Raw genomic sequence first — 72,089 nt, 5'->3', positions numbered from 1 at the left:
CCATGCCTGAGACAAAACATTTGTGACATGAGAAAACTATTGCAATTACTGTACCCAAAAGATAGAAAGTCCTCTTACCTATCCTAAATAGCGCTTAGTTGAAAGCCAGAGACATCAAAGAACCTTATTATTCCTCTTCCCAAATCCAAATCAGAGGTACCTTGACTACATTCCACAAGTTTAATATTTGCATTATATCAGGGGTGAAATCCAGCAGGTTCTGACAGGTTTTGGAGAACCGGTAGCGGAAATTTTGAGCAGTTCGGAGAACCAGTAGCGGAAATTTTGAGTAGTTCGGAGAACTGTCAAATACCACCTCTGGCTGGCCCCAGATTGGGGTGGGAATGGAAATTTTGCAATATCGTTCCCCCAGGAGTGGGGAAGGAATGGGGATTTTGCAGTATCCTTCCCCTGGAGTGGGATGGGAATGGAGATTTTGCAGTATCCTTCCCCTGGAGTGGGATGGGAATGGGGATTTTGCAAATATCCTTCCCCTAGAGTGGGGTGGGAATGGAGATTTTGCAGTATCCTTCCCCTGGAGTGGGATGGGAATGGGAATTTTGCAGTATCCTTCCCCTACCACGCCCACCAAGCCACACCCACCAAGCCACACCACGCCCACCAAGCCACTTCCACAGAACCATTATATGTAGTAGTAATTTCTGTCACTCTTGAACTTGCAGTTACTCACCGTCATGGGCAGTCTCTGAGTTCTATTGTTTTGAATGAAGGAGAGAGAATAACTCTATGGTAGGAAGGTAAACCCTTCTTTTCCTAAGCTGTCCTGGCTAGGAAGTGCTCAAAAGATTGTGGCTCTTCTGATCAGAGAGAGTCTGAAAGCTTGGCTGCAACAGCTGCCCGCACTGTCAGAATCTAGAGCTAAACCTACCAAGCCCGGCCTGAATTCTGGCTGCTGCCACTTCCAGGAGAGCTGAGCACCCATGTTCTGACATGTTAATTTTGGGGTTTTTTTAAGTCTAAATGAGTCACTGACAGTCATTTTTAGAAGAAGCAGTGCAACCAAGGCATCTTTTCAGTATTGTAAACACAAACTGCTTTTGTTGTATTCTGGCTTTTGGTCCAACAGGATTTTATAGCACTATCCCACACCTGTGAATAGATTGTGAAAGTCACCTTCAGCTCTCACTTCTGATAGGTTCCTCTAAGTATCATAATAGAAATAATATATACATTAATAAATTAGAAACCTATTTTAATGAAAAAAACCAAGATGAAATTTATCCAAAATACATGTTGAGTATATGATGATTGCAAACACAACTCATTCATGAAACAGAATACTGTGCCCAGTGACTTAGAAATGAAGAGCTTCAAAATATTATTCATAACTGTACAGTAAGAACTAAAATACTAATTAAACAAAGAAAATGCATAAAATTATAAAAGAAGGAAAAAAGCTGAACCAAAACATAGAAGCCTACAAAATGTGTATTTACAGACACCCATATTTCAATAAACAGAGGCTCTGATTCATGACAGAAAGAGAAAAGGAGGAAAACAGGACTAATATTTCAAGCCAGAGAGCTGATGTTCTTCAGAGGGCAGCTGAAAGAAACAGTTCTCCCAAGGGAGCAAAGGCAGCATCCTTGCCAACTAATGAAATCTCTGTGGCACAAGCTTCCCTGACTTCCTTGTGGCTCTTTCACTGGCAAAAAGAAGCATCAAAAGATGCTGCACTCTCCCCCACCCCACCAGGAAACAAATTTACTTCATCTCATTGATTTCTTGGACCCTATGCACCCCATGAGCCTCGCTTTGCCGCTTTCCTACCTTTTAAAATTTTCTTGTTTTGGCCAGAACATATCCCCACCCAAAAAGCCCCTCCCCAGCTCCATTCCATTCCTTCTTGCTTTGCTGTGCTAGAAGCTACAGTTGATATACGAGGGACAAGATTCTCCCTGCAGAAAACCACAGTATAATTAGTGAACATAAAATACCAGACTCCCCCTTGAGACTCTGTCCCCAAGGGGATATTTCTAGCCTCCAGAAGGCTATAGTTTCTTGCAGGAGACACTCAGTCCCCTGCATGGTTGGAACATAGTTAATATTTTAAGAGTGGGAGGAAATCACACGTTGCTGCTTTTTCTATTCCAGCAGGGCTTATTTTGAATTTGTGGGGTGGATTGTGCTCTCTGCATAGTCCTTGGTTGTTGTTCCCTCCTTCCCTGAATTCTAGCACAGTCTTGCAGCAGGGTCACATTCCAAGAGAAAGACCCAGAGAAAGCGCAGATGTTGCAGCCTGAAATGTTTCAGCAGGCAGGCTTGGATGGGAGAGGGGCAGGGAAACCAGGAGATCAGCGGGGATGCGGTGGCGGGGCGGGGGGGGGGAGCTCCATAGCAACTGGCCAAGTCTTCCCACATGCCAAGTGCCTTCTCTCAGGACTGTCAGGCACTAGTGGAATCTACCAGCAGCAAAGTGATAAGTCACGTCAGGGATGCTGCAATATGCTGGGCACCTTTCCAGATCTATCTTCACCTCCTGGGGTGAGAGAAGCTGTTAGTCAAGCACAAAGTGTGTATTGCTCACCACCCACTGATTCTTCAAGCTTTCGAATCAGGGGGCACTGCAAAAGGATGAGTAACAAACGCTTCCCCTTTTTTAGGTCCATTGGCATCATTTACCCCATAGCCTTAAGAGGAACCAGTGGTCATTAAACATTTCCCAAGAGTGCTGTCCAGTCAGACCAGGCAAATACCAACAGGGTGATGCAGGCAGCTTCAGTAGCTGTGGTGGAGGTAGAAGGCGAGCATGAGAAACAGTCTGTTGCAACTTGTGCTTCCATTTACAGGCATCTGGGATGGAAGAACAAGAGAGAAGGGTGCGCCACAACAGAATGAGCAGGTACTTTCATAGTCCCTATTCATTCCATGGATGCTTGTGAGCATATGTGCATCCTCGTGAGTTTACATACAAGGTAGGGCACATGTAGGATACCTGACTGTTAACACAAAGAAAAAAAATTCTGCAGTAAATTTTTTTATTATCTCAATAAACTGAAAATGTACTAGTCCTTGTTTAGCAACCACAATTGGAACTGGGAATGTGGTCATTAAGTGAAGTGTTCATTAAGTGAAACTTAATGAATTTCAGTTTTTCTTTGCTTTACAGATTTGCATAGGTCATTACCATTGTAACTGAGAATGGTCACTAGACAAAGAATTGCTAAATGAGGACTATAGGTAGCCCTTCAATTACAATAACTGGTTCAGCGTTCGTTAAAAGTTACAACTGCACTAAATGAGTGGTATTTATGACTGGTCCTGCTGTCACTTCATCCTTGCAGTCACATGATCTCAATTTGGGCACTTGGCAACTAGCTTTCCCCCTCAATGGTTGCAGCATCCCATGCACGTGTGGCCGCCATTTGCAACTTTCTCTGCCAGTTTCCCACAAACAAAGATAATGGGGTAGCTGGTGGGGAGAGTAACTATTTGCTCCCATAAGTTGCTCCCACCATTTCCCCCCCCAAATCCTGCTATGGATGCCAGGGATCCATATTCTGTAGCGCTACCCCATCTGACTGCTCTCTGTAGTGTGCCTGCACACAGCACCCCTCCATCCACCTGCACTCCGTAGCACAGCCACTCATAGCACTGCCTCACCTGCCCACAGCCCCCAGCAGCTGCCTTCCTGCATTCCATTGCACTCACCCACAGCCCCTGTCAACCTGTCTGTAGCCCCTGCTGATACACCTGTGGCCCTGCTTATTCACCTACACTCCTTGCCTGAGACTACCAACTTTTCCTGCTTAATGACTTGCCCAATCCTGGCACTGCCAAGTTTGCCATCACTAAGCGGTGCAGCCATGTGGTGTCGTGCTTTATGATTGCATTGCTTAATGACAGAAATTCTAGTCCCAGCTGCCATTATAACCCAAGAACTACCTATCTGTGTTATAGGGATGTACAAGTTTTGCTTGCTTGAGAAGCACATTTGACCCTTAAATAAAATCATGGAGGGGCCACTTTTCCTAAAAAATACAATATGTTCTTGCCAGCAACAGCAGTAAAGCCATGGCAAAAACAAAAGTTGATTTTATCTAAATGTAATTAAATTTATGCTCTTTAAATGCAGTGAATATGACTTGTGCACTCTAGTAGTTAACAGTTGTGTACATGTGTTAAAAGCATCACATGGTGAGGAACGTAAATATAAACAAGGTGAGCATATTTCATAGTCTTTCCCATTGTGGTTCCCTGCACCTAGGCAGAACATGCAGCCTGGAAATACTGTAATGCAATTTATTAATGTATCTGAAAGGCCACAAAATAGTAGCTTTGCTCATTGATGATCCCTGATTTAAGGCTTTATACTTCATCAGAAGTGAGTCCATAATGGAATCTTTAAGAAATAAATTTTGAGATCCAACTAGCTAGTTACTAAACTGGCAATGACATGTCAATAGCAGTTTCATGTACAGATTCGTAGAGAACCCTAGGCTAATCTTGAATTTACCACAACATGGATGATTATAGCCAGGCAATTTGTCTAATACAGTACTAGTATGCCAGGCATTACATTTAATAATGGGAATGTAATGTTGTATTTAATAGGATGCTCACACTGTGAACTTCATCAGAGCAGCAGACTTAGCCAACACTTTTTAGGAAGAAGGAGGGTAATTGGGAACTTGCAAATAGAATGAGCAAGTAAGAGTATAAATAGGAACAGAGGAATTATGTGAGGGAAGAGAGGAGTAACATACTGATATCCCTCCACCAGAGGTTAAATATGGAGATGAGTTCACCAACTGTGAGCAAGCAGAGCTCCAAACTTGGTAAAAGCATAACACTGGGACTAGATTTTAGAGCAAATAATTCCTGAAGAAGAAAAAAGGCTTGTCAAAACTCAGTATAAAGAGAGCAAGCCAGCAAGAGATACTTTCTGATTTATTACATTCAACTTGACAGGTATTCAACTATTTGCTCATTGACCAAGTTGGGATTTGGTGCAGCATTGTTCTGGCTGCCAGGGAACAAGCCCATTCCCTTGAAACAAAGATAGTTGAGGTGGAGACGCTTAAGGAGGAAAAGTGGTATGTAGATGAGATCAGTGGTGGAATTCAAATTTTTTTACTACCAGTTCTGTGGGCGTGGCTTGGTGGGCATGGTGTGGCTTGGTGGGCGTGGCAGGTGAACGATACTGCAAAATCTCCATTCCCACCCCACTCCAGGGGAAGGATAGTGCAAAATCTCCATTCCTACCCTACTCTGGGGCCAGCCAGAGGTGGTATTTGCTGGTTCTCCAAACTACTCAAAATTTCCGCTACCGGTTCTCCAGAACCTGTCAGAACCTGCTAAATAGCACCCTGGATGAAATCCTCTGAAATGTGATAGTTTCATCTCAATCCCAGGAAAATAACTCCTTTCTCATCAGGAAAAACGAGAGTCTTGGGGAGGGACATCAATTCAAGAATGAGGGAGAAGTTCTCATAGAAGGAAAACAAATTTTTGAGATCCTCATACTGGGGATGTTTTTCTAGAGCTGAAAGGGCTTATATAGGTACTGAACAGTAAAGTACTGGGGAGGAGGCAGTAAACATGATTCAGTTTGGAATCATACTGGGAAATGTGGTCAACCAGTTTTGGAAGCCAAATTTAAGGTTTAGATAGCAGAGTGAAGAGGAGTACAAAATGGTCAAGGTAGCATTTTCAGAAATGCTCCTATTCCATATGTGTTCTACCCAGCTACGGATCCCAAAGAATGCTGCACACACAAACTCCGAACAAAACTCAGTTTACTTCAAAATGCAGTCTTTTGCAAATGCAGGCTGTTAATAAAACGTTCTTAACAACCTGCCCAAAATTCCGCAGATAAGATAGAGTCTTACAAGAGTAGCAGATAACCCAGAAGCAAAGTTTGCAGAGAAAATCCAAACTCAATGATCAGCTAATGAACGCATGTTGTTTCCTGCAGCTTTTTACAAGCTGTGTGCAAACTTAAATAGGCTAAGGGAGTGGCCAATTAAACCCAAGCCTTACTCTCAAGGAGACCTCCTCCTGAGTAACCACTCCTGCCTTTTGGCAGCTCTGCATGCTTGTGCATTGAGAAGAAGCTCCTCTACTTCATTCTCTTCACTTAAAGGAGCTTGTGGAGGTTCTGAAGGCCCTGGCTGAATCCCTGCCTCTGGCACCACATCTTCTTCAGCCTCCTCGCTGTCCGACTCGAGCGCCGGCCGCACAGGCTGCTGGCACGACACACCAGCCTCCTCATCGTCGGGATCAGCAACAATTTGTGCAGGCCGCTGGCGGGCCACAACAATATGCAGTTACCTAGTCATGCAGAATCTCGATGTTTGAAAGAAATAAAGGTGCCATATAGGGAGAAATCTAGATTTATTAGGCACTGAGGAATTTTAGAAGTTAACTAAAGCTGTAAGAGAAGTGGAATTCACTTGAATCCAAAAGAGGGCCAGGTGCCTGCCTCACTAGGTAGGCCAGAATATGAAATCAATTCTACAGGAAGGTTAACACTATAATAATAGAATCTTGCAACTCTGTGCTTTACTTTCTCCTCCTTCTTATAGTTCAGTAAATTAGAGAGGCATATGCCTCAGCTGTTTCCAAATCTTAACTTATATTTCTGGACTTTTAAAATGCTTCAGCCTTTTTGAGTACCGTAGACAGCCATTCCTGCATATCCCTGCCAAGGTAATTTTCTTTCCTTTTGAGAACATCAGGCTGCTCTGTTACCAAAAAGATGGTGGAGCAAATTTTAAATTAGTTATGATGGGCAGCATTCAATTCCATAGACATGAATGTCTAGAGCCGTGATGGCAAACCTATGGCACACGTGCCACAGGTGGCACGCGTACCATATCAGTGGGCATGCCAGCTCAACTCTGGCGTGCATATGCACGCCGGCCAGCTGATTTTTGGGCCTTTTGGGCCCACCAGAAGTAGGGAAACAGGCTGTTTCCTGCCTCCGGAGGGCCTGGGGGAGGTGGGGAAGGCTCATTTTTCTTTCTCACCTGGCTCCAGATCCTCTTTGTGCATCTGGGGAGGGTGAAAACAGCCTTTCCCATGCCTCTCTAGGAGTCTCTGGAGGCTGGGGACAGCAAAAAAAATCACTTTCTGTCCACCAGGAGTTGGGAAATGGGCCATTTCAGGCCTCCAGAGGGCCTCCGAGGGAGTGAAAAAGGCTGTTTTCGCCCTCCCCAGATGCACAGAGAGGATCTGGAGCCAGGTGAGAAAGAAAAACAGGCCTACCGGGCCATTGTGTGCTAGGAGCAGGGGGGAGGGGGGTTGCGCACGCATGCACAGGGCAGGGCACATAGAATTATGGGTGTGGGCATGCGTGAACCTCCCCCACCCCACCCCCTCCTGGCACACAATGGCAAAAAGGTTAGCCATTACTGGTCTAGAGGGAATGAAAAAGGTTGAATGCCAAAGCACGTATCACAAAGTTCAACACATGTATATAAGGTGTAGTGTCAGATGTAAATGCCTTATTCTCCAATGTGTAAATAGTATATGAACGGGGTATCAGGGGTTAATTTATTCTTCACTTCTTAATGTATTCATAATTCACCACTCCCACATCTAGCTCCTCCCATTGTATATATAAGGAGCTGTCTGCATCCCTTTCCTTGCTTCTATCTGAGAATATTCAGTGAATATAGAATGCCTGTTGTAAATAAAAGAAAATATATTCAAACCTCTAACTCTCACTAATCTTATTGAGTCTGATCCTGAAAATATTGCAACAAGCTGGTAGCAGAGGATGGTTAATTGACTCAATAAAAACTTAAAAATGTCTAAGAAAGATAGGCCCAACACCAGGGCATACAGCAAAGAAATGGAAACAGAACAAGAAATAACCAACGAATCCACAAACGCAATTTCGAGAGAATCCGAAGAATACACCACTGAAGACGAAGAAATTATAGATGAAAATGATGACCAGGAGGAAATCGAAATAGAGAATAACGAACTCAGGTCAGAAATATTAAAACTATTAAAGAGCCAGAAGAACGATGAAAGCCTCATCGTGAACCTCCAAGATATGCTGAAGAACAGCGGAGCAGCGAGAGAGAAAAACATCACTAATGAAAAGTCTAAAGACCCAAAAATAGTGAGTGATATGACTGCAGAAAAAAATATTGTGAAGAAGAAAAACGGTGATCCAGCGCGAAATTTTGAATGGCAGCCATCTTGGTTTCAACAGGCCTCCAAGGTGAGCGAAGCAGAGCCAATCAAAAGGCTCAATTCAAAATTTCTGGCGCGAAAAACGTTATCAGACAACGAAAATGAAAAAGAAGATTCAAACTCCTCAGAAGAATCAGAATCAGAAAGTGAAGGTGATTCAACAAACTACCAAATAAAATCAGCAATGAAAACGCTTTTTGCTGCATTTGGGCCAAAACTAAAAATTACTAAAAAGCTAACGAAGAAGCGAGCGAGCAAGCCAATGCCTCAAGACCTGCCCGCTCCCATCCTGACTACGAGAGCGCCGACGCCCGAACCCAGAGAGCCCTGCCGATACCGCCCCACGCCACAGACCGAAGCAAGCACCAACGCCCTCAGAAGAAAAGGAAGAACAACCGCCGTCGTCAGGACTCCCAAAATCGAACCAGAGACCGATTCATCTGAGGAGGAGCGGAACGAGCGAGCCGCAGTGAGGAGAACCTTTCACGACGACTCCAAGGAAGAAATGGACAACGCGCATGCGCAAGACTACGCAGACGGCCCGGGAAGACATGAACTGGCGAGGAGACCGTGCAGGCTCGTTGCGAGCATCCCCATGCCGTTTTGTAACTTTCTGCATTTACGAGACCACGGACTACCTCAGGTTGTAAGTAATGGACCTAATAATGTCGGAAATTTACCCAGTGACTTCCCAAAGCTAAGGGTAGATGGCATTAATTTGCAAGAATGGTATCAACAGCTCCAGGTTGTCTTTATGAAGGAAAACTTACTATTTTTTATCACTAGTCCCCCAAAAAGACCTTGGACTCTAAAAATAGATTGTTTACACCATAGAGCATTTTTCTTATTAATATCTAGTGTGTCTCCTGCAATGTATCACAGCATTAAGCCAAATCTGACTGTTTCAGAAATTATTCAATGCATGTTTAATTTGTTTCACAGTGACAGTGTAGCTACCACCACAAGGATGTCTAAAGATTTCTTTTCATCTAGGATAAAACCAGGGGTTTCCATAAGTGAGCACTTAATATCTTTAAACAAAATAAGAGCTGAGCTGCATTTGAGGGGGGAGGTGATTTCAGACCAAACAATGAAAAGTGTTATTATCAACTCACTTGATCCATCATGGGACAATTATATAACACATTTAGACACAATCAATCTAGGATACTTATCCATAGAAAGTCTATCCAATAAATTAATAGCAGAAGACAATTCAAGAAGGAATCGTTCTAACAATCACATAGAACACAAACCATATAGGAAAGTAGCGTTCCAAGAAAAATATAATGAAACATTTAAATGTCATAACTGTGGATCCAGGGAACACAATAGGAGAGATTGCCCCAAGATTTCAAAAGAAAGACATAGGTCAGAATATAGAAACAAATACAATTATAGACAGTCTTCCATAGATAGACATAGATATAGAAGCCCACCAAATTACAAAGAGAATAGAGGGGGCAGAGATAATTCAAAAGATAGAAAATCTGGTTCACTAAATGGATTAAATAAACAAGACAACACTAACATACAGCAAAATGAGAACAACAATTGGCTTATTGATTCTGGAGCAACTAATCACACCACTAATAACAAAAATATATTGTCTTCATTTATAGAAGATAAATTTGTAATAAAGGTAGCTAACCAAGAAAAGGTTCAAGTATTAGGTAGAGGGAATGTAACCCTGCCTGGTCTAGGAAAAATAGAGGGGGTATTATTAATACCTGAAATACCTCATAACATACTAAGTGCCATAAAACTAAGTAGAGATTCTGACATTAACATTGTTTTTTCTAAAGGAAAAGCGACTTTGGAGAAGAATAAAATAAATATAGGCACTGTGATGATTAAAGGAGGCCTACCTTATCTGATAACAAAGGAAAAATGGTTGCATAACATTGATTCAAATATGGAAGATTGTATTGAAGTAGATAATGAAAATGTTAGCAACAGTGACAATGATGAATGTAAAATATCTCATGATCACATAAATACACACAATGAAAAAAAACCAAAAATAGGTAAGCCAATTCATGATGAGTGTGCTCACATCTTACATAGGAAGTTAGGACATGCCAGTTTTCCTGTAGTACAAAAAATGACTGAACACGCAGAAGGTGTTAAAATAAAAAATTGTGAAAACTATTTGGAATGCTCAGTATGTAAATCTACAAAACTAAAAACTAGTCCCAGACCAAGAAAATCTACTAGATCAACCAACAAATTTTTTGATTTAGTACACATGGACTTAGTTGGTCCATTAACTCCATCAATCACTTATAGAAAACGTTACTTCTTGACAATAGTAGACGATTATAGCCGCTATGGATTTGTTTATACATTAAAACACAAAGATGAAACCTTTCAAAAATTTAAGGAATTTTACAAACGCATAGAAACACAACACAATATCAAAATAAAACAAATCATGACAGATAGGGGATGTGAATTCATGTCTAAAGAATTCTCCCAATGGTTAAAAGACAAAGGAATGTTACATTACACATCTAGCCCATTTTCTGCGTTCCAGAACGGGATTGCGGAGAGGAAGAACTCAACATTACAAACCATGATTAGATGCACATTGGAAGATGCTGGCTTAAGCAAACAATTCTGGTCAGAAGCATTACATTATTCAAATTACACACAGAATAGAACCTGGTCCAGCATTGTAAATAAGATACCATATGAAGTGATGTATAATAGGAAACCAAAATTAGCACACATGCACATATTTGGAGTCACTGCAGACGTACACATACCTAAGCAATTAAGAAGAAAGGGAGAAAACGTATCCAGAAGACTCAGATTTATGGGTTACGAGACAGGCACTAAAGGATACAGATTCATTGATAATAATAACAAATTTATAGTCTCCAGAACAGCTGTGTTCCATGAACAGGCCAACTGGTCTAAAATACATCTTAATGAAATATTTCCAAATAACAACAAAGATACAAAATCTCATGAGGAAGAGACTATAGAAAAGCAAGATATCAACAAATATAAAAACAAAACCAAAACATGGACAAATAGCCAACATAAAATAAAAACAGATACACTAACAAAAAAGGAAGCAAGATATTTGCATGATAACGATAGTAAAACTAAAAAAACTATTAGAAACACCAGAAATCAAATACCAAATAAATACAAGGATTATATAATGCATATGGATGGTGAGCCTACAACACCTAATACATATGAGGAAGTGTTAAAACTCCCTAGTAGAGAAAAAGAAAAATGGGAATTAGCGATGAAAAAAGAGATGGAAAGTTTACAAGGACTAAATGTATTTACACCTGCAGTTGCACCTAAAGATAAAACAATTATTGGTACCAGGTGGATATATAAAATTAAGAACTTAGAGGGAGGCAATACCCTATACAAAGCTAGACTAGTTGCACAAGGTTATGCACAGAAATATCCGGAGGACTATACTGACACGTATTCCCCCACAGTAAGAACAGAGAGTGTCAAAACAGCTCTAGTGGTAGCATCAGCACTCAATCTTGATGTATTCCAATATGACATACAGACTGCGTATCTACACGCAAAACTAGATAAGGAAATATATGTAAGAGCACCTCACAGTCAATACACAAACAAAAATGAGATTTGGTTGTTAAACAAGAGTTTATACGGGTTAAAACAATCTGGTAAACAATGGTATGATTGTTTAGTAAAAGTACTTAAAACCATGGACTTCAATGCTACCACTGCTGATAACTGTTTCTTTGTCAAAAAGGGTGATGATTACATAGAATTTGTATTGATTTATGTGGATGACATTTTATACATAGGAAAACATAAAGAGAGAAGAGAAACTTTTGTAACTAAGCTAAATGAACATTTCTCGTTAAAATCTCTAGGCAAAGTAAACAAATATCTTGGTGTTCAAATTAATAAGACTAAAAGAGGATTCAAACTTACTCAGAGAGATAAGATCATAGAACTTTTAAATAAATGCAATCTAAATAATGCCAAACCTTGTGATACTCCTATGCAAACTGACTTTCTAAGAAATACTGATGAATCTTCTCCCGAATTCAAAGATAACACATTTTATAGATCAATCATAGGTTCACTTCTTTATATATCTAATTGGACAAGACCAGATATCGCTTTACCACTCAATTTATTATCCAGACATGTCAGCAAGCCAACAATGTATCACTGGGAAGCTGTTAAAAGAATTTTAAGATATCTGAAAAGTACACTAGATTTTTGTTTAATGTTAGAACCTAACGATAATAAAGAACCAAAGCTTACATGTTACGCAGATGCGGACTGGGCTGGAGACACCTCATGTAGAAAAAGCACATCTGGCTATATATTCCTCTTAAATGACTGTCCTGTTTACTGGTACACTGGTAAACAAGAACTAGTGGCCACTTCAACGACAGAAGCAGAATATGTTTGTTTATCCAAAGCTGCAAACAACCTTGTATGGTTTAATGATTTAATTTCAGATGTTTGGAAAAAACCTGCTTTGCCTTTTGTTATGTATGAAGACAATAAAGCAGCCATTGAAATATCTAGATCTGACGCCATTGGACAAAGGTCCAGACACATAGATATAAAATTTAAACATGTGAGACAATTATCTCAGGATGGATTTATTAAAGCAGTGCATTGTGATACTTCAGAACAATTAGCTGACATATTGACAAAGCCTTTACCTTCTAAGCAGCACAAATATTTAACTTCCAAATTGTATGTTTTGTATTGTCCTGAATCTGAATGTAATTGGTGTTGTATAACGAATCGGCATTTAGAGGGGGATTTGTCAGATGTAAATGCCTTATTCTCCAATGTGTAAATAGTATATGAACGGGGTATCAGGGGTTAATTTATTCTTCACTTCTTAATGTATTCATAATTCACCACTCCCACATCTAGCTCCTCCCATTGTATATATAAGGAGCTGTCTGCATCCCTTTCCTTGCTTCTATCTGAGAATATTCAGTGAATATAGAATGCCTGTTGTAAATAAAAGAAAATATATTCAAACCTCTAACTCTCACTAATCTTATTGAGTCTGATCCTGAAAATATTGCAACATGTAGAACTTGTATTCTGACATCATGATACACTTTTCATGATTTTGATGAACCTGCATTATTAACTGTTCTCCATGTCAGGAAATTTCTCCTTAGTTCTAGGTTGGATCCCCCTTAAGAATCTTCCATGTGTTACTTCTTCTCTTGTCCTTAGGTGCTTTGGAGAACAGGTTGACCCTTTCTTCTCTGCGACAGTACCTCAAGTATCGGAAGACTGCTATTATCATCCCTAGTCCTTTTTTTAGAAACTTATCTAGTTTCCACACCTGCCTCCAGACTCTTATCATCTTTGTTGCTCTTCTCTGTACTCTTTCTAGAATCATGGCATCCCTTTTGTATCATGGGATAAGAATTGGACACAGAATTCCAAATGTTGTTCCACTAGAGCAGCATAAAGTAGCGCTATCACTTCACATGATCTTGATACTGTCCTCCTTTTGATGCTTCGGGGTTTTTTTTGTCAGCTGCAACACATCGCTGGCTCATACTTAAGGTTGTCCACTAGGACATCTAGATCCCTCTCATGGTCACTGCTGTTGAGCCAAATACCACTTATTTTATGCCTGTGCATTTGGTTTTCTTGCCTAAATATAGGAAAACCTTACTTTTCTCAGTACTGAACTGCACTTTGTTGGATGGGGCCCAGTGTTCAAGCCTGTCAAGATCCTTCTGTATCTTGAGTCTGCAAATAGTATTGGCTACTTCCCCCAGCTTAGTGTTGTCTGCAAATTTGATGAGTTCTACTTCTATCCCCTTGTCTAAATCATTTATGAAGATGTTGAAGAGTACTGGGCCCAAGACAGAAACTTGAGGTACCGCACTGTATGCTTTCCTCCATTTAAGGGGAGTTCCATTAAGGACTACACATTGAGTGTGGTTGGTGAGCCAATTGTGAATCCATCTGGTGGTGATGCTGTCTATCCCATATTTTTCTATTTTTCCAAGTAGCAGATTGTGATCTACTTTATCAAATGCTTCATTGAAGTCAAAGTAAACTATGTCCACAGTATTTCTCTGATGCACTAATTTAGTCACTTTGTCAAAGAAGGCAATCAGGTTTGTCTGGCATTCTCTGTTTTTAACAAACCCCTATTGGCTTCTAGTAGTAGCTGTGCTTGTTTCTTTCTCCCCGCTACCTGTCACCTTCTTGCCATCTTCTCCCATTAGTAGACTGTTCATTTACTTGACTCTTTTATCTTGTTTTTTAGATGTTGAATGAATTTTTAAAACTATTTTTTGGCATTTGTTGCAAGCCTTAGTTCATTCTGAGCCCTAGCTTTCTTGACTTCATCCTTGCAGATTCGGGCTATTTGCTAGGACTTTTCATTTTTTATACTTGTCTTTTTTGTCTCTCAATTTATCTGATAATTCTTTATGCAGCTATGCTGGTTTTATCTGGGGTCACTTGTTTTGTTTTTTTTCTCTGTGTATTGTGCTAGATAGGCTTTTATAATCTAACTTTTTTCAAAATTTTTCCAACTATCTTGAGTTGTTTTCCCCTTTAAGATTTTTATCCATGGAATCCTTCAGTGGTGGATTGCTACCGGTTCACTCTGGATCAGGTGAACTGGTAGTGGCGACGGCCGCAGGAGGCTCTGCCCACCCGCAGGAAATTATAGGGTGATCAACTTAATGTTTGTTCTAAGCAAATTAATGAAAATAGCAATCAAAGAATAAAGTAAGCATATTGAAGAATGAACTTTTCTGAAGGAAGATCGGCATAAACACTGCAACTGCAAATCCTGCCTCAATAGCCTGAGTTCTTTGATTGTAAGCAGCTATGTGGATAGAGGTGACCTCTCAATGGATATTTGAGTAAAATGCTTTTGATAAAGTTCCTTGTCAAAGGCTCTTGAAGAAACTTTGCAGATGTTTCTGCAAGTAAAGAATAGGAATAATTGGACAATTTTCTTAATGGAAGTGGAATCTCTCAAAGATCTTTAGCAAGCCCTGATGCCTTTTATGCATTTATGAAGATATTGAGTTAGGTGCAAGCAATGTGCTTGCCAAATTTGCAGCTGATGTGAAATTATTCAGGGCAGTGAAAACCAAAAGTGATTATGAGGGGTTCCAGAAAGAAATCTTTAGTTAGTTAGTTAGTTTAGTTTATTATATTTATATACCGCCCTTCTCCCGAGAGACTCAGGGTGGTGAACAGCCATGGTAAAAACAATATACAACACAAATTAAAAGCTTATTAAAATAATGCAATCATTCGGCCAAATTTAAAATATCCAACTAAAATCATTTTAAAACCCCTATCAAAACCCAATTTAAAAACCTTTATCCTGTCAGACCAGCTTGCTGGAATAATAGGGTCTTCAGAGCGCGACGGAAGGCACGGAGGTCGGGGATCCTTCGTATGTCCGGGGGCAGTTCATTCCATAGGGCCAGGGCCCCCACAGAGAAGGCTCTCCCCCTGGGGGTCACCAGCCTACACTGTTTGGCTGATGGCACCCTGAGGAGGCCCTCTCTGTGGGAGCATATTGGTCGGTGGGAGGCAATCGGTGGCAGAATGCAGTCCTGTAGGTAACCAGGTCCTAAGTCATGGAGCGCTTTAAAGGTGGTAACCAACACCTTGAAGCGCACCCGGAAGACCACCGGGAGCCAGTGCAGCTCGCGCAATATGGGTGTTACATGGGAGCGACAAGTCGCCCCCATTATTACTCGCGCGGCTGCATTCTGGACCAGCTGGAGCCTCCGGGTGCTCCTCAAGGGGAGCCCCATGTAGAGAGCATTACAATAGTCCAGCCGGGAAGTGACGAGGGCGTGAGTGACTGTGCGCAGGGCATCCCGATCCAGAAAGGGACTGGGTAGATGGTCAACCAAGTGGCAAATATAGTTCAGTTTAAATAAGGATAAATGATATTCTTTGGAGCAAAACCACCAAAATTCACTAAAATATTGATGCTGTTGGAGACATCTATAACTACCCAGATAAAATATCTTGAGATCATAGTGAATATTTCAGTAATGACATTAATTCAGCATGCCATGGCTGCAAAAAAGAGAATTCCATGCTAGAGGTCATTAAGAAAAGCACTGAAAATAAAACTCCTGATAGTGTAGTGCCATTGTACAAACTATGGCACATCTACAATTGGAACAATGCAGAAGAGGAACAACCAAAATTATTAAGTCAAAAGGCTAAATTATTTGAGAAACTTAATAAAAATGGCAATTATAGCAGGTGACAAGATTAAGATCTACAAAATCAAATATGGCATAGAGAAGTGGGCAAGGAAAAGTTTTTCTCCAGAACATCCAAAGAATACGACTGGAAGAAGATTTAAAGGAGATAAAAGAAAATACCTCTTCACCTATGAAATTAATTATCATGAAAGTCATTAATTTGGATGGCTTTAAAAGGGGACTGAAGTAGTTCATGGAGGAAGTATGGAAGAAAGGACAGACCAAAACAGGATCAGGCAGTTCAAGGCTTGCTACTCAGGGTTACCACCTGATTGGGAGTAGCAGGGAGCAATGGCAGAAGAAACTGTGTCTCCCTCTTCCATTTGCAAGTATCTGTTAGCCATTACAAGAAACAACATGGGGAATTTACTTTGACATTTTACAGTATGGGAAAAATCTGACAATCTCTCATCCCTCTTTAATCAAATTATTTTTCCCTTCTCCCAAACATTTGCAACATGTGTTGCTACCACAGGGAGAAGAGGAATAGGGAAAAATACAATGGTATGTACAATTATACAATCTGTGTCATCTCTTATCCTTGGCAAGGCAAGAGGACTCCCCTACTATAAAGTTTGGCAACCTTGTGTCTGCAGCAGTGTTTCTCAACCTTGACAACTTGAAGATGTGTGGACTTCAACTCCCAGAATTCCCCAGCCAGCATGGGAGTTGAAGTCCACAGGTCTTCAAGTTGTCAATGTTAAGAAACACTGATCTAGACAGCTGCAACAGTAAAGGAGGAGAACAGCAGCAACAGACTTTTATCCTATCACCTTTAGCATAGCAGCTTCAGAATATAGGAAGGACAAAGATCTGAAGTCAGCATAATGTGGAATGATTTTGAAATTGCGGTCAATGTTTTCTATACCTGTATGATCCTGAGTTGGGGAATACAGCAGAGCTTTATAGCACTTTATAGTGTGATGATGCAACCAATCTGCTTTGCTGATGACAGAAACAGAGCAGTCAGACATTAGACCTGCAAAACAGAGAAAATGTGTGCAACCTTCTTCTCAGCTTCGTGTTCCCCAAAGTAAGATGCTAGTTTAGATGAATAGTGGGATCCACTGATTTATTTCTGATTCAGACTATTGTGTGCCATTACACATCATCTGCATCCACTCAGTAGTGCCCTCCCTGTGATAGGCAGCCAGGAAAAACATTGATGAAATCACCAAACCGAATAGTGTGTTTAAGTTCCGATATTTGGAGTGGTCAGAATGCAACATGGTCCATCTCAAAGGACAAGAGTAAGAAGACAGCAAAGTTTTAATCATGAAGGATAGATATAGATGAACATCTCCAATATGAAGGCCATAGACCAGTCTGAAACAGCAAGAAAAATCAGTATGTCCACCAATTAGATGGCTGGGAAGCAGCTCACTCAGTTATAGTATATGGTCAGCAACAGAGGTTGCTGAATATGCTGAGCAGGATTTGTGAGCATCAGTTCCATTGCTTACAAGCTATAAAGGATTATCTGATTAATACGCACAGGAAGTTTGTAGCTTACTTCTACCATAGAAATGAGAGCAGTCATCTACTGCAGGAGAAGCAGCAGAGTTATACCTCCTGCAGTACCATCTTTTCTAGGGTGAAAGAGAGGTATAAGTAGAAATCCACAGCCCTAATGCTGGACTAGCTGACTGAATAAGAAAGAGGCAGTTGGCACTTACCATACTCATGAGATACTTTCTCACAAATGTTGTGGTGCTCAAACTACTGAAAAGTCCTCAGGTTGAGCATTGTTTCCTTGCCAAATGATTCCAGTGATCAAACATTTAGGGATGTAAATAAATATTTCTCAAGAGACAGCATTCACTTTTGGAGAAAATGCATGAAGTTGTCTACTAGCTGAGGACTGACATAATGGAGCATTTGGAAAAAATGTAGGTACTAGCCTCTCCAGGATAGATATTTGAGGGCCCACCAACAGTACTGGATTATGCTAGCACAGAAGGTGAGAGATTATCGCATCAAGAAGAGGACAGCTATATCATTACCACAGCCACGGCACTATGGGATCCACTCTTCCAATGAAATCAGAATCCTCCCGGGAGAGGCTGGAGCTTGTAAACTATGGCCCTAGAGCATATGGGACCAGACAGGAGGCAAACATACACATGCACACACACATATTCAACGTGATGTAATACTCGGAAAGATGAAGAAGCAGTATAATGGAGATCTCCTGCATTACTATTACTAGGAAGCCAGAAACTTAATCAGTTCAGACCAAACTATTGTTGCCTGAGAGAATTGAATATTCACTTATGAGTCCAATAAGAGAAACTTTGTGAGCTTTTGTGGCATCCCACTACAACTTCAGACTTTGTGGAAAATTCCATACAATAGTTTTTTAACGTTTTGGCCCATCCCACCAGTTCTGATAGAGTGGGCATGCTCTGTATTTTTTCTATGAAGCAATGTCATCTGGTGACATCCAAGAGACATACCTTCCCTGTCATAGGAATATTCTCCTCCTGAGACTAGAATGCCTTGTTCCTCATGGCCTTCCGGAAGACCATGAAGATCTGGTATTTTCCCCAGACACTCAGGTCAGGATGCTAAGGGAGTAACAATGTCCCTCCATATATGTTCTGGTGCTGCGAATTGATTATGCAGTGCCTCAGTTATTGCATTGTGTTCCTTTTTCTAATTGTATTTTTCATTTTGTTTGCAGGAGTTTTATCATGTTGGGTTTTTTTCCTTTGTGTATTGATTGTTAGCTTCTCAGGGTTATTTATTTATGCTGGGTAGGCGTGTAATTTTTTTAAATGATTGCATGTAAATAAATAAATAGTTTTTTCTCCTTGGTCTCCATATGCTGAACTCCTCAGAATGAAACCTGCCTCCTCAATGAAGATCATCCATAGTTGCCTACACTGTTTGCCAAACCTTGTCATCTACTCTTCTGGGCTGTTCCAATATCTAGTTGTTGCAGCTTCCGGTGGTTCCTTCATTAATCTGGATTCAAGTCTATGCATGGCAATCCTACTTTATTTCCAAGAAATTACCAAGAAATTACTTACTGTTTTTAATAATTCTGAGGGAGCTGAACTGGTGAATTTCAATCAAATTGCAGGTGTTAAGGATTACTTGGAATTTGGGAAGGACTTCTGAAATGGTTTGAGTAAAAATAAAATGACTTCTGAAGCCTGGAGAGCAAAGCAAAAAAGTGTGACCAAAAAAAAAACTTCTGAGGTCTGGAGAGCAAAAAGCCTTGTGTCCGGTGTGAGGAGACAGTGATGTCACAATGAACAGAAGGAATGTGGGGGCGGGGGAGGCTTTAGAAGTGGAATCTTGGAGCAAACAAAGCTCTTCGCTTTAGGCAGTGCCAGCTCTCTGGAGACTTGAAGCAAAACCTGCATGATAATACTGTTGCGCTTTGTGCACTGTTTTTCTATAGAACTGGTCAAGCTACTATGAATAAAGTGAAAAGAGGTGTGGCTGCAGGTGGAGGCCAGACGATAGGTATCCAACCCTTTTTAGTTGAAAAACAGATGGGGTGCAAGGAAAAGTTTATTCTTTTAACTCTGCCACTGAATATGTTAGCACAAAAACAAGTAGTACTGATGTGTTGTTAAGCAAATGACCAAATTCCTCCAGCCTATTCCAGAGAGGCAAGAACATAAAACACAGAACCAAAAAAAAGGGGGGGGAGGGAGAACATGTTTTTTTTATAAACTAGTTAATCTCCAGTGTTCTAGAAGGTAGATAATATGGATATCTTCCATTTTATTTTTACAGTTGATTTGACTCTTCAAATTTTAAATAATTCTTCAGCTACTGCCTCTGGGCAATTTTGGTTCAGGAGATATATAAATAGGCCAAGCTATAATCAAACTTCATTGAATCACTTCAGCTAAACAATAAATGAATGAACATTTTCCTGAAGAGGAAAGGTTTCTTTTTTAAAAAAAAAAAAAATCTACAATTGGATTAGTATAAACAGGTGGTGGTGCCCACTACACAGATAATCATATTTTTGCATCTTGTCCAATCTTTTTCTTTATATGGACCAAGTCAGGATCAGCAACATGATTCCTGGGATTATCATGGTACCTTGATCCTCTCATACATCTTCCAGATAAAAAAATTGCACCTTTATATAAATAAATAAATTTGAAAATCTCACAAGTTTGCCAAATTTCATCAGATTTGAAAATATGAACTTTAGTGTATAAAATAGTACTTTGATTGTATTTTATGTCTACGCTTTAGTTTTATTAATTTTAAATTGACTTTTTTCCTCTGTAATGTTTTCTGGTTTAAGGGCATAATAAAGATTTTGATTGATAGCATCCTCACAGACCACAGGTTAAGAACCATTGCTCCAGGAAACTACCGTAAATAGAACCAGTACAGTCATATGAGAAGCTGCTGTGCTTCAATGTAGAATATCATTGGGGGAGTTACATCAGGTGATAAAGCATTTCAAATTAAAAATGAGTCCAGCCATGGTCCATTCAACAGCAAGTCTTCAGATGCCCGAAATAGGAGTATATGAGGGAAGAAATATTGGTTCCCTGTCTTCTGTATCTTATTCTTTTTCCACTCTCTGAATCTTCAAGTTCTCAGAAGATCCCTATTCCATGGTGTTGTTGTTTTTTAATGGAAGATCCATCAAAGGGGATTTAGGGGACACTATTATCCTCCTTTATATTTAACTAACAAGTGAAGAAAAAGATAAATGTACATAAAAAGTATTGTGTATGTGCATTTATTAAGCAACATTCAGTTCATCTAAAAAGCAAAAGTAAGCATAAACTCATATATGAAGTCCAACATATTAAATAACCCTCCATATAAGGCCCTTGCTTGACAATATAATACCCATTCAATGCCTGCAAAGAGAAGGAACTCTTCAGACCCTTATTTGTCAGAGAGGTATCCTTGTAATCCAAAAATATCAATTTTTTCCTACCATGAAAGTATTCATCTACTCATTTCCCTTCAAAATGTTAATTGCATTTAGCAGCATGGCACAGCCTAGTACCTTACTCCAACTGATAACAGGTACATCTACACCTGCACAGTACATGCAAGCTACTGTTTGCATGACAAATCTGCTGAGCCTTGACTCTTTATAGAAACAGATTATACAATTTTGTGAGCTGTTTTGTTGTGTTGAGACAGTGCATCTCATTTCTTTGAGACTACATACTTCTTCAAATGCTTGCCTGCGATCAGTTCAGTTTCCAGTACCCAGAAAGTAATAGTTTGGTTGATTTAATCATTCAAATCTATAGAAATATGATAGAGAGATGGGGAAATGGTTTTCCATTGATGCTGATGCATCTGACATTCCCATTCCTTGCTCTTTTGTCTATATTCTTGAATGTTCCAACATTTGAAAGTAAGCACATCATTTTGTAAACAAACAAAAGTCCCACATATTTAAATATTCTAATGCTTCATGGGACTCTGTGCTGTTTAGGACTGCCTGTTCATATACAAACAGCAAAATGTACTTTATCTGAAAACATTACCACTCTGAATTCTGTGGCAATACTAAATTTATTGAATAACGTAAGTCGATAATCTGGTTCTATTAAATGAATAGAAATATACACTCCACATTTTGCCCAAAATCTATGATGTTTATCAACTGCAAGCAGATTTCTGGAGCCCTCATTTACAGCTTTACTTAAATCCCTGGATAATCTCACTTGCTTCATGTGGAATTTCACCATCAAGGAAGACAGTGTATAACTGCAGGACTTCATAGAATAAATAGCACCGGACCAAACAGTAATCTATCTGGGTAGCTAAAGAAAAATGCAAAAATAATGTCTTTAATCCCCAACTGTAGAATCACATCCATGATACCAGAGGCTCTGACTAAGAAATTCAGAAAAATAAATGTGTTTGTAACCTCCTGTCCCTTTCTAATCTCATTCATTTTTCAGTAGCTTTGTTGCAATTTTAGCAGAATAAAATGCATAGTTGGGGAGTGGGAGATAGAGGAATGTCTCAATATGAACAGTGGATAAGACAGCAGCAATGTATGGACCACCTTTCAAAAGAAAAAAGTCAGATATCTAAAAGTTTTTCTCCCATTTTTCCTACTCTTCCAATTTTATAGCACCTGCTCTACCAGCTAGTTTTTGTATGTGATGTTAACTTCATTAAGTACCAGACAGGACTAAGAAAGTATCTAGATGAAAGAGCCAACCTAACAAATATATGTTGCTCTTCTTCAACTCTTTCTTTTCAGTGCTTATGTTCGCAGTGCAGCACATCAATGCAAACCACATAAGGAGGGAGGGACAGAAACAAGAAGGTTCTGCCTACAAATATTTAAGCAGGACATTCAGATGATTTCTCTGTAGTGCCTGCACTGCAGTGAACATGTTCTGAAACCAACAGTCCATGGTATCTGAAGAGGTACCAAGCAGATGAGCTATTGATATAATTTAAAATTATGTGTGGATCATCATTGCCTCCTCCTGTTTCTTCTATATATTTTTCTTTCCTAATAAATTCCTTTGCAATATCTAGTTATTTTGTTTCATTGGTTTTATATGGAAATTTCTCATTAAAGCTTCTCCAATGTGCAAGACTGCATGGTCATACAATTCCCCCTTGTTGGGCTCTGTATTTTTGCACTTTGGATGGGATGATCCAGAGAACCTCCCTAGAACTGGACTGGAAGTGAAGTCCTGGACACAAGAACAAAAAACTTCCCAGCTAAAACGATTAGCAGAGGTCCGGAGGTTCAATCTGAATGGAGGCAGCAAAGGAACCCTTGGAAGAAGGTGTGCCCTGAGGAGATGTTCAGCTATTCCCTCTCACAATTTCTTACAATATTTGATTTTTTCATTGCTAACGCTCCAAGAAAAACAGCTCATTTGCACATGTAAAGGCACAACTTCTCTTTAATCAGTACCTCTCTGTCTTTTAGGCCTCCATCTTAGCATGGGCCTTGTCTTTGCATACACTACTGAAGGGGGACTCCTTTTCCAGGCACTGTTGTTAAAAGAACTGCATTTTGCCTCATCTAGTTGTTTTCATTTCTTAGCCTTTTTTTAATTATTTGCTAGAGCTTGAAGAACTAAGGAATGTGATTTAAAATGATTAACATTAGTAAGTTTCATTTGGGATTTTGCAAAAATCTTGCTCTTTGCCCTTGCAAGCTATTTCTAGATATAATTATTAGAAATCTATAAAGCAATCCATCTTTTTCCAGAACCCCAGACTTCAATACAGTAAATGGACCAATTAATACATCAACTAACTACAGGTGATTCTCATTTAACCACCACTCATTCGGTGACCATTTAAAGTTCTGTTAGCACTGAACAAGTGGTATTTATGACTGGTCCTTGAAGTTCTGGCCATTATAGCATTCCTGAAATCACCAAATTGCACTCAGCACCCAGCTCACAATTACAATGTTGCAGTATCCCATGGTGCCATGGTCACCATTTGCAACCTTCTTCCTACAAGCAAAGTCAATGGGGAAGACATCAGAAGGTCACAAATAGCAATTATGTGCATCCTCACTAACAACAACCATGATTTGCTTAACAAAGGTAAAGAACAAAGAAAGTTCTGAAATTGCCAATGTTGAGTGATACAGTCACATGACATTACATTTTATGACTGCATCACAAAGCAAAAGAAATTCAGATCCCAGTTGCCAACCTTAGCTAAGGACTACATATATTTTAAAAGCAGCTTTGCCTTCTTTGTGTCCCAGGCACTCCATCAGTTTACTTACATTAGTTGTATTCAAAGAAAATTTTCCCATTAAGTGTGAAACGGAGTGTAGGATAGGAAATGGAGTGTAGGCAGGATAATTGTAAGATGCAAGAACTGGTTTATTAATTTTTTTACCTGTGCCTCAAGAACAACAAATTTCCCCTACCTTTTGCAAATACAATTACTCTGAGATTTTGCAATTTTAACTACCATCTAAGCAGGAGTGTCTCCACAAATACATTCTCAAGATTTATGAAGGATAAATTTTACTTCTAAAACAAAGAATCATCTTCAACTGTGAAATTTTAGCTGAATTTTGTGCATGACTAGATCTCAAAATCCACCTTAAGATGGTGATGATGGCCTTGAAATATGATGTGCATGTTTTTATATGTTTGTGTGTGAGTGTATGCTTATGTAATAAATTAATACAGCCATTTAGTTGGCTAATAAGCAATAAAATATTGTCAAACGGCCAGAATTCAATATTGGTTTCATAAGAACATAGATCTCATAATGACAGAGTAGGAAAATTACATACAGCAAACTCAACTAATTTTTTGAGGCCCAGAAAAAAAATCAAAGCCATTTTCTTCATAATGAGAGGGTGTATGAGAAAGATATTTGAATGGCAGGCTGATAGAACCAAGGAAGATGCTGTCTGTTGAATGCTTGGAGCAGAATACCTAGAGAAAGTTCTCCTAACATTACAACAGCACCAGAAAAAACAATATTTTATAAATGTTATTTATCATTCTCCTTCCCAAAACATTCTATGGAGCCTTTGGGAAAAGGGCATAATGCCACTTAGCCCATCTGAGAAGGATGCCATACTCCAGGGGAGGAGGCTCAGAAGCTCTTTCTTTGACCTTCACAATGTTGATCTAAATTTCTTCTTGAATTTTAGCTTCAAGGGGATGCATTTGGCTCAGTCCCAGACAAGATATGATTTTAATCAGCCACATGCAAGCTATTTTGGAAGTTCTAATTACACCTGCCCTCCCTTATGCAAAGAATCCACACATGCCTCCAATGAATGTGAAGTGAGAGGAATAGCTTCACACCATATTTTACAACACATGAAGCCCGCTCTACAGACCAGCACTTGTTACTGCTCTTTTCCTTAACTCTGTCTCTTACTCTACATTCAGATCATCTTGCTGACATCATAGATTCAGGTTCTGCACCAAAATACTACTGTGAATGTAGACTGCCCGGATGAAACAGAAGCGAAAGCTCAAAACTGTTATGTGGCTTCTGACTGTTTCCCTCACTCCCGGGAGATGCCTTTTACAGATGGTTGTGCCAGCTTCCCGGTGTTAAAGGCCATGAGAGATACAATGGAGCGACAGCACCACCTAGTGATACTTCTCCAAGATTTTTAAAGTGCTCATTTATTGTGTAATAAATTAATAAACAAACAAACAAACTCAGACATAGTTTCCAAAGGCTGCCTCTGACCAGAATTCAAAAAAGCTAAAATAATATCACTTTTAAAATCTGGCAAACCACAAGACAGAATTGAAAGCTACCATCCAATTGCCCTTTTGAAGCCCTGCTACAAACTCCTGGAAAAATTAATTATAAACAGGATAGTTCCTATAATAGATTAACATCTGCCCATGGAACAAGCTGGCTTCCAACAAGACTGGAGCTGTGTAGACCAGGTGCTAAGCCTAACAGGCTATATTGAAGCAGGATTCCAATGAGGCGTCAAAGCTACAGCTGTATTTGCAAACCTAACGGCGGCATATGACACAGTTTGGAAGGATGGGTTGTTATACAAACTGTGCCATATTATCCCCTGCAAAAATCTCTATCGACCAATTAATTAACATGCTGAGTGATAGGTCATTTCAGATAATAATGGGGGACAACATAAGGTTAAAAGATGAAACAGCCTCCCCGAAAGTTCTGTAATGGCACCTACATTATTCGACTTATACGTATCAGATATGCTGGGTTAGGATTAGGATGCAAATTTCAATACATTGATGATTTGCCCATAGTGGTACAAGAAAAACACATGGAGCCTCCTGTCCAAAGATCTTAAAATCTTGGGAAAATACTTACTGACTGTAGGCTCACTCCTAGCATCAGCAAAATAGTAGCTACGTTTTTCCACCTTAAACAGAAACTAGCATATGAAGCCCCAAAAGTTTACTTAAATAACAACTTACTCCCCTATAATCCCCATCCAAAGTACCTTGCAGTAACATCAATAATAACAATGATGGTGTGGGATTCGCTTAATAGCAATCAGCTTTCTGGAACTGCTGTCACTAAGCTGCAAGTTGGTGTGACATCATACTTTACAATTCTGCCACTTAGCAATAGAAATCAGTCCCAGAGCTATTGAACTAAAAGGACTTAAAAATCTGCAAAATGCTTCCTCTGGAGTAGCAGAGGATTTCATCCTTGGTCATTCTTTGGATAGGAGGGTTTATCTCATGTGCTTGCAGGGCTGTGCTGCACTTTGTGAAATGACTTCTCTGGGACAACCCATAGTAAAACTTGGGGCAAACGAGAAATCCCCCTATTTTGCATACACACCCATACCAGTGGTGGGATTCAAAAAAATTTACTACCGGTTCTGTGGGCATGGCTTGGTGGGTGTAGCATGGCTTGGTGGGTGTGGCAGAGGAAGGCTACTGTAAAATTTCCATTCCCTCTCCATTCCAGGGAAAGGTTACTTCAAAATCCCCATTTCCGAGGCAGCTGGGACTTGGGAGGCAGAGAATAGATGGGGGCGGGACCAGTCACAGGTGGTATTTACGGGTTCTCAGAACTACTGAAAATTTCCACTACCAATTCTCCAGAACTGGTCAGAACCTGCTGAATACCACCTCTGACCCGTACATGTACAATATATTATTATTTAATGCATCGTTCGTATTAGTCTATTTCAGTATTTCTCAAACATGGCAAGTTTAAGATGGGTGGACCTTAACTCCCAGAATTGCCAACTCCCAGAGGATTCTGAGAGTTGAAGTCCACCCATTTTAAACATGCCAAGATTCAGAAACAATGTTCTAGAGCAGGCCAGATGCGTCCCACGCAGGCCATGCCCACCTCAGTTCTGTGAAAGGGAAAACATCACAAAACATTACATAACAGCAACATGACGCCACGAGTTTGACACCAGTGTTCTAGAAGTTGTGAGGTGTGTGTGTCTGTATACACACACTTGGTTATTAATTATAACAAGCAGCATTATTTGTCATTGTTTTAATGTGGTTTCTCTGTAATTCATATGATAGCTCTGCAGACTAAAGCACTGTAATTTAACACCAGCTGTCTGCAATTAAAGTAAGTTCGAATCTTGCCAGGCTCAAGGTTGACTCAGCCTTCCATCCTTTCTAAGGTAGGTAAATTGAGGACCCAGTTTGTGGGGGCAATAAGCTGACTTTGTATAAAATATACAAAAGTATGAAGGCTATTGCTTAACACACTGTAAGCCACCCTGAGTCTCCGGAGAAGGCCGGCATATAAATCAAATAATAATAAAAAAAAGGCAGCCTTGAATTTGAGCAATAAATAAATGTGAAAATTGTGAGATATTTGTTGGGTAAGGCAGCATGAGGAAGAATTTGTTCTTGCCTTGGCTTTTCTCCCTTCTGCAAATTCCTCACTCAAAAGTCAAGGGGAACCAAGATCCCTCAGAATTATCCTTGCCATTATTGCTTAGCAGGCACTTGTTATTATTGATATTATTATCTATTTGTATCCTGTCAATTAATGTGCTGCATGTAACTCCTAGTTAATGAGAAAGGAGCAATAATGTGTTTGCTTGCAAGGTTGTCTCCAAATGAGAGAGCTGGGCTTGCATACAATAATGTCAGCATGCTTGGGTGAATTAATGGTGTTCTGTCCAAAATGTGTGAAGACTGACCAGCGCTGTCTATACCCAGCAGGTAATGCTGCATGTTGCAGGGCCAAAAATAAGGCTTGCAACCTAATCTAAATCATCTCTATTTTTCCAGAAAGTACTATGTGAAAGTTTTGACTAGCCAAAGCTGTCTTGGGCAGTAAAGAGTAGTATGTATGATCCTACTTAGTGATGACCATATGTATGGAAGATTCAAGTGGAATAAAGGTTAAAGAGCACGAATTAACACACGGAAGAAAAACATTGTGTTGTGTCTGTGAAATTAAGAGAATGTGCAGGTAGTAAATATATAAATAAAGATAATAGATCTGAATGAAGCTGGTCTAGGAAGTGAAGGGATACAGATAGGTTAGTTATAAATGAATAGGCTAAAATATGTCATCTGAGTTCATTTATTTAGAAAATTTATAACACCATCTGTCTTAAATACTAAAAATTTAAATATATGTGTCTTACAAACAGTTTTCAAGAATACTGTACAATACAAATGAACCTTATAACCAAACAAGAATAAAAAGATCTAAACAAAGGACTTCCACAGAGTGACTGATAAAAATTATGAAATTATTTGTTACAGAAGTTGAAATGAGGGAATACTGGAAGGAATATTTTAGAGCTGTGGGTGGGAATGATAGTGAAATGTCAAAGAGTGGAACTGAAATGACTGTTATAAATCTTACTATCCAAGAAAAAAAATCATACACGAAAAAGAAGCTACAAACATTATGAGAATATTGCAAAAGTAGAAGACTACAAGTGTTGATGGTGTAATTTGCAGAAAAATAATCCTGAGGAACAGAAAGAAAAGCCACAAGAAAATGGTCAGATAAAAGAAACTTGAGTCTGGGGCAGAACTATAACCTGAAAAAATGTTTCAGGCAAGACTCTCCCTAGTTCTCATAAAGATAAAGGGAAGGAGGGGAAAATGCATTGAGGCTTGCAAGCCTGATATCAGTCCTTCAAGGTAGACCAGTCTAGGAAATTGAAATGATTTATTATTATTATTATACGTTTATGTTAACAGAGTCTTGCAAATCTGAATTCACTCCCACACACACACTTTATGAGAATTAGGGATACTCTTGTCTGAGATATGTTCTCTGGTTACACTTCTTTTTTTTTTAAAAAAAATCTTTATTTACATTTATCATTAAAAAAGAAGACAACACACCAGATAAATGACAAACAAAACAACAAAACAAATAACATACATGCCTATAAGTAGTAACTTAATAACTTAATATTCGGTACAATATATCTATGTTACATTCCGGGGGAGGCAGATTTGTAAATCAATTAGGTCTATCCGACCTCACTTTACTTGTATAATATAAAATCTTCAATAAATACAACTTCTAATCTGGTTTGGGATTATAGTTTTCTCTTTGATAGCCAAATATATAGTTTTTCCCAAGATAAACATGTTTGTGTTTGGTCTCTATCTTTCAATTTTTTAGTCAATTTATCTGCTTCCGCACAATCCAAAATCTTCTTTATAATTGCTTCCTCTGATGGGGTATTTTTATCTTTCCAGAATTGAGCATATGTTAATCTTGCTGCTGTGATAATGTGTAATGCAAGGTACCATGAATCTTTTTTAATATTTTCTGGTTTGGAGCCGAGCAAGCATGTCTCTGGTCGCCATTCAATCTCTTGGTTTAAGATCTTGTTGAGCCACTTTTTTATTTTTCCCCAAAATTTTACTGCTTCTGGGCACGTCCACCATTGGTGATAATAAGTGCCACGCTCAAACCCACACTTCCAGCATTCAGCGGACTGTCCAGTAAACATTTTGGCCAATCTATCGGGGGAGAGATGCCATCTATATAGCATCTTATAAATATTTTCTTTATATGCCGTAGAAACTACTAGCTTCATATTCCCCCACCAAATCTCTTGCCATTTTTCCAGATGAATTGAGTACTCTGGTTACACTTCTTATCTGAACTCAGACTTCTTTTATCTGAGATTGCTTAGATAGAAAAAAATAATGCAAAAACTACTGAGTATTAATTTGTTAAATGAGCCTTGAAAGGTTGGTTGCTGAATGCAGTTAAGAATGGTATATCACTGTGATGGCGAACCTATGGCACACGTGCCAGAAGTGGCACACAGAGCCATCTCTCCAGGCATGCCAGCCATTGCCCGTTGCTCTTCCGGTTTCTGGTGCTCCCCACCCCACCCCCCGCGTGCGTGCTCCGTTTCAGCATTCAGTGCCGAAAACGTTCACCAACACTGTTATATCATGAAAGTAAAGCATACTTGAAATTGAATGGAATGCTAGCAAAATGGTTCAATCTTGACCGGGGTAAGAAAAAGATACATAGTGTTGTGGATGTTTAATGTATTTTTTTTGAGTGTAAGAAATATTTGTGTAGATATTAGTAGTATATTAGGGATGTGAACAGGCATGTATTTTTGTATAAAAACAATATTTTGAGATTGGTGGAGAACCCAATTATTTGCAGTAGAAAATAAAACAAATTAAATAATGCAACAAAGAAACATGGATATGAAAATTAATGCATCAAAGATCCAGTTAAATGTGTCAACCCAAAAAAGGAACCAAATAATTGCAAGATATATATACCATATTTTTCAGACTCTGAGACCCTCCAGACTATAAGACGCACCTAGCTTGTGAGGAGGAAAACAAGAAAAAAAAAATCTGCCTCTGCCTCCCAGCTATTTGCCTCCTTGCAGCAAACAGCAAACAGCCTAGTCAGCTTCAGCACAGCCTGATATAGCACAAGGAGCTGATTGGTGGTTGGCTCTGCCTCCCTGAATACCAGGTGGTGGGGATAGGCGGCCGCCTCCTGGAATGGGCCAAAAATGGGACGTGCGGTGGCTGAAAATGGGGCGCACGGAGGTGGCAATAGTTGGCAGCGGCGATGGGCAGCAATGGCAACAATGGGTGGCAGTGATCCCTGCAGCCTGGAACAGCTGATCAGTGGTATTCCGGGAGGCAGATCCAACCACCAATCAGCTGTCCATGCTAAATCAGGCTATGCTGAAGCTGACCAGGCTGTTTGCTGTTTGCTGCAAGGAGGCAAATTGCTGGGAGGCAGAGGCAGAAGGGTGGGGGCTGGCGGATGGGCGGGGCTTCAGCAACATTCTCTCTATAAGATGCACAGACATTTCCACCCATTTTTGGGGGTGGGAGAAAGTGTGTCTTATAGTCCAAAAAATACGGTAAAATGTGAAGGAAATAGAGCAGGTAGGTGAATTTGTGTACCTTGATAAAAGGTTCTTAAAGAAAGGAGAATGGTGTTCTGGGGAATAGTCAACACCCACTTCTCTGTGGGCACACGAGCCGTTGTCCCAGATCAGGTCTGCCGTGCATGTGTGCGCAACTCCTGCCGGCCAGCTGGTCTTTAAGTCTCTGCTACGCATGCACAGGGGTGGGGCATATTGCATTTGGGGCGTTTGAGTGCGCACATGCACATTTGCATGCGCACGCTATTTGGGCACTTGGTCCGGAAATGGTTTGCCATCACTGACCTATTATATACCCGTGCATTTGATTTTTCTTGCCTAAATGTAAGACCTTACTTTTCTCAGCACTGAATTGTGTTTTGTTGCATAGGGCCCAGTATTCTTGTCTGTCATACTTCTGTGTCTTGAGTCTATCTTTTAAAGCAGTGGTCTTCAACCTTTCCGGCTTTGCAGATCGGCGGGGGGATGGAGAGTAGATGGTTCTGTGTGAGTGGCAGGTGCACACAGCTGCATTTGCACAAGCAGCAGGCATGCATACCTGCCGCTTGGTAGTGGGCCCCCTATTTTAAAGTGTTGGCTAGCCCCCAGCTTGGTGTTGTCTGAAAATCTGACAGCCTGAGACAGAATTTTGAAGTATCCCACTTCAAGTTTCCCTCCATTTAAATGTACAGTTTAAGTGGAGTGGAATTGGTCATCCAGATGAGAATCCATTTGGTGGTGATGTTGTTTATCCCACATTTTTCTATCTGACTAAGAAATAGGCTGTGATCTACTTTGTCAGACTTGGTAGCAATGAAGTCCTTGTGAAACATATTCAGATGATTTGAAAGGATACTACAAAGATCAGAATCATTCAGGCAATGGTTTTACTTCTATGGAAGGGAAAGTCAGACCATGAAGAAGCAGGATATAAAGAGCATTGGTGCTTTTAAATGTTGATATTGGATAAAATTCCAGACAATACCATCAATGCTAAAGAAAACAAACCAAAAGAGCATCAAACATTCAATCCAGAGTTCTCACAAATGACCAGGCTCAACTTATCCTTCTTCAAGTATATTATGTGAAGATCTATTTCTCTAATGATAGAAAAGGTGGATAGAAAGAGGAAGAGGATGACCTGTACAAAGTGGATGGGCTGTTTATTGGTGATGGGTATACTACTGGGAGAACCAAAGTACCAGGTTGGGGCATATCCTCATGGAGAAAGTCTATCTGTGTAGTTAAAAGTCAACATCAATCTGATGGTGCAAAATCAAGCTACTCTTAAGAGAAACCCTTCATATCAGATGTAACAGTAGTGCAAACCTGAAGGTATTAAAACAGGGACTGCTGACTAAGTCTAGTGTCATGGCCCTTGGATATCTCCTGGAAATATGAGGGTTAGAGAAGTATTGGGTGTGGGACTGGGATGCAATGGAAGGAAAATTTGGGGAGACCAGATCAATACTACCATGCTTGTGACACCGGAGTATAATTATATGGAATATTTCTCCAATCCTATTGTCCTCCAGATTGCCATCTTCCAATGGCTTACTGCACCAATTTAAAAGGTGGAAAATATAAAAATGAAAAAGAGTTTTGGACAATCTGTTTATTCACTGCAGTTATCAAGCCTTCTCTCCCTCCCATTGCCTGTATATTATTATTTTATTATTTATTTGATTTTTATACCACCCTTCTCCAACAGGACTCAGGGCGGTGAACAGCCGAGATAAAACATAACATATAAAATTTAAAAAACAGTTTAAAAGACATTAAATAATTTCGGCCCTCCAATGGCGGAATAAATGCTGCATTTTAGAGTCACTTGATTACATTCAGCTGTGCTCCACATCCTAGGGGGCAAACTGAGCTATTATTAGCCCACACTTGCAACTCCCTGGCCATGCAATTCCAGAGCTAACATCTGGAAAGGATACAGTATTCTCTATGGCCAAGTGCACTGTTTGCACTGATCAATCCTGTCCAGTTGATCTTGCATCAGTCTGTATCAGTAAATAGCAGCAGAAAATCACCGTGTCTGGAACAGTCCTGATCAACAAGAAATACTCTCTGCTGCTCCTGAAATTGAAGATGTTTGTTCTGCTAAATGGCTTTCAATCAAATTTGAGATAACGCAGTCTGTATTGTTTCTTGTCACCAATCTGGGCTTCAGACTCATGCATGGCGCGATTATAATTCAATTTTGCACAAAAGCATCCTTTTACACCAACATAATAAATAGCTATGAGGGGGTGTAATTTATGTGGCAAAAATAGTATGGTGGATAAGGGATAGTTCCTGTTTCCTACTGCTGCTTTTTAAAAAAATAGAAATGTTACAATAGATATAAAACTTGCTGTGAATTACAGTGACTAGGAACTTAATCAGTTTTGAATCTTCTCAAACCCTGTATTCAATATTGGCTCTGAATATTTCAGAAGCCAAAGTATAATCCAAAGGCCCCAACTTGGTGGACTGGGGGAAAGTCACTGTGAATTCTGTAAAATGGTCATGGTTTTGGTCATCCCGAAGTTTCAGTGATAAGGCAACATTCTACTTGTCTCTCCTGTCTCTCTAGGACAGCCTTTAAAGAGGACCCAAAAGCTTCAGTTGGTGCAAAATGCAGTGGGCTGGGTGTTCAAAAGTGCTTTATCGAGGTCACAATATATGTACTTTGGGGACCAGGGGTGAAATGCTCCCAGTTCAGACCAGACTGCCCGATCCAGTAGCAATGAAGGCAGGTGGTTCAGAGAACCGGTAGCAAAAATCCTCGCCCCCCCTCCATGCCCAGCTGAGCCCCACAATCATCAGAGGCTTTTTTTTGTTTTACTTTTAAAAACATTTTTTCTACAACTTCGGCTGAAAAAATGCTTTTAAAAGTAAAAAAAAAAAGCCTCTGATGATCGTGCGGCTGGTCAAAGGCATTTAAAAGAAAAAAAACTTTTTTTTCTTTTAAATGCTCTGACGATCCCCGCTGAGTTCCCTGATCGGCAGAGGCTTTCAGGGAACTCAACTGGGATCGTCAGAACATTTAAAAGAAAAAAAGGGTTTTTTTTCTTTTAAATGCTCTGATCATCCCAGCTGAGTTCTCTGCCGATCAAGGAACTCAGCTTGGATCGTCAGAACCTTTTGAAAACATTTTTTTACAAAAATGCTTTCTTCTTCGCTGAAGAGGTTGTAGAAAAAAATGGTTTTAAAAGTTAAAAAAAAATTGGCCACGCCCACCCAGTCACATTACCCCACCACCACCACCAAGCCACGCCCACAGAACTGGTAGATTTCACCCCTGTTGAGGATCCTGGCTTCTTTTCAGCTTTGAAATGCAATTTATTGCGCTGGTTTCAAAATATAAAGCCCTTTATAGCCTGACACCTGGTTAGTTTTAGGTGTGTATTTCCCACAGGAAACAGATTGACCACTTCGATCAAGTTGGAAGCAGCAATTGGTGGTCCCCAGATCACTCTTTTCTCTTGTTAGCTGAACCCTTTGGAATGGCTTTCCATGAAAATTGGCTTTGGTCCAAAAATCCTAACCTTTTGGATGTTTCTTAAAGCAGAGCTTTTCCAGGAGGATATTTGAACTGGGAAGTATTAGCCATGAAGCAGCAATACTCATTCACTCATTCAGCTTTTGTCTCATGGCAGTAGGGAGAGAGAAAATGTTAACTCCTTCTTGCTAACCAGTAACAGTTTGGATATTTTCAACCTGGATGTGAGGCTTGGGCTCTGCTTGGATTGGACTAAAGCCCATCTAGTTCAGCCTTTTGTTCCCAGAGTCCAAGGAAAGACAAGAAAAGTCCACTAACAGGACAGATATGCAATGCTGACATTTTCAGCAGCTATAAATGAGATGTAAACGTGTGTGTGTGTGTGTGTGTGTGTGTGTGTGTGTGTTTAAATTTATTAGTCACCCAATTCCAATTGATTCTGGGCAGCTAAGCAGCTAATATCAATCAAGGCCTTGCTGCTTTTATGTCCCCATGATAAGTGTGTCCCCAAAGCACCAGAACTTGCTAATAAATGTTAGTACAATTTCAACATCTTTTTGATAGCCCACAGCACTGTAATGTGTTGTTGGAAACCTACAGATTGTTTCAATGCAGAAAAACTACACTGATTTATTGATGACAAGACATAGCCATCTTCCATACCCTAATGCCATCCATGTGAGCAAAATTGAAAAGAAGCTGCATTTCCTTTAAACTGCAATGGACAAAAATAATTGACGTGCTGAAAAGTAAATAAAATAAAACATGCAGTGTAGCAATAGCACTTAGCAATAACATTTAGATTTATATACTGCTTTATAGGGCTTTAAAGCCCTCTCTAAGCGATTTTACAGTGTCAGCATATTGCCCCCAACAATCTGGGTCCTCATTTTGCCCATCTTGGAAGGATGGAAGGCTGAGTCAACCTTGAGCCAGGTGAGATTCGATCTGCCAAATTGCAAGTAGCCGGCTGTCAACAGAAGTGGCCTGCAGTACTGTACTCTAACCACTGCATCACCGAGGCTCTTTTGTGTATACAAAAAGGCAGAACAAGGAGCTCAAAACCAGCACAAAATCTCTTTCCTTCTAGTAGCAAACAAAGAATAAAGTATCCAATCTCATATGAACATATTCAGATAACTGTGGATGCCTCATTGTTTCAGGAATTTAGAGGGAATGTCTGTGTATATATGGACTTTGTCTTCAGATTGTACATCTCCTAAAGGCTGATACAAAAGGAAGGCCAGAATTATATCATATTTATATCCCAAATAAAAAATGGTTCAAGATATTAGGAAATCTTTCTTCAAAATGCATTTTTAAATATAGAAGTATGTTATGTTACATGGCAAGTTAAATGAATAGGAACTGCTTTTGAATGGGAGACAAGTTGACAAGGATTTGTTGAGAGTAATTTTAATGAATGGAAATTATGGAATCAGATACTGGCTAAATACTAGGAGAAATGTTCAGTAATGGGCAGTTCTGCTTCTGAAAATGACAGGCTTTCTTTGACTGAAGGGAAACAATAACTGGATGAAGATCTTTCAGTTGCATCTTTTTTTACAGATGACCTGCCTGGTTATCTGCAAGAGTCCAAAAGAATAAATGCCTTCCTTTTCACATGCTTGTCACATCAGACAGAAGATCCTTTTACCTTGTACCCAACCTATGGTAGATAGTCCCTCAATGCTGCATTTAACTCTCTATTCGCTCCATCTTTATGAAAGGAGTTTGACTGTTTTTTAAAACTATGTTATGATTTCTATTTCTAGTATGTTGCCTTTCTCACTAGATGGAAGACTCTCATGTGATTTTCAAGGATCCTTACCATGCTCTTCTTTTTAGTAGTGAAAATAACAATATTTGCACTTGCACTGATATATGCTTATCAAAATCAGTAACACTGAATGAACAGTTGGATAATCATAGGTAACAATACTGACTTTGTGTGAATGTACACCTATCCAAAATGTATCCCTGGTTATTTTTTATGTTATTCTGGTTGGATAATCTTTCAGTGTTAAGAGTTAGAATATCCAAGGATGTTTTGCTGCATTGGACTAGGGGTTTCTACAAAAAAACCTGAATAAAAATGTCAACCTATTAAAATGCTGGGAAGCTCCTTGAAGAGTGAACAATTATCAGCATGTCTGAGAGTCAGTTTGGTCTAGTGGTTAAGGCAACAGGCTAGAAATCCAGAGACCATGAGTTCTAGTCTTGCCTTAGCCATGAAAGCCAGCTGGGTCACCTTGAGCAACTCACTCTTTCTCAGCCCAACTTACCTCGCAGGGTTGTTGTTGTGGGGAAAATAGGGCAGATTGTTAGGTATGCTTGCTGCCTTGAGTTATTTATAAAAATTGTACCTTACGATTCTTGATGACCGTATTTTTTTCTTTTATGTACACTGAGAACGTATGCACCAAGACAAGTTCCTTGTGTATCCAATCACACTTGGCCAATAAAAAATTCTATTCTATTTTATTCTAAAATAAAAAAGGCAGGAAACAAACAAACAAACAAACAGTCTGATTAAGACTCATGGCCCAGCAAATCTTCCAAGATGCACATCCTCTTGCCCACGTGACCTCCATGTCATAAATCAGCTTGCTCAGGGGCAATTCCACCCCACTTGAGTCATCAACTAACCTTGAAGTATAATCAGTTTCAATCTGCTTTGTCCCGTCCGCATTCTAACAACTTCCAGGCACAGGATGAAAACATTAATGGCATTTACTGCACAGATAGCTGAGTATCATCAGCAAATTTTCCCAACCAGTGACTTCATAGTTGATCACAAAGTTTCAATAACCTTGCCTAAAATGTGGAGGTTAGAGATGGGAGATTGCTGCTCAAGACACTAGATCCAGGGAAAGACTGGGGAGGGAGGGTTTACCCCAGGAGAGGATTTCTTTTAAATCCACAGGAACAACCTACTTTCACAATCAAGCAGTGATAACTTCCTAGATCCAATGTGACGTAATTCATTTCAGAAGCCAAGGGGAACATGTAACTGAAGATATACCAGTATGTGGCTGGAGATACACCAATGTATACCATAGACCCATTGAGCCACAGATCAAAACAAATCAGTTTATCTAACAAGACACCATCCCAGTCACATCTGATTCTGCCCATGAAAAGTCAAGAGATTGGCAAATCTGAGCAATTCTCAACAAAGAACCATTAAAACTGATCATAGAGGTCTGAAAAATCTACTTCTGGCCTTCTCCCCAACACTCTGTAGTTCAACATTTTTTTCTTTTGTTCAATTGTGTCTGATTCTTGGAGGGTGTCTGGAAGTTCCTGCAGTTTTCTTGTTAATTTTTTTTCAAAAATGGTTTGCCATTGCCTCCTTCCTAGGGCTGAGAGAACGTGACTGGATCAAAGTTATAGTGTTGGTTTCTTGCCTAAGGAGGGAGTAGAAGTCCCAGTCTCCCAGTCTCTTCTGACAAACATCTTCCAAGGCATGCTTACTAACTCCTATCCCCAAGTAGTTTTTGCTACCTTTGATTATAGGAAATCACAGCATTCTTTCAACTGTCAGACACAGAAGGAATGCTGTGTAGTTGTAATCAATTGTCTGTTGGTTGATTCTTATCTGTTTTTGATGTCTGGTAATATTATCCTTTTCATATCTGGTTGGTTGTGTTCTAGTGGGTTGAGTGGTCAGGCACTATTTTGATAAAGTTGCAAGTGTATCCATTTTGTTTGAAGATATATCGATGGTTTTAGTATATTTGACTAGATCAGGTGTGTTGTGTCATACTGCTGCCATGGATTCCTTTACTAGTTCTGTATTTGTGAATGTAAAGAATGCTGTGACATCAACTCTCCAGTATAGCGCCTCCAGAAAATCAAAAACCTACAAATAGAATATGAAATTATGTTTCATTTGATGTAACTGCACTGTTTATGAACATCGATGCAACTATATCAAGAACAGTCAAAAGACTATCACAACTACAAGGCATTACTTTAGCACACAAATCAACTAAAGCCCCCCCCCCCCCAACATCTTAAGTAAATCAAAACACCAGTGGTGGGTTTCAAAAATTTTTACTACCGGTTCTGTGGGCGTGGCTTGATGGGCATGGCATGGCTTGGTGGGCGTGGTGGCAGGGGAAGGATACTGTAAAATCTCCATTCCCACTCCATTCCAGGGGAAAGATACTGTAAAATCTCTATTCCCTCCCCAATCCAGGGGAAGGATACTGTAAAATCTCCATTCCCTCCCAATCAGCTGGGACTTGGGAGGTAGAGGATGGATGGGGGTAGGGCCATTCAGAATTTTTACTACCAGTTCTCTTAACTACTCAAAATTTCCGCTACCGGTTCTCCAGAACTGGTCAGAACCTGCTGAAACCCACCTCTGCAAAAGACTCAATAGCTCAAGAAGAAAAAAAACCAGAATAATCTTTGACACAGGGATCAAAGTCACGCCATCACATGATGTTTTTCTCCTTCGCAGAGCTGGGGTGGGCGTGGCCTGCGTGTGATGCATCCAGCCCTCAGGCTGCCAGTTTGACACCCCTGATCTACAACATATAGTGTTAAGGACTGTAACAGCCACTATGCAAGACAGACAGGCAGAAGACTAGCACAGCGCATCTATGAACAAAACCCCCTTAATCTTACAACACATGGAAGACTCAACCATAGTTTCAACTGAGAAATTGTGAGCATCCTAGCCAAGCTAAATCCAAAAATGCTAGGAAATTCCTGGAAGATTGACATTCAGATGAATCAGCCATCAATAGACACATAGAAATAAACTGTATTTGCAAACCATTCAAGAGATTAAGAAAGGAACAAAAAATTCAGAACACATACTCTTCAGCAGCCAACACCCAGATAAGTAGGGATTAACAGCAGGCAAACAGGTAAAAAATAATAATCAAAACTACTAAGGAGCAAACCACACCCACACCCCAGTCAAACTGGCAGGGTGAGCTATTGCATATGAACAGGGAGCAATTTACTGCAATGATATTACTTAATTAGGTAATGAAATGTCTGCAAGCAAACAACAAAGCTCAGAAAGCACAAAGGAGTCCACAGTTCAACCTTGAGCTACAAATATTCTCTCCATTTAGATTTATTCTTATTTCTCCACTTACACCATCAACACCTGCAATTTTACTACTTCAATATTCTCATGGCATTTTGATATTATTTTTGGATTTTTTTTCTTGGCTATTACCATAATTTCAATCATTTTGAAATTTTAATCCCATTCCTTGATATATCGCTGTCATTTCCACACAATTGTCTAAAATATTCTTTCAGCATTCCCTCGCTCCAATTTCATTCCCAGTAAGGTCAGTTACCAACTTACTTTCATATGTACCCCAAACAAGTAATTTAATTGCAACTATTTTTATTTCTATTCACTCTACCGGAGGCCTTTTTACCAACCCCCAATATTATTTTAATTGCATCCAAAACTAATATTTTCTCTGCTTCTTTTAATCTTAATTGTATCTTGTTTGCTTTGACTACATTCTTTACAATGCTTTTTCTTTAAAATACTTAATATAGATCTTTTGTAGAAATCATGTATTTTCCCTCCTCAACAGCTTCTTTCACATCAGCACCACCCAGCATACTTTCCTACTTCTCATTAGCATAACTAGTATTTGCTAATCCAATTCTCTCTATTCATCATCAAGAAAGCCTCAAGCTTTTGGACTAACATGTACATACTGTATAAGCACTAGTGTCTCAATCACTTTTCTGTTGTTGTGTTCACTTTTATAACAGTAAACATTTATTGCCTATACATTTTTACTACACGTAGCATAATTCCTATGGACTAATGCTTAGGCTACTATGCAAAATGGAATTCAATATAACCTTCACAACCTGCATATTTTCTTGGCTATTCTCTGTACATTCAAATTCTGCTTTGGAAAGTTGTTGAAAATTCACAGAAGTTGAAGGAAATGAGCAAGAAGGGGAATGCTTTAAAGTGAATTAAATTCCTTTAGCATAAACGGTTTTCATCAATGGAAATGTGCCACTCACATACTAATTATTCCATTGTCTACTTAGAGCATCCTGATGAAAGCTCAGAATTTTTGTTTCAGTCTCAGATTAGGCATCAATTCATTGAATGCCCCTAGGTGAGCTAACTCAGAGGTCAGTCTTATCAACATTATGGTAAAATAATGGGACTCTTAGAAATTGTGTAATATGACTTTGAATACTTTTAAATTATGCTATATTACTGCTATATATCTGCAAATAAAGAATACTCATAAAATAAGCAAATAGGATAAATGTAAAACATAGCTACTAGGAATTTATTCTCAACTGTGCTAAGAATGTATAGATGTATTTGAAAATATAGTGTCAAAATACAATGGCTTAAGTAGTTCAGCATCTCCTAGCCTGTAATTCCATAATTCTTAAAACGGCTTCTTGAAAATATACATACACAGTGGATATTTCCAAATACTTAGAGCAACATTTTTTTAAAACAAATTTTCTCGTAATCTGTAGTACTGTATTTATTAAAATGTTACCATTTTGCCCAATTTTTATTCTTTATGTACAGTATACTCCACATCACATGAAATAAAATTGTGTGATACTCAATTTGCAAACCCATTACCAGGGTTAGCAATCTTGGTCTGACATATAAACCCAAATCATCCATCATATCATCATGGAAGTTAATACTATCAGAACTGAAACTGGAGTCAAACTAATCTGTTTTTCCCACAGATGTACAGCCTTTAATGATGAATCTTTGAAGATTCACAATTCTCAAATGCAACCATCAAGAGAAAACTTATTCTTAAGAGTGATTCTTAAAACAGACAACTAAAAATAAAACCTATTCACACAGTTATATGTAATGACTGTAGTAATCAGTTTATTACACAGATTAATCATTCTTGAACGTACAAGCTCCAAGGGAGCAGCTGGGTCTTTAAATATACACAAGTCTGTCAAATGAATTTTTACCCTTACATCCAGAAAGACCTAAGCCATTAAAAACTTAAGAAAATAAGAGCTATTAGCTATGTTAATTGAGAAAACACATACAAACCAAAATTATGAAAGGGAGGGAAAGGGGCAGGGGGAGATTTGAAATAAAATCAACATCACTTGATGCACTAATAGCTCCAATGCATTTAAATTCTGACCAGTTAAACTCAGACCTTTAAACACAGGATGTAGGTACAATTTGATCTTATTGGTCATACATTTACCTTATTAGGTCCTTCAGAATAAAATACAGAACAGCTTTAAGTTCTTCACATTTTTTTCATTACAGTTATGAGTTTAAAAGGATTCCATTTTTAAAAAGCATCCTCTTGAATCATCAAAAGTCCCCAGAAACACAAGAAACAATTTATTCTTCCCCTTTCCCTTCATGGTTGGTTTTAGTGCCCAATTGAAATCTCTTAGGAATGCTTTTATGCTCACAACTAGACTTTGATAGAAGAACTGGCTTTTCACACACATTTCTTTGCTAGGAGTCAATGTTGGTATGAAATACAGTATTTCGTTGTTCCAAGTGTGTACAACACGCAGCACTGCTGTATCAGGTAAACATGTGCACAGGGGAAGATGAGGCGTGGGCTCATAGAAAGCAGTCAAATGGAAATCAAAAGGACTTTCTCTTTCAGAGTTCCCCTATCTTTATTTGTAGAGGTTATCCAATAATTTCTTTAATTACATCGCATACTTCTGAGTCCATTCTCGAGCTATTCTGTTGTACCTGTATATATAAAGAAAAATGATTAACAATAGGTAAGCTTCACCAAATATTAAAGCAGCTAATAAAAATAACATCTGTAGATGCCATGTGCTAAATAAATAAATAATCACATCCACTCCAACACTGTTCTTAGAATAACAGGCAGAAATGTTTCTGAGGTCTCCTATCAACAGTTAAGAATATTTTTTTAAAAAAATCCCAACACTACCTGATGAACCTTTCCTAACACACCCACAAATGAGCATGTGCACACTGACACATACACATACTGTATTTTACATTTTTGATCTCACTTTCTTTACCTCAGTTATAAACTTCATGCACTGCACAGGCTGCAAAGTATGAAATCTAGTCATATTCAATTTCTTTTAATGTTAGTAAAAGAAAAATATAAGGATTATGTTACAGATTAACTATCTGTTTGAATTTCTATTTGTAAAATAATTCAAAATAATGAATTCTGATGTACTCTGTTATCACCTATACAATTTTCTAGGTCCAGAAGTTCAAAACAGTCACTTTCATTGTGCTCAAGCCTAATTATTTTTCTTTTTCAGGTGATTCTTAATTGTTAGCAGAATTACTGCTTAGTGGTACAGCAGTAATGATATAGGAAGAATAATGTAGCTATAATAATGCATGGGAAATTATTTCTTTAAAATGGAACCAACAGAACCTCAAAAGATTTTCCAGTAAAACTAACTGGAGTATTCACCATTATTAATCATGCCACATCTCATGTATTTTTTTTGTTCACCTACCACCACCTGAATCATGTGTCTTGTGATAGAAGTTTAAGTTGTTCCTCCCTCTGCAGCCTAAAAGCAGAAACTGAAAGGCCTAAGAGAGGCAATTGTAAAATAATGTGTAAAAGTACAAATAATAATGACTAGACTTTCAGTGGATTAATCAATCTAGTTGAGGAGTAAACCTTATTCCTAGCTAATAATTATATTTTAAAGCTGAAAATACAAAGCTGCTAACAGAAGACATTACTCTTGAACAAGAAAAAATATATCTGGTATCAACGTAGTCACAAATTAAAATATTCTCCTTATTTTAAAAAAAATAATCTAACCATTTTATTTTTAAGATGTTTGACTACCATACTCACTTTTCTCTATCTGTTTTGTAGATCCGTGCAATCTCAGGCACTAAAGGATCATCTGGATTGGGATCACACAACAGAGAACAGATGGACAAAAGTACTAGAGGGAATAAAACACATCATTTAGGATTGAAATTCCCCCTAAAAATTTTGCTAGTCATTGTCTGAACAAACAGTATTTAATTTCCTTTCAGGCCCCCTAAAAGAGATTTAAGTCAATCTTTTTCATGGATGAGATAAATATCTATTTGACAAGCTGTTTTCTAGAAACGTCTCCCTTATTCCCCCTGTACATACACTACTGAATTAAACAGCCCCAGTTTGCTAACTAATAAAAAGGTGAAGTCTGAAATAGTGAGTTTTGCCAACCCTAGAACAAACACTAATCACTGTTTATGGATGTTTCTTCAAATCTGTGATACAGTATGTGTTAAATTCATCTACTGCCCAAGAAGGCAGGACAATCACATGGCTCTTTTTCATTCAGCCTGTTAGTGATAGGACAGACTGGGGTAAAACAAGGGGAAGATAAGCCCCTGAAAGATCATTAATTTTAGGAAATGAGAGGAGTCTGTTTCAAAATAATAATTATAGAAATCCACATAAAAGACACATTAGAAAGTGAGAGGACTATCAACTGGAAATCCACCTGGCCAAAATGATGCCTACGAAAACCACAACTTTCAGGGACATCAAGCTGAGAAAAAAGAATTTGGGATCTTTGAGAACAATAAGTGGGTTCCACTATAAATATCTATATACATAGGCATGTTAAGAAATGAGGAATTCTTTGAATTCCCTCTGAGTATTTGATAGTAGAATGAGAATCAAGACAATATTTACTTATAACAGGAAAAAAATCAAGGATAATACCATGGCTTGTCTACACAAGATATCTGGTTGAAAACCCCATTTACAGCCCATGTTGGAAAAAGAAAACTACCTGTGTAAGCCAATTGCCTTGCATTCAGCATTAATAAATAAAGGTCCCCAATGGATCTCATATATTCTCTGAGTAAAATACTTTTTGGATAATGGGATACCTCTTATTAATAATTCAGAGTATCCTAAATTAATGATTTGGTATACTCAAGTTGGATATTTCTCAGCAACCAAGCAGCCGGTTGCAGCAATTCAGGTTGGATGTGTAAAACTGCTAGAGTTGGTGGAGAAATACTGAGGCACAATGACATGGCCTATATCCTCCACTGCTGAGTCACATCTAATTCTCTTTAGCGCCCTTGCAATTAGAAGAAATTATGGGAGGCACTTGGAAATCTATTCTGTCAGAGGAAAAGAAGCTACCTCTAGCTTCTGTTAAGAAAAGAATTTAATGTATGTATGTACGTATGTATGTATATCCTGCAACATAAGCAGTGCCCTGCTGGATTAAATCACTGGCCTATATAGTCCAGCAGTCAATTCTCAGCAGCCAAGCAACAGTCTAGTTTATAGAATCAGAAATCCCTTTGATAAGATTGATTTCTTTGAATGTGACTAGCAAATGTCTTTTTCTTTTTTTTTTTAGTTCTCAAATATGCTCAGGAAGATAAATCTATCTCAGCATCTACTTCTGTCCTACTATCGCAGAACCATTGAGAGTGTCCTGACATACGGCATTCTTGCATGGTATGGGAGCAGCTCTGAAGCGGAAAAAAAAGCTCTACAGAGACTCATTAAAAGTGCCCAGAATATCATCGGGCTCCAGCTACCAGCCATGGACGACATCTCTGCATCTCGCTGTTTGAGGAAGTTGCACAACATTCAAAGAGACTCTTCCCATCCTGCTTACAATCTTTTTAGACTGTTGTCTTCTGGCAGAAGATACAGAACAATTAAAACTTGGACCACACATTTTCTGAATAGTTTTTAATCCCAGAGCTATAATTACACTCAACAATGAACTAAAGGACCACCATCAGTGAGCTGTTGGACAGCATTACTTGGGTCTGTTGTGTGGATGCTTGGGTGGTTTTAGGGGTGGGGAATTTTTGGTGGATGGGGGTGTGTCCGGGGATTGTCATGTGAGTTGGGTCTGGTCTCTGGGTGTTATGTGAATTTCGTTGTATGGGTATATTGTGTATACACGTACAATGACAATAAACTTTTATCTATCTATCTATCTATCTATCTATCTATCTATCTATCTATCTATCTATCTATCTATCTATCTACTTACCTACCTACCTACCTACCTACCTACCTACCTATCTTAGGAATGGAAGGCACGGTTTCCCTTTTATCTTTGGTTTTCCAGATATCCAGTTTATTGCCAAAGAGGTATTTTCCATCCAAACTTGTCTTGGAGGTTGTCTTGACTACCCAATGACAGATCTTCTAGAACAGCAATTGCAGCTGTATTAGATACTGAGCAATGATTTCTGCTATAATGTCAGCCACAAAGGAAAACATTTCATGTGGTTTAATAAGCCCTTTATGGAACTCACACCTATCCAGCATCCAGCGGCTAATCCATCTTCACAATAAAAGTCCTGGCAAAGAAAGAAGTGACAGTGCCTTTTAAGGAAGGACTTGCAGCTCAGTGCATTTTCTTAAGGCAATATTATTTTTTTGCAGAATCTTTTAAAGGAGCATTTCCAATTTTGGGGGCAGGGGAAGCAACTGGACAAAAACGTTAAAACTATTTACTGACATTCTTTATATATATTATCACTAACTTGATTGCTTTTTTTCTAAAGGACGGTCTGATTCCACCTTAACTATTTTGTTATGAACTGATGAAAAATGTTAAGTAGAATACTATGTAAGAACGTTTCAGAGTAACTCATGTCTGAATTTTGATTGAATTGTATGTGACTAATGCTGTCTTGGGACCAAGAACTAAGGCTTCTATTATTTTATACAGCAAGAGGACAATTTTACTATGCTATTCTTCTATGTAAGTAAAAGTATAACCACTTCCCTTCCTTTCTACAATCTGAGAATAGAAATAGAACAGAACTGGGAAACAATAGAAACTGGGAAAACCCTACTTGGGGGAAATGAAGGTCAGGGATCTACATTCAATTATTAATGTGCAAATCTTTAGATTTATTAGGTTAGCTTCAATGGTTTTATGGGTTTGGGATCATAAGAAAATGAAAAAATCAAGAGAATTCTTGTGTGTGTGGAAACTTATAGAAATAAAGTCTGAGTAATCTTGCCTAATTGTTTAATCTGATTTATGAATGACAGAGCCAATATTTAAAATTAAACGGAGATCTGATTTTCTTGTCTTATTAAGTCAGAAGAATCATTTCACTGGATGTTTCCAATCTCCAAGTGGTGAGGTAGTGCCACCTATTGGTGAGCTTGAACTTCAGAAGGCATACCTTATTTTATTGCAAATACAAGGATAGTTAAGGCAGGAGAACTCCTTCCCAAAACATTTAGCACTAGGATTCTGTATGCAAGGCAGGACACTCAACATCAGATCAAGAATCATGACAGGATGGGCAGTTTCCAAGCGTTAAATTCCACACTGGACTGGCACATTGACTTTTATAGACATTAATTGTGGCTTAAAGCTTCCAAGTTTTCTCTGAATTTTTTTGTCACTGGTTTGACTACTCTGATGTAATAAACAAAAATTCTTTGGAGACCTGTGCCCTAGTCTTTCAGTTGTAAAGAGAGATGGGAAACTCAACAGATTAGAAAAATATACAACTCTGTTTGCTACCAAGATGGAAATGTAGCAACACAGGTTGAGAAAACACATACGACATAACAGTCTTGGGAAAGCACATGGAAAAAAAATAAGAAGAGCATGGAAGTACTAACAGCTGCCTTTAACTATGTGATCTTCCCTTTTTAAGCAACTGAAGAGTTTAACCCATATTTGAATGTCTCCAAGCACCAGAGAGTAAGAATTTCTATTGTACAAGAGTTGGAATAAGAAAAGAGAGGGTGTTAGACGTCAAACATATTTGAATAAACAAGGTCACAACTGTAAAACTAGACCAGACCAGTTCTGAATAGTACCAAACATAATAAAAGTTAATCATTATTTTAGGTAAATCAAAACAATTTCATTCTGTAAACATATACAGATAAATAAAGCTTGATGATATCACTGCCTGACTGAAAGTACCAGAAACTGTAAGGTTTTTTTTATAATTTTAAACATTATAATACAAGATAAAACAATTTTTCTCTAGAGTTTGAAATTTGCTTTAAATTTTAACTTATTTACTAGAAGAATCTACATAAAATATTGTTGTACAACATTATGAGTTGCATAATTGCTGTACAATAAAATCACATGTGCACTGCTGGTTAATATAAAATCAATGTGCAATACTATAGCAATATTACAAGCTTTAGAAAACCAGAGAATTACAACCAACAAAAGGAATTTAGTATGCACATTTAAATGCAATGGTTGGCAGATAAAGCTATTGAATTTTATCAGAATCTATCCACAAATTTACTGAATACCTGAAAGTTTAAAAATGAGTGAAGGATTTTATTCCTGCAGCCTGAAAATCATAAAGCAAGGTTCTAGTTTGTTGAATGAAATATGTTCATACTGAGATTGCAATATTTCAATCAATGTGCCTATATTTTAAGCATAAGAAAATGTTAAAGAAGGGCTATGCTAACTTAAAGGAATGTTATAGAAATTAGTTGTTCCCTTTGACACCAAATTTATGTGCACCATTTTGTGCATATACTTGCAAAGTGCTGTTGCATTATTAAAATAACTGCATATTTTGAATATTTATTTTATAATTACTAAACAGAGTTTGGAATTCATTTTAATAGAATATTTAATCCACACAATGCTCTTTACTGCTTGCTGCCTTTTTTTCCTAATTTAATATTTCAATTCAGATATTTCTGGTTATGAGGATTTTTAAAAGAAATAAGATATCCAAATAATACATATAATTAAAACCAAATGGTTATAATGTTTCAGTTACAAAGTATAAGTCAAACCTGCTCACAAAACCAGAACAAGACAAAACTAAATTGATTTGATATAATTAAAATGTAACACCATAAACGTTGGTGGAATCAGGTGCTTTTAATTCTGAACTGGTTGCAAGTAGGAAATTAAAGAGTAAAGACAGCTGCATATGTATCATTATCTCTAGAAATATATATATCCATGTACAGTAAAAGCTCTTTTGCTTACCTTTTGAAATAGTTAATGCTGGAGACCATTGCGACCGTAGAATGTCAAGACAAATACTGCCATTACTGTTAATATTTGGATGATAAATTCTTGTCGTAAATGCAACCTGTTAAAAATAAATTATTTCCTTGGTTTATAATACCTAGCATAAGAGGTATCAAAAATGTTGGGATCTAAAAAGTTCCTTACCTTAGGCGGTTTAAAGGGGTAATCTGTTGGAAAGTGAATTGTCAAGAAGAACACCCCACCCTGATAGGGACTGTCATTCTGCAAAGATAAAGCTATTAGAAGACAATTTAAGATATTTGCCTCTATCATAATTAAAATTGGAGGGCTACTTACTGGTCCCATTATTGTTGCTTGCCAGTGGAACACTAGAAGAAAAAAGAAAGTGAAAGCTTGACTAAGACACTTAAGACTAAAGTTCCTCTCTTTAAAATCTCAGCCATTTTAAGCCATAATATGGCTTAATGGCAAAGTAATATGCTAATATTCTGATTACATTTAGTGGTTTCTAGATTATGAACAATTTCATGTATGGTCTATTTATATCATATCTTGTAAGTTGGGCTGCTACTTCTAGGAGCAAACAGAAACAGAAGCTAGGAAAGTGCCTTTCCCCGGGCAAGTTCTGAAAAGAAGTCATAGTCCATGCCTTTTGCAACATTTCTAAAGAAACCAGAGACAGAGCCATCTGTTATTTACTACTTAGATCTAACTTAGAGGAGATGCCTGTGAGTGCTATCAGGCTAACATATTCCAGAACACTGATTTGTTACTAAACTGCGTTGTGATTTAGCATGATCTTAGCACTGTCTCCCTGCTACCATCAATAAGTTCTGCTGACCTGGAATTAGTACACAAATAACTGGACAAATGCAGATCCCAGGCATCCAAACTGCTCACAATTTCAATTTAAAATCTGGCTTATGTCCTATTGTATGAGTTTGGTGTCTCTATTAATATAATAAATGTGAGAAACTAATAAACCAAACTTAGTTTGGGCAATTTGCATCTTCCTATATGCCAAACTACCATTGAAATGGCAATTAGAAGTTAATTTGATTAGTAGCATACAGTATATGAATTTTATTCAGTGCTTGTCACTTCACATTGCTGTTTCTGAAAGACAGAGATGGTTTATATTTGGTATATGAAACAGTAACTCCTTAAGAAGTACTTTTATACTATCACTCAAACAGATTTAAGACAATAAACATATCCAAACATCTCCAGTTACTAAATTTACTATACATTTATAATTCAGGTAGTTCTCACTTACCAACTACTCATTCAGTGACTGTTTAAAGTTGCAAAGGTGCTGAACAAGTGGTGCTTATGTCCAGTCCTTGAAGTTCCAGCACCCTTGCAGTCACATGATCATGATTTAGGAGCCCATCAACCAGCTGGCAGTAGGCCACACTCATGTGATCACAATTTGTGATCTTCTCTGCCACCTTCCCACAAACAAAGTCAATGGAAAAGCTGGCAGGGAAAGTTGCAAGTCACTCCATTAAATCCCCATTCCTCCCGGAGCTTTAATGCACATGCACACAATTCATGTGCTGTCTTGCAGCCAGCCGCCCAGGGCCTCACTCGCCACCCCGTGCAGCATCCCCATGCTCCTTACCCGAGATTCCTGCCACTTCCTGCATGTTTTGGGATTATGACAGCAACCAGGATTGCCTAGATTGCTGTCACTAAGTGATGCAGTTACATGATGTCATGCTTTACTACTACATCACTCAGTGACAGCATACAATTGCCATTGTAACCCAAGGACTACCTGTACAAAATTAGTTTAATGAATATTAAATTTTAATTTTAAGATGTAAGGTTGTGATTGCTCAAGATCAAAATTAAGGATTCTTCTATAAGTCTTTTAAGAACAGAAATCCATTCAATCTATTTTATCTGTTTTAGGAAAAGTGGAAGTAGGTTGTTTCAATGCAATTCATTAACCAGATGTTTTGGTTCCGAGTTGATTGAACCAGCAATGCGTGGTGGTATGTGCTCTGATGGTATATGTTACTCTGATGGCACTCACTGGCTTAGAATGCTTTGCATTTAAAATAGAAGACTAATATGAATACATTTAGGATTCTTCTTATTGCCCAAAAGAATCCTAATCTGAGGCCTTTTCCTTTTTTACAGATACTTACTATCATCTCCAACAGGCCCTGCTGAACACTGTGCTGGAGGATCACGTGCCAGATCATTCAGCTCCTAAAAACCAGTCACATTAGATTAAAATACAGTCATTTTATCTCATAGTGAAGTGTTCACTATAGCATTATTTTATTATTAAATTTTATTCAACATAAATTAAAGGAAATGCATAACATAATTAATAAAACAATCTTCAAAGGATTACCTGTATATAAATTCTTATTACCCTCCTCCATCACTCCCTGCTTAAAAATACAATAGACACCCCAATTTTGGAGAAGCAACTCAAATGATCCCATAATGTATTAAATAATTTGCTCCAGTTTGAACATCAGCACTTTATATTTGTACATTTGTTTTTTTTAACCCATCTTTTCCCCAAATAACTCAAGGAAACATTCATTATTCTCCATTCTCACCCCCCATCCTCACAAAATATTTGCAATGGCCCTAGCAAAACTGTTCTCAAAGCTGATGTCCATTTGATAAATATAAATCTGCTCCAACTTGGACTCTGACTAAGCAAGGTAGCCAATGGTGCCCGGGACACAGTCTGATGATATAATCTGGGATGAGTTTAAACCAATGGCTCATGAGGAAATGGACAGAGTTCTCTGGGCTGTCAACTTGGCACTTGTTTATTGGATCTGGGCCCGTCTTTTGTTATAGAAGTGGTTAGAGAGTGACCTGCAGTTGGGTCTATGCTATGGTGTCAGCTTCTTTGCAGGAGGGCAGTTTTGGCCAGAAAGGACTTTACACAGCTTCATCTCACAGTTGCAACCTCTTCTACATTGTGAGGCCTTTCAGACAGTCATTCATGCTTTGATCACCGTAACTGTATCGTGCTTTACATAGGGCTGTCCTTGAATCTTCAACTGGTCTGGAATGCAACAACACAGGCAGTGATGAGCATGCCTCAGTAAATTCCTGAACTGCATGAGTTGCACTGGTTGCCAGTTTGCTTCTGGATGCAATTCAAGGTGCTGGTCATTATCTAAAAAACCCTACATAGCATAGGACCATGACAGCATCAGAGTGCTATCTTCCATAATATTTGCTAGGCTGATGTGACCCAGTAGGGTTGGTACACTCCAGGTATCTTCAATTAAACAATGCCATTTATAGAGACCCAAGAAACATGCCTTCTCTGCTAAAACAGTTGCTCTCTAGAAAGAGATTCCACCAGAGATATGGATGACTCCAACCAGCTGGTAGTTCAGAGAGACTTGAAGACCTGACTCTTCTCCCAGGCCTTTGGCAAGAGTGACTGAAACCCTCTTCCGGGAAATCTGGATTTGTTTGGTTCTTGCCCAGATTGTGCCATCTTCTGTTCTTTATCATTGGCTTATTTTATTTTGCATGTTTTATTTGTGAATTGCTCAGAGTTGATAGGCGTCGGACAGAGTAAACATTTAATAAATGAAATTGGATCTTCCCAATCCTAGTTCTTACTATTATACCATGCTGACTGGTCAGCCAACAAATAATCTAGCTGAGTCTCTATTCCTAATAAAATGCTGATATCTATCTGATATCATCTATCTATTTTCCAAAAGATTCTTCTCTAAATAAATGTAGCAATACATGCTTTCTATACAATAGATTACCATTTCTGCTACAGGTAGCTGGTCCTCAACCTATGACCAGTCACTTAGCATCCAAAGTTATGACAAATGCCCCCCCCGGGCTACTTATGAGCTAGTTTGTTCCAGCCACTGCTGCACCCTTGCAGTAATTTGTCCTTTTGACCGACTGCAGGGATGCTGCAATGGGCCTCCCATCCTAACCCGCAGGATCCCCGCAAGACTTGGAACTGCTTCCCCCCTTCTGTCAAGCAAAGTCAATGGAGAAGTCAGATTCAATTAACAACTGGGTTATTAACTTATCAGGTGCAGTAATTCACTTAACAATTGAGGCAAGAAAGGTTGTAAAATGGGGCACATTTTACTTACCTCATTTAACAAATGTCTCACTTAACAACAGTAATTTGGGGCTCAATTGGGTTTGAGTCAAGGACTACCTGTACTTGTAACTACTCAACCATCTGAATTTCCATTACATAAACCAAATTGAATTTGTATTTTCAGTTGACATTTAAAAAGAGTCACAAACTTTCTTTGAAGTTTTAACACAGGCATGCAAAAGTGCAGCCGTGGGTCTCATGCAATGCACAGAATTTATTTGCAGCCAAACTGCAAAATTCAATCTATTATCTTTCATATTCTGGATTTTAAAGGACAAAAAGATGACAATAGGTTTGCAGAGACTAACAGCACACTTTCATGCCTAACCCCCCACCCCTATCTCTTCCAGAATTGAGCCAAATGTGGGACCTATTTTTGGACTGCAACCATTCACAGTGCCACACAGTCATGCCAAACTACTCATATTTAATGTCTGGAGTTATTTTATATTATGAAAATGACAGCTGAATATAGTAGAGAAATATAGTTCCTACTTTCAGTTATGAAATTTAGCCTTAACACAAAAGTTATAAACCGACATATATCACATGCCACAGAAATGCGTAATATTCTCTTGATCTTTTTAAAAACTGCAACTTTTGAACATCTTTTCTACAAATGTTCAACATTTGTTTCCTCCATATACAAGTAAGTTAACCACAGAATGTTAAGAAAAAGTAGTTTGGTCAACGCAGTGGTTAACGTTTCTCTTATGCAAGATAAAGAATGATCAATTTTTGAAGAAATCCTGAAACTCTAAAATCTAAACAATTTTGTGGTATGAGTCCTTGACTTACGACTGTAAGGGAGCCTGGAATTTCCATTGTATGTCATGATAGTCACATATCGAAACACTCATGAATGACCCAATTTTATGATTTTTTGGCAGTCGTAGAGCAAACACAATGGTCATAAAGAGAAGACTCTTGCTATCTCCCCTGCTGACTTCCTCATTGACTTTGCTTATGGGAAGCTAGCAGAGAAGGTCACAAGTGGCCATCATGTGACCGCAGGATATAAGACAGCAGGATATAAGACAGGATATAAGACAGCCCATACATCGCAATCACATGACTGCAGAAATGCTGGCCAAAAGGTTATAACTGAATGGTCACTAAATGGTTGTAAATCAAGGACTACCTGTAGCAGAATTAGCAGTAATAATTATTAATATCAAGAATGTCTTTTTGTTTGGGGCAAAATCCAAACAAGAAGAAATTTAAGACATACTTGTACACTTCCAGACAGAACATTTTAATCTATGCTGTTCCAATTGAAAACATCTTGTGAAATTCCAGTTCTAATTCAACCTGTTTATCAAGCATGACAAAAAAGGAAGGTTTTTTCCTTAAAATATTTCTGGCATAATTGCCTTTTTGGAGTGGGGAATACAAGTAATCCTTATTAAGCAACCACAATTGGGTCCAGGAATTTGATATATTAAGTGAAACAGTTGCAACTGTGCTTATGTTCTTACTTCAGTTTTTCTTTGTTTTATAGACCTGCAAAGGCCATAAATGCAAGCATTGATTTTAATGCTACTTTTTCATCATTGTCATAACTGTGAATGGTCACCACAACAAGGCATTCACTAAACCAGGATTACCTGTATTATATCTTGAAATCTACAAATCCATACTCAATTCACAGTAAGCTTTGAGATTAAATCATCGGTCATTCAATGAATATTTTGGGGAAAACAAAAGGATCTTTAAGAGGGAAAAGCTTAATTTTACCATTTGCACCACTATTTTATGAGCTATCTTAACAAGCATGTCTTTTTTTATGGAAAAATAAACCTTTATGCAAGATTTATATTTCTTTTCAGAACCTAATAATCAGCTGTACCACATTCAAACAGCCATCATTATTCCCATTACTAGATTTTCCTTTATGCAACTCCCCTTAATCTCTCTCTCTTGAATTTATTAAACAAAACAATTATGAGCATCCACCTTGAAAATACCAGCATCAATTTCTATAAAATGTGGAGAATCGCCACCATATAATATAGCTTTCCTGTTAATGTAATTCCATTGTGATAAGAAATAACAAAGGCGCAGGCAGTGTTATACATTTGTTTCTCCCATAATAGGATCTTTTGATTTTTCCAAATTCTGCTCTGAAACTCAATTTCCAATCATCACAAAGAGATACAGCTCTTTCTAGATCTTAAGATTCAACTCATGAAGCATCTTTTTCGGCTTTTCCAGCAAGTATCCAAATATCTTTTCTTGAAATGAGTAATATGCAGATGACTGAACATGTATGTTCTATACAGTGACTTACTTAGCTTTTGAATCTCAGCTATTTATCCTTCTTTGTGCAGAAAGCGAAGAACCTGTCAAATTGTCTTTTGGAATAGGGGCAAACCTAGCTTCAAAAACAGGATTAAAACAGCATATAATCACATCTGACTATATGGATAGTCCTCGAGTTACCACCATAATGGCACCTGCCCTATACAGTCAGAAGTTGGGACGACCTTTAATTGAACCACCTCACTTAACCCCCCCCCCCATTCCTGTTCTCTCCAACGCAATCATTAAATGGGACAGCCTTTAACTGAACAGCCTCACTTAACAACACCCCATCCCTGTTCTCCCTGATAAAATCTTTAAACGAACACACGGGACATTAAGTGGAGTGTGGGATGTCTCAAGGGTGGGGGAGGCCCTGGGAGGCCTATTGCAGGCACAAGACCACCTACCTCGGGCCTCCCTCACCTCAAGACACCATGTCCTCTGCTTCCCATCCTTGGGGATCCACACAGTCCATGGGTCTTCTTCCCACTCTCTAGCTCCCCGCAGGGCTTAAGCCTCCTCCCCACCCTTGTCTGCTCCAGATGGTGCGAAGCATTTGATTTGCAAGGTTGTGTATGAAAGAATTGGGGGGGGGGGGAAACGGAAGGGAAAAATTAAGTCTTCAGCAGCTTTACTAAATTTTGCTTTTGGAAGAACTAAGCTATCCCTCCCTTCATTTTGCACATCCCCCATCCCTTAGTTGAGGAGCAGAAGTCGGAGAAAAGGCTAGAGTGAAGTCTTCAGAAGTGCTACCTTGCAGGTGAGAGGAGAGAGGAAGCCATTGAAAGGTGGGTGGAAAGCTGCTTCTCCGATCTCCCCCGATTCTTGCTAAGAATGGGGAAGACGTGCATTTTATGCTTTGTCTGCATCCTTCATTGCTAGGGGGAAGAGACACAACTCATGTTTTAGTGGATGTTCTTGTTGCTGATGGGGGCATCTTTCCAAAGCCCCGTTGGCCAAATTGAAAAAGAGAGGTATTTCTTCCTGCTCTCCATGGAAGCAGCACCTCACTCTGCCTGATGAGAAAGCCCAGATTTAAAGGCTCTCAGTGGATGAGCAGCTTTGCTAAAGCAGAGGCCAGACTCAAGAGTCAATAGTCGGAGAGTAAGATTCAGTCCTGAATAGAGGGGATGTGAGTTCCTGAGCAGGAGGAAGTCACAGGAAGAACTTCTTCCTGAGCAGGAAGAAGGTTTGGTGAACCTACTCTAGTTATGGAACACAATAGAAGTAGATCCCTGGATTAGCAGAAGTGGGGGACTCCTGCTAATAGGGGAACTGAATGAATTGCTCTTGGTATTTCTCTTACAGTATTTCAAAAATTCCCAACCAACAGCTTTATATGCTGTTTGTTGCAGTCCAGTTGCTAGTGAAGCTAACGCTGGTGGAACTAAGCTTAGTGTTGGTGAGTAAAAGCAAACCCAGCAGTAGCCTTAGCTCTACCATGTGTCACTGAGTTTGTGGTTGCACTAAGAAAAAGATGGCCGCTTCTGGGATTGCACTACGTTGCCCAACAGCAGAGCTGCCTCCCCTCCTCCCCTACCCCAAACTCTTGAATTCTGGAGATCTTCGAAAGATAAGTGAGCAATTGGTGATTGTGGGGGGGGGGGGGGCTGCAACGGTCGTAACTCTGAAACCAGTTCATGGTTTTGGACAGTCTTTTATAACTTTGAACAGATGCTAAGCATGCAGTTTTAAACAAAGGACTACCTGTACAAAGTCTATGAAACCTTCAACTACATATCAACGCATTACTCTTTTGCTCTTTTCTCAGCAAAAAAAAATCATAGAAAGTTTGAGCACACAATGTATGTGAAAGCACAATAAAAATATGCCTCATGAATGGCTATACTAAGGCAAGCCATTACAAAAATACATTACAGGTAGTCCTTGACTTAGCAACCATTTTTAATGACTATTTGACATTTACATTGACACTGAAAAGTGGCTTATGACTGTTGTGGCATCCCCAAGACCAAGTGATCCAAATTCGGAAACTTGGCAACTGGCTCATATGTATGACGGTTGCAGTGCCCTGGGGTCACCTTTTGCGAACTTCTGACAAGCAAAGTGAAGCCAGATTCACTTAACGATCCTATTACTAATATAAACCACAGCTTAACAACTGTGGCAAGAAAGGTCATAAAATGGGAGAAAACTCATTTAACAACTGTCTTGCTTGGCAAAAGAAATTTTGGGCTCAATTGTTGTCAAAAGTCAAGGACTATGTGAACAAAAACTCTGTTCTCCTTGGGAAGGCAGGATGAGAATTAAGATAAAAGAATTCATCTTCTCCAGAAACAGGAAGTGTGTTTGATAAATCCTTCTTTAAAAGTGAGATAGGAACAATCATCTTGTCCAAGTTACTGAAAGAGCTTCTAATTAGAAGAATCTGTCACTTAGCGAGAGTTTTTTTTATTCTTGGTTCAAAAATATTATAATAGAATTTCTATTTGTTTCTATAGAATGACAAAACTGGTCAGCCACTGATTTACAGGTGGCATGAATCATATGAACACCTATCAGTGAAAATATTCCTTCAAGGTATCATGCACAGAATTATAACACCAAATAACTAGGAGACCTTGCTTATGGAAAGATCTAAGCACTATTTCTGGCTTGTCTCTGAATAAGACAAAAAGAAATACAGAAAGTACAGCATAAAATGGAAGGCGGCTGCTAACTTTTTATATTGCTGCAAGCTTCTAGACAAAGAATGAAATTTAAATCAACTCATTGTTAAGAATTTCTATTTTTTAAAATAACTACAACGGAATGAAACAATTCATAATTATGCATGCACCCCAAGGTCATACTTCAATCCCATGGGACAATTTACCTGGAGAAACTGGTAAAGTATTGTATTTTATTTTTTTGTTGCTAAGAGCACCAAACAGAATGCAATGCTCACATTTGTATCCTTTGACTTTGATACCAGTGGAGCTAAAAAATAATTATTAAAATAATGTTCTCATAAAAATGGGGATCATTTGTATAATTGCAGAGAATTCTGTGTTATCTCCTTTTTTGCTATGGGTGGTCTATAGGAACAGAGGTGTGAGTGGAACATTTATCTTATGACTTCCAAAAGGCTTTAGATCAGCTCTTGGAGATTCTGACATCAGTTTTAACAACTGAAAACATTCTGTATTTTTAAGAAATAGAAGGACAAACATGCAGCTGGACATTTAACTCCAAAGCCAGAAATGCTACACCACACTGTATCTGATTACAAACTATTATTAAAAAGTCTACGCAAACTATAAGCAGTGATGCAAATTAATGTGTCACGTTGTAGCATTCAAGCCAACTAACAAGTTCACTGAACTGCTAATGCTCCGTTTAACCCTTTAGGTGCTGTTCTGCACATCTGGAGGGTGCCAGGGTTAAGGAAGCTCATCTAGACCTGGAATTCTGCATGTTCTTCACAGTGATGTGGATTTTCCAAAGATCTGCCACTCTCTTAAGTAAGTATAATTTAGCAAGTTCTGAGTATTTTGTAAACAAAATTGTGAATGTATTAATTTTTAAGTGCTTTATAAATTATAGCATTTCTTTTTACAATCTAGAGTAGCAGCACTGAAATATGTAATAATTTTAGCACACCTGACGAGCTGTTTTTGAACAGATAACTTCTAAAAGATATCATTACCTCATATTTATTATTTCTGGTAGGTGGGTATTGTAATATTTTCTACTGAGGAATACTCCAGATTTGGAATGTTCCTTCTCTGAACTTTTCATACATTTCTAGATAATGTCCACTGGAAGAAAACTGAGGAATCTTAATGAAGCAGCACAAGTGCCATTTTGGTAGCAGAAATAGAGAAAAAACACCAGAATTACAACTGGTTAAAAAAAAAATCTCCCATAAGTACTCTATATGTACAATCTAAAGCTTATTCTAGGAGAAATGTGTACAGCACTAATTAGTCCCAGTCTGCCCATGGAACTAATGAGAAATGAAACAGTGGTTAAATTTCCCCTGCATACCCCAAAACCTCACACCTTGATCCTGGAAGAATAGCAAAACAATGGAATACCTTTGACTGTAAATTTATATATATAGTACATTTATATATATATAGTACATTTATATATACAGTATACACACACACACACACACACACACAATATATATATATATGTGTGTGTGTGTGTGTGTGTGTGTGTGTGTGTGTTTTCTGAGGTTTTCGCGGGTGTTTGTATATAGGTCTTTGGTTATTCGGGTTTTCTCCCGTGTAAAATTGGAGGTTTCTTGGCAACGTTTCGACGAAGTCTCATTCGTCATCTTCAGGCTGGTGTCTTCGGCTTCGTGCTTCTAGGAGCAATGTGTGTGATCGCAGCTGTTTCTTCCTTTTAACTGCCAGTGGGGGTGTGAACTGATTGGATGGGAGCTTGGCTGTGTTCTGATTGGGTGGAGGTGTGTTCTGATTGGTTGAGGGTTTGGCTGTGCTCTGATTGGATGGGGGGTTGGCTGTGCTGTGATTGGATGGGTGTGTGTTCTGTTTAGGTGGGGGCTTGGTTGTGCTCGGGTTAGTCTGAGTAGCAGGGGGATTTGAGCTGGTGAGCTGTGTTGCTGTTGTTTGGCTTCGTGTTCGTGGCTGTGCTACCTCTTCGGGGTGGGTGTCAGTCTGCTTCATGTATGAATTGGGGGGGTTTAAAGGGGCTAATGATGCAGCTGTGGTCTGGCTTCTGGTCCGCGGTCGTGCCTCATCCTCAGTGTGGGTTTGAGTCTGCTTTCTGCGTGGATGTGTGGTGGTTACATCCTGTGTGGCTCTCGTGAGTGTGGGTCTGGTGTCATTCTTTGTGTTAGGGACTCGTTTGTCAATAAGGGCGGGTTTCCAAATGGCTGTCTTGATGTTGTGTTTGTGGAGGATCTTGCTGATTCTATCTGTGGTGCCTTTTATGTATGGGCACTCTCACTAACGTATTAACATCCAATGGATTCCAAAGAAATAAGATTACCAACCTAATCCAAAAAGAAACCCCCACTAAAATCCAAGTCAGAGAACAAGAAAACGGCAAAGCCCTCCTCCCATACATAAAAGGCACCACAGACAGAATCAGCAAGATCCTCCACAAACACAACATCAAGACAGCATTCTGCACAAACCAAAAAATATCCACCATCCTAAGAAACTCCAAAGACAAAACTGAGTTAGAAAATCAAGGAGTATATGAAATCCCATGCACCGCCTGCCCCACCACATACATTGGACAAACCAACAGAAGAATAAGTGCACGCATTGAAGAACACAAGAACTCAGTCAAAAAAGAGGAACCAACTTCTTCCCTGGTCCAACACCTCAAAGCCACAGGACATGATATTGACTTTAAAAAGACCAGAACTATCGCCAAAAACGAACACTTTAACAACAGAATAATCAGAGAAGCCATCGAGATAGAAAAACGTCCACACACCATGAATAAATGAGATGATACCTCCCACCTACCAGCCATTTGGAAACCCGCCCTTATTGATAAACGAGTCCCTAACACAAAGAATGACACCAGACCCACACTCACGAGAGCCACACAGGATGTAACCACCACACATCCACGCAGAAAGCAGACTCAAACCCACACTGAGGATGAGGCACGACCACGGACCAGAAGCCAGACCACAGCTGCATCATTAGCCCCTTTAAACCCCCCCAATTCATACATGAAGCAGACTGACACCCACCATGAAGAGGTAGCACGGCCACGAACACGAAGCCAAACAACAGCAACACAGCTCACCAGCTCAAATCCCCCTGCTACTCAGACTAACCCGAGCACAACCAAGCCTCCACCTAAACAGAACACACACCCATCCAATCACAGCACAGCCAACCCCCCATCCAATCAGAGCACACCCCCACTGGCAGTTAAAAGGAAGAAACAGCTGCGATCACACACATTGCTCCTAGAAGCACGAAGCCGAAGACACCAGCCTGAAGATGACGAATGAGACTTCGTCGAAACGTTGCCAAGAAACCTCCAATTTTACGCGGGAGAAAACCCGAATAACCAAAGACCTACACACACACACACACACACACACACACACACACACACACACACTCACTTCTATTCCTTTCACATGGTACACATTTTGCTGTGAGAAACTATGTGTCTATGTAAATAATTAGCATGGACTCATTTTCTAAGTTTAAATCACAAAGAATTTAAATGGTTTTTGAACAATGTGTGTACTATTTCACTGCTATGTAATTGATTAGATATTTATTTATATCCCCCTCTTCATCCAGAATAAAACAAGGCAGACACCCCAAGAAATACACTAGACCAGGACAGGGCAAGCTTTGGTAGTTGGGGACTGCCATTTTATTTACATACGGCTGCAGTACACAGAATGATGAAGCTATGTCACAAACAAGGTGATGAGACCAGGATTTCCAAATGTGATGGTTCGTTTTCATTTTAGGGGTATGTTAAGCCTAAAAATGAAGCTGTCACCACCTCCCACTAAAACCAGCAGGAAATCACATCTGGGTTTCTAAAAATTTGGCAGTACAATTTAATGAGGCTTGAGTTGCCCACCCCTCTAGACATAGAACATGGTAGTGCTTTGGCATAGAAGATATAATTATAAAGTATAAGAAGTGTAAACACAAAGGGAAAAACTGAAGTAATGGTTGTATTTATATTTGGCTCTTCCTTCAAAAACAGTGTAGAATACAATCACAAAAATAATATCTGAAATCCCTCATAGATGTATTTAGAAAACAGTCCCTCAAACTGAGAGCTACATGTTTCAAAAATAACTGCCTGGAATTAAGAGAAAGGATATTAACCCAGACAAAACAGTGCTTGACCATAAGATGGAACTTGTCTTAACTGGTTTGTAACATCAATCAGTTTTTATTTCTGAATGACATAAACATCATTGAAGAGGTGAGAATTTTCAACCTCCTCGTACCAGCTGTAACATAATAAAGCTTCTATATATTAATTCACATTTAAAATAAGGTCTGGACATGATTTTTATCAATTCACAAAAAAAGCACAATAGCATGCATAATTTGGGATATGCTGTTCTGAAACAGAACACCATTCATTTACAGGAGGATTAGTCTGCTTTGGAGGAGGAGTACTTTTACATAGAAATGAGAGCATCTACCTTAGAGAATCAGAAATCATCAATTACATTGGTGCAGCAACCTTTGGAAGTGAAAAAAATTACAATGAATATGCAGGGCATGAATTTGATCAATTTGAGTTTTAGAAAAGAACAATTTTGCCTCCAAATTGTTTTCTTTCTTGTTCCTCTATCTTTGAATATCTCCCCCCCAGGGGTGAAATCCAGCAGGTTCTGACAGGTTCTGGAGAACCAGTAGTGGAAATTTTGAGCAGTTCATAGAATAGTTAGCGGAAATTTTGAGTAGTTTGCAGAACCGGCAAATACCACCTTTGGCTGGCCCCAGAGTGGGGTGGGAATGGAGATTTTGCAATGTCCTTCCCCTGTCACGCCCACCAAGCCACACCACACCCACCAAGCCATGCCCAGAGAGAACCTATAGTAAAAAAATTTGGATTTCACCACTGCTCTCCCCATTTTTTCCATTGTCATTCTTATCCATTCTGAACATTTCTGGATCTTTCCTCCCACTTAAGAGATACCAGAGGAATTACAATCCTGTAATGGAGTTCAACTGATTACAAGCATGCATTTTTAAATTTCTTATTTATACTTCTCAAGGTTTTTTAAGAGCCAGTGGCTGAATGAGTGAATCACTGTGTCTTGCGCTGTACATGATTACCTCTGACTGCTCAGGTTCTTGGCCATTTGAAGCACATCAGAATATTCCCTTTGCTGCTATTTCTATTATTTCCTCTCTTCTGTTTTCATTGTCCTATTGCTTTTAAGGCTTACCTATGTACTAGAAATTATTTGACGCTTACATCAAACTGCTATAAAGAAGAAGGTAAGAGAGTGTTTCCTGTGTGTTATACTTCTATCAATTTTGGAATTTAAAATAAAAGTGCCATGGCTTTTTACTCTGCTTGCATACACTATTTTTTAACAATGTCTAATGATTTGTATTTTGATTATCATAATTGTCAAAATATTTTAGCTTTTTTAAAAAAACTTGATGCAAGCAATCCTATGTTTTTTATCATAGAAGTGTGGAAACTATATTTTCTATGCACAGAATACTGCATTTCAATCAACACGTTTCTTGTATCAATTATATTTGCAGTATACATATGTGAATACATGTGCAATACAGGGTAATCTTTTCAACATGATAAAAAGCTGTGACCTCTACTAGCTATATACTGCTATAGTATACTAGAAATGCAAAAGCCAAAAAGAATAAAATAAAAAATACACTAGTTTCTTTCTGGCATCCTACTATGCCTGAAAACAATTAAACTGGAAATTCAAAAAAATATTAAGTATTATTTCAGAATAGATCATACAAATTAAGCCTCAAATGACTTTAAGACCTGAGATTCAAAGATAGTAACACTGTAACATTAACATTGCTACTCCATACAATTAAGATACTATATACACAATCTGTAATTTATCTGGGGGAAAAGCTCCCTATTTTAAAGGATACAAAATATCTTGAAATATTTAGTGCGAGAATTATTCAACCATATTAGACCTGGAACATGGTGACAAATGCTATGCACTAATCAATCAGACTTTTCTTAGTTTTCATATGCCTCACATTCCTTCATTTACTATACCAAATAAAAAATGAAAAACTGAAGATTTCAAAATACAGAAATGCTACCAAAGCATGAATTAACATGAGAAAACATTGAGGAACTTGCTCCATTCACATTCTGAATGCCATGAAGCTGAAAATAAAACTTCAGAATAAGCAGCTATGGACTTGCATATATAAATTCTGATTAGCAATATATTTATTCAGTATTTTCCACGTTACTGTTGACAAGGAGGATGTAAATTAATTTTTAAAGGAGTAACTAATCTATTTATTACATGATATCCGGAATTACAGCCATACAAATTTCATTCTTCTCCCTTAAATGTATTATACGAAATATAAATTTCTTCCATGTTGTATCTAAAATGCTCTTAAATCAAGATAAACCTAAAACAGAATAGTTTTATTTCCCATTTTTCAATTATAAAGTCCGTATCTTAAAATCAAGCAATCTCAGTTCTATTTCTCACAATGTGTATATACATATAATTTTAGATAAAACTTTCCTTATGACAATGTTCAGATTGTCTAGACATCTATAGGGGGAAATGATTGACCGGAGTACTCTTGCAACTGCAGTCTATCAATTATCTTCTAACATCATTTCAATATGTATTTCTCATTTTTCAAGCAGAAATAGAATATGCTACGTATATTAATCCCTCAATGGAAGGAATTATATGTGCTCTCTCTTTAAAAGTATACAAACTTTTCATACCAGGCAGAAGTTCCTCCCTATTTCTTCCAAACATCACAGCAAAATAAATAAATAAATTTTGAAGCAGAGAGATCAATATGCTGCTGAGTGACACTGTTACCAAATTATCAGCCAATCCAATTGGATACTTGCACTTATGCAAATTTGGGATAAGCACCTTTAGGGCAATGCCTTGGCTTCTGCTCTGAGGACACTTGCTTTTTTCTTTTGCCCAGCTTCACTTGGCACTTCAACAGTGCCATCAAGTTGGTGGCACTGGATAGATATCTGGATAGATCCCCTCCTGGATGATCCATCTTCAACTTGGCTTTTTAATTTGAACTTTTTCTGAACTCACTTATCTAATTTGATTATAAGCAGGGGAAAATTAGTATTCTGTGCACTTTTAACAACAGAATTAATCCAATTAACAGACTTGAATAGTAAATAAATAATGAAAATCTTAAGTTTTCTTGTTGGATACTAAAGACAAATAAGCAGTGTCCACTGATTCACTATTACAGCACTTTCCTATGAGCCATTATATAATATTGAGATAAAGTTTGTCAACATAAACAGAAAGGAAAAAGATATTTAAGATAACTTTTTTTTTTTCAAAAAGAACAGAAGCAAAAAATGGTTACATCTCTAAGAAAATCAAATCAATGAATTGGGCAACACTGTTTAAAGCAGAAGGGCAAAGTGAAGGAATAAATAAAAACAATACTGGTTTTGATGTTACAGTACTGCCTGATCAACCAGATTTTCTTCCAAAAGGAAACAGATGTTTCAGTGGCCTCAAGTAGTAGTGAACTTCCATTAACTTAGCATCTATGGAAGACAATCTATCCCAAGCATGGTACTTTCAGAAAATTCCTGGCTTAACCCACTGATCATTTTCTTCTGTTCAAAGGACAGGGGAAAGAATAAGACTTGACACTAATCAGTAAGACTTAGATGAAGAACCAGAAAATATTGGGATTATTGGAAAGTGGAAAGTAGAGTGTGTTGCCCGTTTGCAGATATTTTGGCCTGTTTTCTAATGAAATGAAAACTTTGTCTCTTCTGATTTTTTAAAAGTAATTGCATTTTGGTACACCTTCCAATTTTTGTGCTTGTGTTTTTTGTGGGATATTCATAAAGGTTCTATGAGACATTGAAGAACAGCTGCAGCTTTTCAGAATATTATCTATTTCTGTTTGTGGCCAAGCAGAATTATGACTTCTACAATGCTTTATGAAGGAAAAATGTAATTTAGAAGTCAGATTCCCATCAATCATTTGGTTAGGAAGGAGCATGTATGAAAATTGATGCCAAGGAGAATGAAGAATCTGGGAATGAGGGAGAAGCAAAAAGAGGAAAGGTTAGTATAAAGTCTTATATTTTTAAGCTGTTGTCTTCTGTTGAATTAACAATAGAATTGGGCAGAGTACAAAAACAAACAAAGAGCCAGAAATGCAAATTTATAAACAATGTTAAGCAATGATTTTTAAAAATCAGAAAGGAAATCTGATTTTTTTTTTTATCATTGCTTACCATTTTTTATAAATTTGCATTCCTGGCTTTTTGTTTGTTTTAATACTCTGCCCAATTCTATGGTTAATTTTATTCCGCTATGTTGGAAATATTCTTTCCTGATAAATAACCATGATTTCTGTGTAAGATGGGCTGAGACATTCAATCACACTGACACAAAAATCCTGATTTAGTATTGTGAGGAAATAAGGTCACAAATCAGAAAATTCTGATTTGGAAATATCCTAAAAATCCTACCAAATTCAACAAAGAACTGCTATATATCTAATATTTTTTAAATAAAATCAAAATATAGTTGACTGTTCTCCCTTACATAAAGGTTTATTCTTAAATTCAATATTTCAAGAATGGCACAGAACTAACAAATCAATAACTAATGTGTGATTGCTCTTTAGCAGTTAAGTAAGCCAATTATATGCACTAAATGAAATCCAAATGCACATAAAAAGCCTTGCCTAATTCAGCAACCTTTCATAGATCAATATATCAGCCTTTCTAATTTAATCTCTTTAAATACATGTTAGCTCAAAGCTAGAAAAACAAAGTTTGTAACAGAGAAATAAAAGAACCAAATAGTATTTGTTTCTTATTAATGAATGGTTTTAGGTTTTATAACCAGACAACTAAAATATTCAGAATATTTAAACACCCAAAAATATCAATCAAGTTCCATTTTCATAAATTTTAAAGTTACATTCTCAAATGCAACAAAATATTGTTTAAAAAGCCAATGACACACATTACTATAAAAAAATAACATCACCAATATCACTGCAAGATCACCTGAGAGCCTTTATTCCCAGCCATAGCAACCTTAAAGCAAAACTATTTTCCAAAGCAAGAGCTTTCAATAGAGGTAGCATTTTCACCTATTGCTTATTCTAGAATCGTGATTCCTATGAGCACTGTTTTGTAAGCATGCATTAAACCAACTAGTTATATTATATGGTGGTTATTACTCCCAGTGCTACAAATAAGTCTAAACCAAGAGCCTAGAACTTTTAACTGATTCCAATTACATCCTGATGTATCAACATTATCATGTTTGGGGAAAAAATCACTTGGCAAGTTAGAACAGTGATATCACCAAAATATTCTTCTTGCAACTATAGCAACTAGTTTCTATACTTACTTCTTTTGCAGCAAACTCCACTGAGTTCAGTAGAATTCACTCTTAGAATTGCTTTCCAGGATACTCTTGCTTAGTATTTTGACATCAAATAAACTTTTGATGTAGCAAGACACACAATCGCAGTAATGGAAATAGAGAGGCAAAAAGTTGTAAGCATGAAAGCAATAGTGGGAGCAACAACTATTCACATTATTTAAGAGGGCATATCCCTTGGGTAGTGAGGGAGGCTGAAGCAGATCTCAGGGTCAGCACACTTACTGGCTACAGCGCTTTCCCTTTGTTCATGCAAGGCAACGGAACGGTCCCTTCCCTCCATCGACACCAAGCAAGACGAAGGTACCGTAGATCGTCCAAAATAACTTCTTAAGAAGGGATGCCTAAACGCGCACCTGTGGCTACCGGCAAGCCACCAATTGTGAACCCAACTGCTTCGAAATGTATTGGACGGATGACTTTCGAAACGGTGCTCGAACCCTGCTTCGGTGACGAAAGCAAGAACTTTTTGCAAACCTCCTAGAAAAGCCCTTCCAAGTTGGCCTGGTGCGCCTCTTGCAAAACCTCGCAAAATGCTAGTCTAGCCGGGGGGGGGGGGTGGGGGGTGACTGCGTTCTTGTCCGGAGACCGACGGTAAGGCGGCTGACCGAGGGGGAAAAAAGACCTCGCTTGCAACAAAAGGTCGCCTTCCTTCCCGCGGCGGATGCCACGAAGGTATCAACCCAGCTGGGCTAGCAACGAGCCCGAGGAAATGCTTTCGGGCTTGGAGCTGGCCCCCCGCCCCACGGGCGAGAGAGCCGCCCAGGCCATAAAGGAGCGCGAGCCGGGTAGCCAAAGGCCCAGAGGTTCTCGCGCGGAGCGTTGCCTTCCAGCCCTGCCGGAGATGCCCGAGTGCCCCAGGCCAAGCCGGACCGAGCTTACGTAAAGCGGCGGCACCGAGGATCGTCGCCAGCAAGAGCATCGCCGGCACGATCAGGGCCTCCAGCCCGGCCCCTCGGCGCGGCCTACAAGGGCGGGAGAAAACCATGCCCTAAGCTGGCCCTCGCACCGAAGGGGCTTCCGGGTTGGCCTTCTGCCGAAGGACTCTCACCTTGTGGATTCTCTTCAGCGCCATCGCGGCGGAGCCTGTTGAGAGAGGCAAGCAGGAAGAAGGAAAGGAAGGAGGGGGACTATTTTCCGGCGGCGGAGGGAGCGCAGAAGCTTTTCGGCGGAAGCGGGAGGACAGGTGTGGGTGCCGGCCTGGGGGGAGCCCGGTGTTCTCTATTGCCTTCTTTCCCGTCGCCCCCACCTCTTTGCTTGCCTGCCGCCCTTTCACTGCCTTCCCTCTCCTGCTCGCTTCTCACCGTCGCTCTTCCCCCTTTCTCTCCCCCAGCACGCTCGGGCTCTTTCACTGAGTGACTGCCTCACAGAGCAGGGACTGCTCCTGCCGCATCACTCCCCGCGCGAAGTTCTTTATGACGCGAGAGGTTAATAGGATTCCTCCGCTAGACGGAGTCGAGCGACAACAGTCACGCATGCGCTTTTGACTGTTGTTCGGCTTTGGGGTGTGCGGAGAAGCGTCGTGGTTTTTCACCGGTCGGGAAGCGGGTTATACGCCGCGCGCCCGGGAACAGGCGGTCCTACGCGCCACGAGCCGCTTTGGCCGCGGACAAATAATTATCCTGAAAAGAGGAAGAGGGAAGGCGGGCGGAAGGATACTCTCTCCTAGGAGGAGCAAAGCGAGAACCCGAGAATTTTACCGCGAGATTGTGGAAATAACAGGAACTGTGGCTGGTTGGAGCGAAAGACCTCGGGGGCGAGGAGGGGGGGCTGCCTGGAATTTGCTCCTCCTTCGTGGTTTGCACGAAATAACCCCTAGGCTCGCTTGGCACCACTGTTACTTAGGAAAGAAAAGGAAGCAGTAGATCTTCCCCAAGTATTACTACTGCTATTGTAATACATGCACAATCAAAACACAAGTGTTTTTCTTCGGGTTTGGTTCTGCGCCTTGGGTGTACATGAAATACACCCCTTGGATAAAGAATCCAAGGATCATAGTGCACGTTCTTCTGCACTCGTTTGAAAACCCAAAATGCTGTTTGGATTTCAAAATGCATAATTATATATTAGATGAATTTACAACAAAGCTTTGTTGAGCTTTGTTGTTTTCTTGCAGACATTTCATTACCAAACTAGGTAACATAATCATGTTTTATGATTATGCATGAACTCTCTCTGATTTTACAAGATGGGCAGAAGCTAGAAGTAAGCAACCTGACAAATAGCCAACCCTTATACTCTAGAAGACTTTGTAGGTGATAGCCAGCACCTTGAATTGTACCTGGAAACCTACTGGTCAACAGAAAAAAATAACAGGAAAGGTGTCATGGCATACCCTTCAACTGTGGATTTGCCAACTTGTGCATCAGCTCTATTTCGAAATGATCTTCAAGAGCAGCCCCATGTACAACACATTGCTGTATAAATAATCTTCAGTTCACAACAATTTGTCTTGTTTGCATTGGAAGTTTGCTTTACAACTGCCACAATTTCCAAAAATTCATAAAATTAGGTTAATCAAATGGATGACCTGATATACAACGATCATGATTTACGAATAAGGGGCAGGCTTCATTACAGTTGTAAGTTGAGGTCTACCTGTATAAGGATTGGGGAGATGATTTTGAAAAAATAACCAAGCTATAAAAGTGAAACATGCAAACGTATGTGTGAGTTCTATGTCTATTGTTTTATAACATATTCCAGTTCTATTATTGTTGATACTAAATATTCTCTGTTTTACTACTATTATTGGATTACAGAGTTGTAAAAAGGGAGTTTATGCTATGTTGTATATTATTTCTACTTCTATGCCATATTATACTATTTCTATTATTAGTATACTATTGGTATTATTAGTATACTATTGCTACTAGTATTACTTTTATTACTAGTATTCAACAGTGTTTTACTATTATAGACCCTGGTCTGTCTTTCAATTTTTTTTATCTGATTTCTTCATTTTTTTCCTTTTGTTTATTAATTGGCAGCATATAAAGCTCTGGCACTTTCCTAATATTGTATGTAGTTTTGCTGTGCTATGTCCCTTCTTTTTCCTCTGGACCAGTCAGTCTCTGTGAAGAAAAAACTCCTTTTATTTGGCTGCTGCTGGTTGCTGCTGCAGAGCTTCAAAATACCACACGTCTCATCCCCATCTGTTTCAAGGTTTCACCTCTTATAAACAGTTTTGCTGTGCTAACACCAAAAGGCTTGAATGGAGGGGGGGGGGGAGACACAGCACAGATGCCTGCAATTGTTCACCAATACCCTGCTCTTCCACTGGGGGTTTCTAAACTTATGTAGGAAAAGCTGGATGCATGGGTACAAGATTGGCAGCACCTGGTTCAACTATAGTAATTGTGAGAAGGATCTGCACATCCAGATAAATCACGGATTAAGTATAACCTGATGTCAGCTCTTCAAGGTAGTCCAGGCAAGAAACCAAAACCATAAATACCAATGCTGTGTTTATTATAAGCTTATAGTAACAGAATCTTACAAGTCTGCAAGCGCTTTCTTTCCTCCCTGCCTTTACTTTCCAGAGAACTAGGTAGGATCCCTTCTGAGATCCTTATTCTACCCCATTTAGGACTTGGATTTTGTTTACCAGGCCATTGCATAGACTGCATCTCTGCCTTCTGAGGTTATTCTCGCAGCCCATTTCACCCACCAATTTGCTGTAGCTACCAAAAGAGCCAATGGATTGTATCAATAAAAAGATATATCAGGTTCACAGGACAGGATAATTTTACACTGCAATGGACCTGGAACACTTGTGTCCTAGTTTGGCCACCATAATTAAAGAAGGGAACTAAAAAGCATGCAAAGAAGAAAAATGAAGATTTTGAGAGGTTTGTGGCTAAATATTATGAAGAATGTTAAGAAACTGAATTAAAGAGAAGAAAACAAAGAGCTGTGACAATAGTGTTGCAATACTTGACAGATTGTGAGGGGAAGTATTTATTCTCCATGGTGTCTAAAGGTAGGTCTAGAACTAATAATGAAGTTTTACAGAGAGAGAAGAAGGAATTCCCAGATTGTGAGAGTTGCTAAACAGTGGAACATCCTGCTTCCTTGGATTTGTTGGTGCTCCATCACTGCAGGTCTTTAAACAGAGCCACCTTCCTTGGATGGTGAAAGGAGTCTTTCTTTGGGTGGAATATTGGATTAAAAGACCTGTAAAGTCTTTTCTAACCCCATAAACTCTGGAACAATTCAATGTGTGATGTGCATCAAATTTCATAATGAAGTTCAGTGGGATATTGTGCTGATAAATCGTGCATGGAATGCTTTTTCCAGATATATATTAAATATAGCATTATTAAGGATAATTATTGAACTTAGATGAAAGGGCCTAATATGACAGGAAGTTGTGTTTTTCTCCAGAGCATTACAGTGACGATGATAATGCATGTCACAAGTCCCCAATCCAAAAGGTTTAATCTTCATGAGACTGTTTACTCCTCAGTTATACTTATCAATGGTAGGCCATTAGGATGCTGTTGCTAATTTGCATCATTGCTGCAGCAGCTGTTTATATAGATCTCCACAATCTCTGCTGTTTCAATTGCTTTTTTCCCCCTCTTTGTTATACCATAGTTTAGAGCAATGTTTCCAATTCTTGTCAAAGACCCTGGTGACAAGAAGATAAGGGATAGTTTGGGGATTCTTGCATTACTGGAAGATGACACAAATTTCAGAAAGACTGTTCTAGTTTTTAAGAACAGGAAAGAAAAAATCTGTTGTGCTTTATAAAATGACAGATGTGCTACTTCAGAAATTTTTGTGGTTCTTATATCTATAGTAGTTTTTGTAACTCAACCCAATCTGCAATTTCTGGGCACTTTAAAACAGTCAAACAGTAGGGAAAAACG

General features: G+C 38.9%; 1 protein-coding gene across 2 annotated transcripts; it reads right to left on the bottom strand.

The window, feature by feature from the left end:
- Positions 1-41,567: 41,567 nt before the first annotated feature.
- Positions 41,568-68,604, bottom strand: UBE2D2 (ubiquitin conjugating enzyme E2 D2). 2 transcript variants are annotated; one of them, XM_070940808.1, is made up of 7 exons: positions 68,520-68,604; positions 50,854-50,917; positions 49,034-49,065; positions 48,881-48,958; positions 48,692-48,797; positions 43,561-43,654; positions 41,568-42,446 (listed from the first exon to the last, which is right to left on the bottom strand). In XM_070940808.1, coding segments are annotated over exons 2-7 (357 nt in total). In that variant the 5' UTR covers positions 50,855-50,917; positions 68,520-68,604; the 3' UTR covers positions 41,568-42,400. The 2 variants fall into 2 exon arrangements, with proteins under 2 accessions (XP_070796909.1, XP_070796908.1); XM_070940807.1 differs by lacking the exon at positions 68,520-68,604 and adding an exon at positions 68,267-68,510.
- Between the last annotated feature and the right edge of the window lie 3,485 nt (positions 68,605-72,089).

Source organism: Pituophis catenifer, unplaced genomic scaffold (assembly GCF_029215685.1).
Source record: "Pituophis catenifer annectens isolate HBS135680 unplaced genomic scaffold, rPitCat1.0.hap2 SCAF_3, whole genome shotgun sequence".
Classification (NCBI taxonomy): Eukaryota; Metazoa; Chordata; class Lepidosauria; order Squamata; family Colubridae; genus Pituophis; species Pituophis catenifer.
The sequence above is the reverse complement of the archived record's forward strand: the minus strand, read 5'-3'. Positions and strand labels throughout refer to the sequence as shown.

Bases quoted from the DNA above. Each gene is read 5' to 3' on its own strand.
- UBE2D2 (XM_070940807.1), bottom strand. From the start codon at position 68,290: ATGGCGCTGAAGAGAATCCACAAG. The intron at 50,918-68,266 runs GTGAGAGTCCTT...ACTGGTTTTTAG, and splicing joins CGCTGAAGAGAATCCACAAG to GAGCTGAATGATCTGGCACG. The intron at 43,655-48,691 runs GTAAGCAAAAGA...TATTCCCTCTAG, and splicing joins AGCATTAACTATTTCAAAAG to TACTTTTGTCCATCTGTTCT.